General features: G+C 41.9%; 2 protein-coding genes, 1 long non-coding RNA gene and 2 other non-coding genes across 5 annotated transcripts; 3 read left to right on the top strand and 2 right to left on the bottom strand.

Moving 5' to 3' along the window:
* Positions 1-711: 711 nt before the first annotated feature.
* Positions 712-5,696, bottom strand: LOC115591076 (dehydrogenase/reductase SDR family member 12-like). Its single transcript, XM_030432751.1, has 10 exons — positions 5,513-5,696; positions 4,441-4,574; positions 4,245-4,327; positions 3,625-3,717; positions 3,463-3,544; positions 3,197-3,258; positions 2,912-3,016; positions 2,721-2,811; positions 2,261-2,398; positions 712-1,142 (listed from the first exon to the last, which is right to left on the bottom strand). Exons 1-10 carry the CDS (start codon positions 5,566-5,568, stop codon positions 1,030-1,032), a joined length of 957 nt encoding a protein of 318 aa, XP_030288611.1. The 5' UTR covers positions 5,569-5,696; the 3' UTR covers positions 712-1,029.
* Positions 5,697-5,946: 250 nt separating this feature from the next.
* On the top strand, positions 5,947-6,054 carry trnal-caa (transfer RNA leucine (anticodon CAA)). The gene is made up of 2 exons: positions 5,947-5,984; positions 6,009-6,054. It is a non-coding gene; the product is annotated as a tRNA-Leu (tRNA).
* A 1,046-nt stretch (positions 6,055-7,100) lies between these two features.
* On the top strand, positions 7,101-7,210 carry trnal-caa (transfer RNA leucine (anticodon CAA)). The gene is made up of 2 exons: positions 7,101-7,138; positions 7,165-7,210. It is a non-coding gene; the product is annotated as a tRNA-Leu (tRNA).
* Positions 7,211-11,124: 3,914 nt separating this feature from the next.
* On the top strand, positions 11,125-16,627 carry LOC115580733 (uncharacterized). The gene is made up of 5 exons (XM_030415389.1): positions 11,125-11,298; positions 12,313-12,498; positions 13,034-13,086; positions 13,153-15,503; positions 15,711-16,627. Exons 1-5 carry the CDS (start codon positions 11,125-11,127, stop codon positions 16,529-16,531), a joined length of 3,585 nt encoding a protein of 1,194 aa, XP_030271249.1. The 3' UTR covers positions 16,532-16,627.
* A 6,419-nt stretch (positions 16,628-23,046) lies between these two features.
* On the bottom strand, positions 23,047-24,125 carry LOC115588149 (uncharacterized). Its single transcript, XR_003985278.1, has 2 exons — positions 24,081-24,125; positions 23,047-23,528 (listed from the first exon to the last, which is right to left on the bottom strand). It is a non-coding gene; the product is annotated as an uncharacterized LOC115588149 (long non-coding RNA).
* Positions 24,126-61,076: the final 36,951 nt, after the last annotated feature.

Below are 61,076 nucleotides of genomic sequence, written 5' to 3'. Positions count from 1 at the left end.
CTCGTTAATACCACATTGAGTTGAATGTTGAAAGTTGAAAGTGCAAAAATTATCAGCATGGCAAATAGCATATAAATAAAGCAAATAAATATATCTATCACTATGTGAATACTATGCAAGTGGGCCTAAATTTTCACACATTTTGTAGGATAATTCTAAAGTATAGCTTACTATTCATTTAACAGATATTTTCTTTTATGTGAAATATTATTTACAATTACACAGTCTTCATAAGATTAGATTCTATGATTAAGATTATCGATTTGAGGGTCCATCCTCTGCCCATTATCTGCAAAGGTATATTTTTTATCGAGCTTTTAGGATCAACTAATCACAGCTTTTGAAATGATGACTCATACCTAGCAACGGGGTCAACCACACCTCCTCACTAAGATAGGAGTTTCTGTCCATTCCTTGCTCAGAGTTCTCTGAGAATGTCTCTGGAATCATGCCTAAGCTAAGACTCCTTGCTAGGAATTTTTAGGTTAAGTTAGGAGCTCTCTGAGAGGATTCTCAGAATCTTTAGGAATACGAGCCCTGAACGTGACCTGAAGCTTTACTGCTTATTAGCTCAGACTCTCCTTCATCCTCCCAGAGATGTTACACATCTACCATTTTACACACACACACCACACACACACACACACACACACAACACACACACACACACACACCCACACACACACACACACACACACACACACGAGAAAGAACAATGTACAAATACTTTTAATTTGAAATTAAATTAAATACATTTTGAAAACATTTCTATTAAAACCACAGTGATTAATACATTTCCCCATATAAGCTTGATGAGTAGTAGAAAGCGATTCATATTTTCCTGAGGCCTGAATTTGAGCATAGTACATAAAAGCCCCGATATCATAATCAAACTGCACTTGGAAAGTCTGTACTTAGTGACCTCTGTTCTTTCAACCATCAGTGAGTTGTGTAAAAAAAAGCCTTGAGATATATGATAATGTAAACATTCATAATTATTTAGGAGTGCTTGGTCCATTTACAGTCATATTAAGGTTTGAACTTGAGGGAGAACTCCTCCAGCGCAGCCATAAGCTTCTCCTCCTCCTGTGGCGTGGACCTGGACGAGGCCAGCGGCAGGTGTGTCGCCACCGCTTTGCGATCTGGAAGAAATGTGATGAGAACACGTGAGACACCAGAGGCAACAAAATGTGTTCTGGCTGACGTTCACGGAGCTGATAACAGAAATCAGGATTCATCTTATGTGTTGCAGTATTGTAGAGACATGGACCAGGTGTCTCCTGTGATTACTGAATCAGAATTAAGTTACAGGAAACCTTCATTTGTTTGTTTGAGATCAGGTCTGTGTGCTTCCGACATGCCCACAGTGACACATTAAAGTCTCAACAAAGGTTACAGTCGGTACAGTTGGGTTTCATGAATTGATTTTGAATCCAGCAGGAAAATCTGCTAATTGAACCTGAACCCTTCCTGAAGCAAAATATCATAAACATAACTACTCTATTTATGTACAAATATGAAGTATACTTTACTTCAGTATTACAATTTTATGCTACTTCATATTCCTATATTTTCATACCACTCTTAAATCCATTTGTCCATAATATTGCACTTTTATTATAAATAAGTTAGATAATTATATTTTTATATATCTAATCCACCACATTTATTCAACATCTGATTTTCCTTTGAAACATTTGATCAACTTATAAAATATTTGTTGTTGTGCACTTAGAACTTTTACTTTTTAACTTTAAGCTAGTTAATACTTTTTGTACAATACTATTTTTACTTGCATAACGTTTTCAATGCAGGACTTTTACTTGTAATCGAGTATTTCTACATGGTGGTACTGCTAGTTTTACTCAAGTAAAGGGTCTCATCATTTCCTCGCGGAACTTTTGTCTGTTCACAAAAAAAGCTCCCCAAAAGCTTTAAATCTCATGTCTTGCAGATGCAGAGCAACATTATCATGCTGCTGATGGTAAGTTTTCACAATCCTTTTGAGAACAGTATATGTCTTTTGTCCATCTGTCCATCACTGCTGCTAGAGACAAGATTAACCCCAAGCACCGACACAAAAACATTCAATAAATGTACAGCAGAACCAGAACTCTTGGCTACAAGAGGGTTAAAATATCTGAGTTGCGTTATTGTGGCATGAATTATGCTTTGACTCCTGCTTCTCTTGTCAAGATGAAAAGTTGTGAAAGCAGAAAAACAATGACACTCAAGTTTCATTAGGTGTACAAAGACCGACCCTGGAAGAAGAGTCCGCTCGGCTGCGTCCTGGCGGCTGCAGACACAGCGAGCCACACCGCAGTGTCGGCCCCCATGGCCTCCGTCCTCAGTTTGGCCTGCATCTTAGCGTGGAATGAAGGCATGGACGTCTGAACAGCTGCAGAGAGACAAACAAAAAGGCAACGTTTACTGTACTACAAAGTACACAGCACTGATTTGATTTTGTTACCCTGGTATTTAGAATGTGTTTATTGTTTTAAGGATGATTTATTATTTTGGTTATTCAGCTGTTTTTAGAGAAGAATCAGCTCGACTGAAACTTTAAAACTTCAGATAATCAAATCAAATTTAAACATTTTAAAATATTTTTGTTCATCCGTGAAAACAGGCGGCACCAAGCTTTAGTCAGGACCATTTATATAGTTGGGTGAGTGAAGCACAGCTGCTGTTTGACCACAGCTCTAAACGGCTCTGTATACCTGGCGTGTCTGCCCAGCCCGGGTGCATGGAGGAGAAGTGGACCTCTTTGTGCTGATTGGCCCATCTCTCTGTGAGGATCACCTGTTGCCTCTGTTGAAATGACAACACAAAAAAAAGACATAAAAACACAGATCCGTGCCGCAGGGGTTTCTGTCCAGCCGTGCTGCTGTTGTGAATCGGTCTCCTTTACCTTGTTCTGAGCGTAGGCCATGGTGCCATCGAACGTCCCCTTCTCAAACTGGAGGTCGTCCACGTTCAGCTTCTGTGTGAGCATGCCGCCTGACGACACAGTGACCTGGTGGGAGATGGTACGTATCCTATGCTTTTAATAAGGCATGACATTAAAGACACACACAGTGAGTCTGCTCTAGTGCAGAGGTCTGGCAATAAAAAGCATATTTGACACAGCAGATTTGTGTCTTGTTATTTTTTGACATGATGGGTGTTTTTTTTTTTCAGTCAAAACTCAACCCACCACTCTTGGGTCTTCGACATTCGTCAGTGCAGGTATCAATGCTGTGGTGAGGATGTATGTACCTGGAAAAAAAAGAAAGCACAGAGGCTGGTTCAGCAATGATTACCTGCTATAGATGACAACCCAAACTCAATTATTTCTACCTGCTGAGTATGAACCAAATGTGATGTCAAAGTTTTCATCCCAATATTACCAAATGACACCAATATTTCCTTGAATTCAAACTAAGCTTTTGCTCTGGAACTAGTTTTACAAATATATCTTACCGAGTGTATTTGTGGCAAAGTTTTTCTCCAAACCCTCCTGAGTTAACTCTCTCTGGTTCACCATACAGCCTGCATTGTTAATCTGGTGAAAAAGCAGTTCAGTGACGACACAAACCAGCGTCTGTATTACAAATGACCAAATAAATATATGCCGCCACTTACCAGCACATGTACGGTGTCACTCTGTGAGAAGTTCTGGGCGAACTCCCACACTTGCCTCGCACTGGACATGTCGACAATGTGGATGTGAATGTTCTGGCAATAAACAGAAAAACAGAAACACTGTCAAACCCCGTTCTGTTGAAAAGAGAAGATCACAACTCAAACAAACTTTTACTGCTGGTGGCTTAGTGCAGCAAATCCTCAAAATTGATAAGTCTTTAACAGGGACACTGATGTTTTAAATAAAACAAAATAATAATAATGACAAAACACTTTCTCTCAAAGCTGAAATAATAAAAAGGTCCCCCTCCCGACTCGCATGCATGAGTGAGGCAACATGGTCATTCCTTCAGTCGTTTACTTACGAACAAATTCAAACTTAGAAATACTGATCGACATCATCCAGTATTGTATCCATCTACAGCAGCGATCCCTCAGATATAGTCAGTTACAGGATAAGTAAATAAACTAGTCACAGTACTATCCATGTCCTCAAATGTCAGGATTCATGTAAGCATAGATATAAAAACAGGAAAGTATGATCTTTAAAAAAAAAAATGTAGGTATGATGTTGTTAATAAGAGCAGGGAGCTCTCCTCTAGAAAAAACAGACTTCTCACCTGATTTTTACTCTGTTCCACAATTTCATCTCTGGCTGCTTCGGCCCGCCCCTTGTTCCGACAGACCATGTGAATGGTTCCTCCTGCAACGAGACAGCAGTAACGCCCACCACCTTAACAATTTGACCTGCCCTTGTCATTTTGGTCTGAAGCAGGCTAAAGAGGTGTTCTTTTTCTGTGGTGTAGCCAAACTCACCTCTGTTGGCTATTTCCTGCGCTGTGGCTTTTCCTATCCCACTGTTGGCCCCTGTTATCATGAAGGACCTCCCGCTCAGGTTTACATCCAGGTCTGCTGGAGCAAAATGCTTTGCTGCTGCTTCATAGCCACTCCTGTAACGATTAGAGCAGTCCAGTGAACACATGAGAACTCAGCAGCAACTTGACACACTCGTAAAGGCTGACTCACCTGTCTGTGAAACTCTGAACCTCTTAACAATTTAAAGACTCTATAGTGGGGGTCGACCGATATGGCTTTTTTATGGTAAAAATGCAAAAATTAAACTCTGTGTCAAAAATTAGAAGAACCAGTGATGAAATAAAGTAGAATTCACTCAAATACTGTTCTGAAGTATCGTTTTGAGGTACTTTACTTAAGTACTTTGTTTATCTGCTACTTTAATACTTCCTCTCCACTACATTTATTTGATACATTTAGTCACTAGTTACTTTGCAGATCCAGATTATTGTGTTTACAGGCAGGTCATTGTGACGTCCAACCAATCAGATAGTGTTGTGGGCGGGACATCGTGATCGGAGACTGATTCAATTTAAGATCAAAAATAGTATCATGAATTTCCTCCTTCAGACTGCTGCATCAGTCAAGATGTATAGAAAACATCTGTCATAATAAAAAAAAAAATCAATCAACTATTCAGTCATACAGACAAAACCGACTATGTTATTCCAATTGATTAATCATTTAGGTTATCGATCGTGCAAATATGTCAGACATGACTTCTCAAAGTGACATTTCACGGCTTTGTCCGGTTTTCTGTCCAAGCAACGTTAACAGAAAACAATGACAGTTAGGGAGATAAATCAAGAGGAGACGTCACCTGAAGTAAAGTACTCTACCAGCCATAATCTGGCATTTCATAACGCGGTTGCAACACGACACATGATCGTGTGTGACACTGTTAGTTAACCAGTAACTGTGTCAGGCCGTGGTGGTCAAGGTTGAGGAGGATCAGGTAAACCGTGATAACTACCAGATATCTGACCTCCTCACCACTCAGGTTCCTTCAGTAGAAATCAAACGCTGCACTTACTTTGTGTACTCTTGGAGTCCTTTCACAAACCAGACGGCATTCCTGTAAAACGACATCTTCAGAGACAGATGAGCGCCTTCTCAGTCTGTGTGTATGTTACAGACGGTGGAGTAACCTGCCCGGTGCTTGAGTTTCATAAGACGGGCTGGAGTTGATTATGTAGTGGGGTGGGCGGGGAGTCACTGGCATGACCACCGGAAGTATTTTTAAAATATCTTTACAGCGCCCCTGGTGGATGAATACGTTCGTCGCTGTCAACATTAGTAAATCGCTACACAGCTGCCGCTGTTTTGAGTTTCTACGTATCAAGCCTGACGAAAACATGTCAGAGACTTGAAGGGAGGAAACGGTGCCATCGTCAACACCCAACAATCATAGAATGGGTGGTGATATATAAATACTTAACCCTTTGATTCAGCGGCTTTTGCACAGTTGTCAGGATGGCCGAGTGGTCTAAGGCGCCAGACTCAAGGTGAAACCTTCCTGTGAACGGGATTTCTGGTCTCCGAATGGAGGCGTGGGTTCGAATCCCACTTCTGACAATGCTTTTCGACACAGTCGCAATGTTTTGTGTATGAGAAAGGGTCTGCCGTAAGGACTCCACAAGGAGTCTAAAAGCTAAACATGCTACATATGCTGTGTAACGAAAAACTGTTTTTCAACAAGCTTAAACCCGAGGTCCCATAATATAGTACAATAACAGCTAGAATGATTATGATAAAGTGATTCATATCTGGCGACGAGCAGTAGGACTACACAGGGACCTGGGAGAATCAAGCAAGGGCCGCTCCCCCTCAAACTAGCAACACAACCAGGTGCCCAAATGGAGACTATCTACTTGTCCCCGTACGGATCGATGCATCTGTCAAAGCCCACTCCACTGTCGAAGGAACAGCGCCCCCTGCTAGCCACAGGCGATAAAGAAAAACTAACTCGAGACAGTACTCCCGGGCTGTCTTCGGTCCAAGTTAAACCAGGCCCGGCTCTGCTCTGCCTCCGAGGTCGGCCGTGTGCTTCCGAGTGCTGTGGCCGTAAATGATGGAGCACTATGCACACACAGGTGTTGTGATACTACAGCTCCCCTGTTGTGTGTTCAGTGACCATGTTACGAACTATGTATTCTCTTCAACTGCTAACACGGTCTATATTCTATAGCTCTGTATTTTGGCTATATTCTTCCCTGCTGAAAAAAACAGCGTAGACCAGCACCAAAACTACAACATATGCTGTTCTTGCATATGTTGCGTTTTGGTGCTAGTGTATGCTTTTTTTCAGCAGGGTTGTCTGAAAATCACATCAAAAGACTAAATCCGACACTAATAATCAGTCTATCCGAAAGCACGATGCAGTTCTTTGAGACGTCTTTTAACACTTGTAGTTAAACTGCACGTCAAAGTGTATTTTAGATCTGATGTCACTGCACACGATCGCTCTGCCGATGAGTGTGATGTCACATTCTGTGGAAGTACAACCATGACTTCAGCAGCTGGGGCTTTTTGTTGTGCTCAAAACGACAACAAAGTCTTTACCAGTATCACATCAGTGAGCAGCAGTCAAACAGCCTTCTGGCCGCAGTTCGAGCACAGTTGTCAGGATGGCCGAGCGGTCTAAGGCGCCAGACTCAAGGTGATCAACCTTCCTGTGTATGGGACTTCTGGTCTCCGAATGGAGGCGTGGGTTCGAATCCCACTTCTGACAATACTTTTTTACTCCGTATGAGACACGGTAATGTCGCGGTATCCTTTTGAAGAAATATGAAGGACCTGTGAGAACTCACCCTGCCGCTCTCCGTCATGTTTTTACGTTTCACTGTGAATGTTTTTGCTGTGACATTGTGCAACAATAAAACGTCCTATGACCAAAAGACTCAACAAGCTGACCTAATTTAAGTACACCACCATTCATTGGATTTATTACAACACACATTACTCTCGACCAGTGTACAGCCGACTGTACATAAAATGAACAAATATAAATTTAGTGTGGAAACCAATTGTGTAGTTTCTGGTACAGCACATCACAGTGAAATAGTAGATCTTAAGTAACTCTTTTTCAATTAGATTTAAATATATAAATTAGTACTTTTTGCTAAATGAACCTTATCACGTATGTGATAACAATACCGGTATAATCTGAAAAATAGCTGTAGTATTGTTTATAAATCTGTTTATATTGCATAGATATATGACATATTCATTAAACTGAAATGAAATAAATACACTCTCTGATGAAAGATGAGACGAGAAAGCTTCTGTGTCCTTCGTTTGTTGTGATTCATGTGTGTCTGCTGTAACGCTGGCATATTGTCACTGTGATCAATAAAGTGCTCCAGTAAAGCTGGCCACTCTATCCTTCCATCCATCCGTCCGTCCGTCCGTCCATCTGTCCCCTAAAGAGGGAACATCGCCCTCTGCTGGTCAGAGGTGAGAAGGAAAAGCTGACAGCACCAGACGGTGTCCTGTTGCAAGTGTATTTTATTTTTAAAATTTTCATTATCAAAAATATAGCTAAACAATGCACATTATTTACAAAGTATAACACCGAAGCTAAAGCAGAGCTTGGCTGCTCAGTCTATTGTTAAAAACAGCTCTTGAAATAAATCAAAAGTCAATACAGCAGCCATTGAAAGCTGCACAAACAAACAAAACAAGCAAAAATACATTTTGACTAAAGGTCCTGCAGCCAAAACACTCCGGCCAAAATAAAAAACCCAAAACATCAGAAACCAAAGCTAAACAAAATACCTGAAATTATGTTTACCAAAACCAAAACACTTCATAACACACACATAAAATAAACCAAAACATAAATCGTTCAGAAAGCCCTAAAACCCTCGTACATACCGCCTTAACCAAAATCCATCAAAATCCATCACTACCTTCCCATAAGCCCCAATCTGAATGAAGCTGCTCTCCTCCATGACCCCTTCCAGAAACTCCTGTCTCTCTATAGATCTGTACATTTCCACTCCCACGCCACACGCGTCACATTACTTCTTCACATCCACATCAAGATGCGTATAATAAAATGTTGAATAATTGAATGTTGATTTTTTGATTTCAAAGCACTGGTTGCTGCCCCTACCAACGTCCCAATGACTCTTTTCAACCTCTTGGCTAATGACCGTTGCCAATACATGTGCTAAGTGGCCAGTAGTTTTCGAATCTATTTCTACTCCCTTTCTTGTGTAATTGTCTAAATAGCCCTCTCGACATATGAGATGTCATTTCATCCTCCTCCTCCATCCATCTAAACCAGGGATGAGCAACTTTGATGATAGAGAGGGCCACAAAAATGTTATCCTCACTACCTGAGGGCCGGAATGTAATCGCACACTTCCACCAGTAGGATACTATAACCCCATCATTTAATTAGCCAACGTAACACAGTCACGGAGACAAAACATTCACATTCCTGAGTGATATACAATTATTTTAGTGCAATGACGTCTCAAAAATCAGCATTGAATAAAAGTTACGGTAACACAGACACAAAGTGCAACAACAATATCAAAGAACGATATTCATGTTTGTAGTGCATTTCTACTCTCCCTCTACTCTTACATGTTTCATATTTATGGCGTGGTATTTGTGCCACATTCGTGAAGGAGCAGCGGGAGTGGGATTTTGAGCACAGCAAAATATATTTTGTTAGGACATTATATTTTAGAGAGAAGTTTTCTCCGAGCAAAACATACAGTAATTTCATTTGCGGAAACAGAAATATTCTGTGCTCAATAAATGTATTTGCGCGTTTGCTTTTATGCATTTTAACGTGCAATAATAACCTCTGCGCTCTCACAGACTCTTGCTGGCTGCGCTGAAGACCGCTCACGCTTGCTCTCAGTCGCTCCCTTCTGTGCGCTCAACTTCGCCTGCACACTCGCTCAAGTTGGCACAGCGTTAACAAACAGCCAATCTTAATTTAGCGTCTGATCTCCAAGTCTCCCACTGGCTTGACTTTGTGGCACATTTATATCGCTGTGCCAACTTGAGCGAGTATTCTCTATCACCGCTGCACTCTGTTCTTTGCTCCAGCGGCGCATTTACGCGCGTCTCCGAGTGACACCAACATCCCGGACGCGTTCAAGTCCAGCAGGCTCTGCAGGTGTTTGATAAAGTAAATAGCCGAGCGCAGTGTCTAAACCTTGCTGAGACGTTTGTCTTCCAGCTTCTGCGGCAAAGGCTCTCTTGGCCGCGCGTAGCCTTCATTTACGCAGCGCACTCGGTGTCGCTCCTTTTGTGGACGAACGCAGGCTCGAAGGAGTAATCACACGCAGAGGAGTCTGTGAAAGGGGAAATAGGAGAACTGTGTGTAAGGTTATCTGTGGCCGTGCAGGTATGCGGCGTCCAGGTGGAAGGGCAGTGCGAGTAGGAGCGCATCCCTGTAGTTTCCCCCCTAACCTCTTCTCTCGGCTCCATACATGTCTCCCCTACTGTCTCTCCCCCTCCGCCCTGCTCCTCTTTCTCCTGCATCAATTCCTCTTCATCTCCAGCTCCTCCTGCAACACGCAGCTAAACTCTCTTCAGTCCAGCACGAGAGACTTCTTCTCCATCTTCCCTCAGCCTCTACTCATCATCTGACATCTCCTGGCCCCAGTTCTCTCCCTCCGGCTGCTCCTGCTCCGTGTACTATCGTGCGTATTAGCCCCGTTTCCCGCATTGAACACATTTCAATCCATGACCAGGCGGAACGCGCAAGTGTCCAGATCCTCCCACTGTCTCAATGTTTGTTCAATATGAAGGCGATTTCACCGTGTCAGTAAACCTCACTTCTAAAATTCGCCTTCCATCAGCAATGTTCGTCCCGGGCCACATCCGTCTCCTGATTCGGGAAACATCTCTCATCGCCAGCTCGTAACTTTTCGGCGTCTTGAACGGACATCCAGTCACCTCCCCCACATTCTTCTTTTACCTTCCTCAGATGCTAAATCATCGTGCCTCTGTCGACACCTCTAGGCTCCAAAATCACTGTGAATCTTTTTCAAAAGATTCTCTTTTTCTGGTTGCCATCCGCCGTGATCCGTCTCTCGTAGCGTTTCTCCAGTCCTTTATCCGTCGCTATGCTGTCGGCACGTACAATTATCGAAAAGTCCCCCAAACAATAAAAGCTCTTGGGGGAAATGACTTCCAAAATAAGGATGGACTCGTTCCATATCGAAACACAAAAATATAGCAACGACCATGCAATGTAACTTTCAAGAAAGCCTGTTGCACCAGAGTGGGTGCGTTCAGGGCGGAGTGGCCGTAAGCTTAGAGACACACACAAGCTATTATAGAAGCTGAAACATCAACAATTACCAAAACTGCTGAATAACTAGCTGAATAAAGATCTGTATTCTTTCACAGTCGACATGCATGAGACGATCAAAACTTGATCCGTTAACCAAGTGTTTTGTAGTGACCTAATCGAGTATCATCGAGAGTGGCAGCAGACCTGCAGCTGAACTTCTTTATTTTCAGCCAATCCCACTGCAGCACACCTCCCCGCCGCCTGATTTGACCGCCAGGTGGAAACCCACCTGTGCAGCTCTGTGAGCTAATGAGGCAGCTTTAAAGGCGCGCGGCGTCCCAAGAGCCATCTTTGGTCTGGTCTGTCTGCAGAGTGCTACCATGGCGTCCGCACTGATGGCTTGGGTTTGGATCGGATTAATGCTAGCCCAGCTCAACAAGACAGGAAGCCATCGGTACGCACACGGCCATTTTCCCCAGGACGCTCAGGAGAAGCCTGATGACGGCGGCGTCACTGCTCCAGAAGACTGGGCCGACTCAAGTTTCCCTGCGCCGGTGTGGCATTTCCTCCAAGGTGAAGACTCACTGTCCACACGTGTTTTTTGTTTCAAGAAGCAAAGCGCGCACACATACGCACACGGTCAGAAAGCACGTTTACATAAATGTTTGCCTATTACTTTTACCTGACTGTATTTCCCATTTTCAGTAACTTCAGTGAGTGGGAAAAGTCCAGAGACATCAGACATCAACCAGCCACAGTATCGCTGCAGAAATGGAACACTTTCCCTGCGCTTTTCGCTCATCCGATACTCAAATCTGCATCTGGAAGGTGCGTTAGGTTCGACCACCTACATTCTGTTTATTTTTTTATTTTTTATTTTTATTTTTTGTCTCTTGCAAATGGAGTGACAGCTATTGATTTAATGTTTCTCCAAACCCAATTTCCAGATGGTGCCCAATTGTCACTGCCTGACGAGTGTCTCCAATCTGTTCATATTCCTTATACTGGCTGCTGCACAGCAATACAGGTAAAATAAAGCCTTTAAGAAGGATGCAGATATTCAGCTGTTTTTTTTTTGTCAAAAAATATCATTAGACCAAAATCATGTCTTGATTGATGTATTGTCTAGTATCCAGAGCCTGATAGATTTCATTCCTCTGTGCCATGGGGCTCCACTGTTGTCCAATAGTGTTTCTTCCATGTTCATGAACAAACGCACTGTTCTATACTCAATCCTGTGCATACCATTTGGCTGTTGGAAATGTACACTAGAGCACTAATGGTGTATTTGCCACCTGCTGAAAATGGTCTTTCATGGAGTAAGTGCCCAGCTGTTTTTGCAAATCGTCATTCCTTTATAAAAAGGGAACTTTGGAATGTACAATGCTTTTCTAAAAATCTTAGTCCATGGGACCCAGTGGTCCACATGTGTGGTAGGGGATTTGAAAAGTACTGAGACTGCTAGCACATTATTGGTTTTGGTCTTTTTTACAGGATTTACACCAGACTGACCCGAGTCTTTTAAATGACTGTATCCTACCATTGACGACAATGTTGTCTATTCCTAGAGTGGAGATGGAACTGGCTTCTGGCCGTTCAAACTGCATTACTTCGACCGTCTGCTGCAGGAGAACATGACGGGCATGGCTGTCTGTGAGAAGACAGCAATGTCACCACGGGCAGTGTCGCCATTGGTGACTTGTAGAACAGAGAGTGTCACTGTGAAGCTGCCTTGTGATGCAGAACTGAAGAAGGTGAAACGACATGGTAAGAATGACATGGTTCGGGGCATGCAAACCCCATAGTGAGGCTGATGGCTCTAATGCAAACATCAACCTGTCAAACCCTGAACAAAACCATCAAACTGATTATTGATTAGAAGCTTTCTATTGCTCGAACCTCAAACGTGAACTAGTTTCTAAGGGATCTGGTTTTACTTTTTTGGCAGAGTTTATGACTAACCAAGGATATTCGGTGAGAAAATGGAGGACCCCTACTACATTGTTTGTGGAGATGTCAAAGTTGCCAGACAGGGTGAGTGAGATGCAAAAGAAGTTAAAAGTGATGGTTAAACGAGTTTGAAAACTAACATTAAGAATGTTTACAGGATTCTGGCTTTGAAGTGGTTTACTTATACTCTGGAGAACTTTGCATGGTGGTTGCAGCCTGTGCCCCTCTGTTTCCGAACAAAGTTGGAAGGCATCATGTTAGGAGATCTCTGGAGGAACCAGATGTATTTGACCTGTGGGGCTTTGATGATATTCCTGTTGAACCATTTGATCCTGAAAGGGAACAGACGACAACAACGCAGACAACGCAGACGGCAACAACTGGCAGCTCAAGTACAGACACCACTACAACTGAGAAAACTGATAATGGAGACTTTTCTGAGTTGTGGGGATTTGAAGAAATTCCAGACAAACCGTACACTGGAATAGATGTTACAAATGCTCCAACTGCGGCCCCCACCACTGCGCCCCCGACAACTGCTGCACCAACCACTGCATCGCCGACCACAGCTGCCCCGACGACGGCGGCCCCCACGACCGCATCGCCGACGGCGGCCCCCACGACCGCGGCCCCCACGGCCGCATCGCCGACGACGGCGGCCCCCACGACCGCATCGCCGACGACGGCGGCCCCCACGACCGCATCGCCGACGACGGCGGCCCCCACGACGGCGGCCCCCACGACTGCTCAAACCACTGCAACCCCCACTACTGCATCGCCGACCACTGCGGCTCCAACGACTACGGCCCCCACGAGTGCATCGCCCACGACGGCGGCCTCCACGACGGCGGCCCCCACTACTGCATCGCCGACCACTGCGGCTCCAACCACCGCAGCCCCCACGACTGCATCGCCGACTACGGCGGCCCCCACGACTGCATCGCCGACTACGGCGGCCCCCACGACTGCATCGCCGACTACGGCGGCCCCCACGACTGCATCGCCGACTACGGCGGCCCCCACGACTGCGGCCCCGACTACGGCGGCCCCGACTACGGCGGCCCCCACTACTGCATCGCCGACGACTGCGGCCCCCACGACTGCGGCCCCCACGACTGCATCGCCGACGACTGCGGCCCCCACTACTGCATTGCCGACCACTGCTGCCCCGACCACCGCGACCCCCACTACTGCATCGCCGACCACTGCTGCCCCGACCACCGCGACCCCCACTACTGCATCGCCGACCACTGCTGCCCCGACCACCGCGACCCCCACTACTGCATCGCCGACCACTGCTGCCCCGACCACCGCGACCCCCACTACTGCATCGCCGACCACTGCTGCCCCGACGACGGCGGCCCCCACGACTGCATCGGCGACAACTGCGGCTCCGACCACCGCGACCCCCACTACTGCATCGCCGACCACTGCTGCCCCGACCACCGCGACCCCCACGACTGCATCGCCGACCACTGCGGCTCCAACCACCGCGACCCCGACGACGGCGGCCCCCACGACTGCATCGCCGACCACTGCTGCCCCGACCACTGTGACCCCCACTACTGCATCGCCGACCACTGCGGCTCCAACCACTGCGACCCCGACGACGGCGGCCCCCACGACTGCATCGCCGACGACGGCGGCCCCCACGACTGCATCGCCGACCACAGCTGCCCCGACCACTGCGACCCCCACAACTGCATCGCCGACCACTGCGGCTCCAACCACCGCGGCCCCCACGACTGCATCGCCGACCACCGCGACCCCGACGACGGTGGCCCCCACGACTGCATCGCCGACAACTGCATCGCCGACTACGGCGGCCCCCACGACTACGGCTCCGACGACTGCGGCCCCCACTACTGCCTCGCCGACGACTGCGGCCCCCACTACGGCGGCCCCCACGACTGCATCGCCGACCACTGCGGCCCCCACGACTGCATCGCCGACCACTGCGGCCCCCACGACTGCATCGCCGACCACTGCGGCCCCCACGACTGCATCGCCGACCACTGCGGCCCCCACGACTGCATCGCCGACCACGGCGGCCCCCACTACTGCATCGCCGACGACTGCGGCCCCCACTACTGCATCGCCGACGACTGCGGCCCCCACTACGGCGGCCCCCACGACTGCATCGCTGACCACTGCGGCCCCCACGACTGCATCGCCGACCACTGCGGCCCCCACGACTGCATCGCCGACCACTGCGGCCCCCACGACTGCATCGCCGACCACTGCGGCCCCCACGACTGCATCGCCGACCACTGCATCGCCGACCACTGCGGCCCCCACGACTGCATCGCCGACCACTGCGGCTCCAACCACCGCGACCCCCACGACTGCATCGCCGACCACCGCGACCCCGACGACTGCGGCCCCCACTACTGCATCGCCGACGACTGCAGCCCCCACTACGGCGGCCCCCACTACTGCATCGCCGACCACTGCGGCCCCCACTACTGCATCGCCAACCACGGCTGCACCGACGACGGCAGCCCCCACTACTGCATCGCCGACGACTGCGGCCCCCACTACTGCATCGCCGACCACTGCGGCCCCCACTGCGGCCCCCAGTACTGCATCGCCAACCACGGCTGCACCGACGACGGCAGCCCCCACTACTGCATCGCCGACGACTGCGGCCCCGACGACTGCGGCCCCGACGACTGCGGCCCCGACGACGGCGGCCCCCACGACGGCGGCCCCCACGACTGCAGCGCCAACCACGGCTGCACCGACGACGGCAGCCCCCACTACTGCATCGCCGACGACTGCGGCCCCCACTACTGCATCGCCGACCACTGCGGCCCCCACTGCGGCCCCCACTACTGCATCGCCAACCACGGCTGCACCGACGACGGCAGCCCCCACTACTGCATCGCCGACGACTGCGGCCCCCACGACGGCGGCCCCGACGACGGCGGCCCCGACGACGGCGGCCCCGACGACGGCGGCCCCCACGACTGCGGCCCCGACGACGGCGGCCCCCACGACTGCGGCCCCGACGACGGCGGCCCCCACGACTGCAGCGCCGACCACGGCTGCACCGACGACGGCAGCCCCCACTACTGCATCGCCGACCACTGCGGCCCCCACTACTGCATCGCCAACCACGGCTGCACCGACGACGGCAGCCCCCACTACTGCATCGCCGACAACTGCGGCCCCGACGACGGCGGCCCCCACGACTGCGGCCCCGACGACGGCGGCCCCCACGACTGCAGCGCCGACTACGGCGGCCCCCACGACTGCAGCGCCGACTACGGCGGCCCCGACGACTGCAGCGCCGACTACGGCTGTCCCCACGACTGCATCGCCGACTACGGCTGCCCCGACAACTGCAGCGCCGACCACGGCTGTCCCCACGACTGCATCGCCGACTACGGCTGCCCCAACAACTGCAGCGCCGACCACGGCGGCCCCCACGACTGCATCGCCAACGACGGCGGCCCCGACCACGGCTGCCCCAACAACTGCAGCGCCGACCACGGCTGTCCCCACGACTGCATCACCGACTACGGCTGCCCCAACAACTGCAGCGCCGACCACGGCGGCCCCCACGACTGCATCGCCAACGACGGCTGCCCCAACAACTGCATCGCCGACGACGGCGGCCCCGACCACGGCTGCAGCGCCGACGACGGCAGCCCCCACGACTGCAGCGCCGACGACCGCAGCCCCGACAACGGCTGCCCCAACGACTGCAGCGCCGACAACAGCGGCCCCCACAACTGCAGCTCCCACGACTGTGTCCGCTACCACTGTATAAGGAGGGAATTGGTCAATAAATATACTCAACTGAGCAATTTGTTTCTACCTGTCTTTGGGTGATTTTGAAGTTTGTTTATGGTCCAAATCCCACACAATGTCTTTGCAGGTTAACATTTCAAAATGGTAAATCGTAAGCTGTATTAAAAAAATTCTGAATTGGAAACGAATGCATACATAAGTGATAGATTTTTAAAAGGTACAAACATTTTTGCATCTCCTCCTTGCTTCTTTTCTATGGTGGAATGTGGAGGATGAGTTCAGGAGTCTCAAGGTCTGAGGAAATTTGTTCTATAGTCTGGTGGTATGGCTGCAGATACTCATGTAATTTTTTTGTCCGTCCCTGGCAAGAGGTTGGTGTTGTCTTTTAGTATCCTTTTGAGCACTCTTCGGACACCTCAGATATCGGTGATGTCTGGTAGATGGTTGACATTAGCCATGTTTCCATCAAATGTTAAGCTAAAAATGCAAATCTGGTGCTTTTTCATAAACTGCTTGGAGTGAATAACATGGGCAATGTAAAACATTACTTCGACATATGACATAGTGTAGGCTGTCAACCGGTTGTAGTCAAGTAACAGAGGCTAGAGGCAAACAAACCATGAGACAAGATGGAGAGAGGTCTGCAGGAGTTACTTTTAATAGGGCAAGTTGTAATTGTTCTTGCATGTCAGCCAGCATTGCCCATGGTGCAAGCTGTCCAGAGACAATGGAGAAATGCAATGATAATGCAGACAGCAGACCTAGAATAAATTCATAATCAAATTGGATATTAAACATCATCTTTGAACAAAGAGAAAGCACCTCTATTAAGTGGTTGAGTCAAACGATCAGTGTGTCCGTCAGCTATCAAAAGTGTAAAACCACAAGAAGCAGGAGGACACTTGACCTGCAGAGCCTTGCTTAAGGTGGCGCATTGCACAACTGACTTTGGATAAACACACATGAAATTTGACATCCAAGAATTGGGAAAATGATTTTCAAGGTCCCACAGCTTTATCTCCCATAGTTCTTTGAGTAATCTAAATACATTCCAGTGGTTTTGGTGTTTTGCATGCTATTATATATTGTTACTACACAGTTTTGACCGTGTCTTTCAGAAATTGGCATTATTGTGCTTGTAAAACAGTCGTTTCCACTGAAGATTTTGTGAACTGAGGTATGCTATGGCTATGGCTCAAGGTGGCACTCCTGATGTGTTCAAATCTATTTATCTCTTCTGAGGAGATCTTAGTCTTCATGAGACTACATGATAAAATAAAGTTTATAATAATAAAAATAATACCGAAATTAACTTTTATCTTGCAAACAAAAGGGTGTTTTGAAAACAAGATTATTTTGCAGTCTTTTGCCTGGTTTTTACTGCTAATCAAATGTGGTTTCTACTAAGGTTTGGGTTTATGTATATATAAATAAATAAATGTAGGCCTTGAAGACATTTTTTATTTCCCATTTAAATACAATCTTGTATTGACTCATCCATGTGTTTACGGTATTAAGTAGGCATATTTTTTGCATATTTTCAACATTTATGAAAATAATTAATCATTAATGCATTTGTTGATCAATAGGTCATCTGTGTTTTTGTATGGTTTTTTCCAAGTCTTATCTCCACTAAACAAGGAACAGCAACCTCTGCTGGTGAGAGATTAGAAGACAAACCATCAAGCCATTGGCATTCCGAGCTGGGTTCCATCCAAGTTATGACCTGGGGTCTCATCTATAAACTGTGCCTACGTACAAAATTGTGCCTGAATGAGGCGAACACAAAAGTTGTGATCTCTAAACCAAACTTGATCAGATTAAGGAGCTTGTAGAAATGAAACGTGAGAGGCATTAGGTTATTGTGTGCAGAAACATGAATCTCACACGTTAATTAAATATCTGCGTTATCAAAAACTTTCAAATCAGCGGTGTCATTCGTATTTGCGTGTAGTGAAGTACAACTATTCCTTGAACATCTTTTAAATGTCAAAGGTATCAGACAACTCAAATCTGAAATCATATTTCCTCAGAGCTCTCTCAACATCTCATTCCCTCGGAGCGCAGCGGAGAGGGCCGGACTGTTTGGTAACGAAATTATCATCATCTGTTGTAGAAACCCAAGATTACTTGTGCTGTAAGCAGTGTTGGGAATAACGGCGTTACAATAAATGGCGTTTTTTTTTTTTTTTTTTTAGTAACGGGTAATCTAACTAATTACTATTTTCACCGTTACAACGCCGTTGCTGCCAAATAAATATGGCGCGTTACAAATTGAAGCTGCTCATTGAAGCTATTGTCATCCAACTCGGCTCTCAGCCACTGGAGGGGTATTACACAAAAGTAGAATAAAGAAATCCTGGATAATTGAGCAAGCCCGGCTTGACCTAGTCTGCTCGGCGCATCCTGGCTTAATTGGTTGCACGTTTGCCTGGCAGACAATAGCGGACCGGCTTGATGCGTAAGTAGTTCAAAACTGTACAATTGATAAACAGTGCTCCACTGGAACTGTCATAATTAGGCCACAATTAAAGGACTAAAGGAGTTACTTTTAAAGTCCAGGAGCTGGCACTCCATTTAAATAAAGGGAGGCCAGTGACAGTAACAGACTCTGTCCCAGCCACAGAAACTGTCCGCTTCATACAAGGTACATATTGCAGTGCTACTGCACATGGAACACAATCAAATAAATAAATTATACTGTCTGACGTTGGATTTCCTTACAGTGTCTGGGAACACAATTACACTTTTGGAGCCACCACAAGATAATCTGGTTGGTACACTGTATTCAAATCACAGGGTTGGTATGTCCTGTGAAATCTTAATTCAAGTTCTCTCAATACATGTATGTATATGACAGGGGGAAGGCACATCTGCAGCTGCAGAATGCAATTCTGCAGATGAGGAGACTGTCACTGGACTCCATAAGGCTTGAGGTATGTCAATTTTATGGAAATATCCTGCTTATTTAGTATGAAGTCAGTGATGTGGTGCTAATAGAAAATATATGTGTAACAGGACCCAGATGCTGCACAGTCTCTTTAGCAGCCTGGTAACATTGTGAGTACTGGCTAAAGTAAATCTACATTATGCACAAATCCTGCTGTGCTAATTGACATTTCATTTACACCTTTCACAAGCTGTCAGAAGACTGTATGCAAAGCACCTGGAGACACAGATAGAGCTGGCAGACATTAAAATCAAATTGAAGAAGAGAAAACTCCAAGAAATGGAGCTGGAGCTGGAGCTTGAGATTAAACACCAGACACTCAGGAAACTGGACCTGGAAATCCAGAAACTAGAAAGAGAAGTGAGTATTTCAGTGCACACAGAAACCATAACTGCAATACAGTGTTTTAATCTTTGTTGCTTTTGCTCTCTCTATCCAATGATCCAAGCAACCAAGAGAAATGACTGCCAAATAAACCCTTAGGTGGTGCAGGCACTGAAACTGAGATTTCAGAAGACCGAAGGACATCTCGATTCGAGCCCTTGTCTTGCTGTGTGCATGGTTGTAGGCCTGCTGTGGTGGGGTTTGGGGGTCTGCAAGGGGAGTCAAGAAGAATGACTCGCAGGCATGGCCTTTGTCAAATCACTCTTACCTAAACATTAATGCTGTGGAAGGATTTCCTGTTAATTTAATCTCCCTTATATTCTCCTGAGGGGCGTTTGATCCTGATGTGTGTGTGCAATCCACTGCACCAATGATGTTAGGGAAAGCTGTAACCACAAATAGTGAGTATCCAACTGTGACTGATCCAATTAGAAACTAATGGTTATACGTTGAAATTGAGGTTACCTGCAATCTTGTAAAACTCCTTGATGTGGAGGGGTCTTCCGTGGCCAGGGAAGGTGATGAATATGTTGATGAAGGACTTCAGCTTATTGTGCGGCAAATGGTTCCTTTATTGAGGTTCTCTGCATCCCCAACAGAATAAAGGAAGCTCCCACTTGCAAAAAATCTCAATCTAACACAGACCATGGTACAGTGAAAGCATGACTTTGCGCTGCCTGGTGCTGTATTTTTGGACCCAGCAGCCTACATAAATATCTTAGTCCATCACCTGTGTGGTGTGTGAAAATATATATATATATATATAGAGAGAGATATAGAGATAGAAGAGAAGAGAGAGAAGAGAGAGAGAGAGAGAGAGAGAGAGAGAGAGAGAAGGAGAGAGAGAGAAGAGAGAGAGAGAGACAGAGAGAGAGAGAGAGAGAGAAGAGAGAGAGAGAGAGGACAGAGAGAGAGAGAGAGAGAGAGACAGAGAGACAGAGAGAGACAGAGAGAGACAGAGAGAGAGAGAGACAGAGAGAGAGAGAGAGAGACAGAGAGAGACAGAGAGAGACAGAGAGAGACAGAGAGAGACAGAGAGAGAGAGACAGAGAGAGAGAGAGAGACAGATAGAGAGAGAGAGAGACAGAGAGAGAGACAGAGACAAGAGAGAGACAGAGAGAGAGACAGAGACAGAAGAGAGACAGAGAGAGAGATATACATATATATATATACAAGATATAACATGATATATATAATATATATATAGTATATATATATATACATATATATATATATATATATATATATATATATATATATATATATATATATATATATATATATATATATATATATAGCCCTCGTCACACATTTCATTGAAAACACCTTTGCAACTTCATCAACTGTGTTTTGTAATCTCAATTTGACAAGTAGTCTTCATTAGCATAGCATAACACTTGGCCGGAGTCATAATACTACCACTTGAATCAATATAAAAAGACTGTTGCAATTACACACAGCCAACAGATTTAAATGAAATAAAAAATGACAATATATGTAATGTTTTAATGCAGGATAATTAAAATGATGCAACATTCTTAGAAAGACCATGAACATGCTGTAAAACACATTAATTCCTCACAGGATTGACGGTGGAAATACAGGTGAATCTCTAGGATTAATCTTAACCTGGCTGTTAGCCTGGTCTTGAGTCCGGAGGAAAAGTTAACGTTTTCAAAGTGGAAGTACAGACACTAGTTTAATCTCTTTTGTCTACGTCCGTTGTAAGCAACTCTAATCTAATGAATCAACTCTCATATGCAGAAAATGAGCATATTTTCAAAACAAAACACAATACTGCGGCAGCAGCAAAAGAGCAAAAGCTTGTGTGGCAGAAAATTGCTGACTGATTCAATGCGTGAGTATTAAGTAATTGGAGGAAAAAAAGCAAATGTTTAGTCTTGAGTGTTCCACTCATTCAACATTTATATTCTATATGTGTGTTTGAGTGCACAGGTGCAACCCAACACGCACAAAAAGGACTTGGCAGCAACTAAAGATGAAATATAAAAATATAGTCCAAACAGGTAAGGTATAATTTAATTACAAGCAATTGTGGTGTTGCTTAGCCTGCCCTCATTAAACAGCATTCAGTGGCTACATTCAACATGTGATGGCGATATTTAAGTAATTAGGGAGATCCCCTAAACAAAGAAAAAGACAAATCTTTAGCCATCACTGCCAGTATTTGATATTGTCAATATGGAAGCCACACCTAAATGCCTGTTGTACATGCATGTCTCTAAATTTGTGTTTTCTGGATATGTTCAAACAGGTGGTGGTCCACAAACACCACTGCTCACAGAGGCTGAAGAGATGGCCCTAAGTCAGAACAGTGGGTGAGCTATTGCTAAGGGCATTTCTGGAGGGAGCTCATCAGAGCCCACCACGCCCCAGGACACAAGGGCCTACATAAGAAGTAAGTTATTCAAATGGATGGCATATGTACATTCATCCTTCTTCTAGTGTTAGCCCAGTAATGGCCATCCATTCATCATAGACACAACTTGGCACACTGATTTTTCTTGTAGCAGTAGGCTACAGTTCTCTGTAATTGGCTGTTGTTACTCTCAGGTATCAATCTATTTTAAGGTGACTCAGAGTCTGAAAAATGTTGATGGGATCTGCACACTACTGTAAAAAAAAAAAAAAAGAAGAGAAAAAAAAAGAAATGTACTTTTCTGGGTAATCATCAACTGACTAATCTTCTTCTACCAGTTACTGATGGTGTGATCTTCTTCGTGGAGGCTTCTGCTATAACAAACCACCATGCTGTTGTAAATACTCTTAATATTCCACAGAGTTTTTATGATGGATAGAATATAACACAACATTTCTATTTGAATACAGGAGGATGATGAAGACACCCTTTCTGCCACCACAGAGAGGGAAGATGCAGGCCGGTTGAGGTTTCCACCTTTTTAAAGTAACTTTGGTGTCAGTTAATGATAGTGTTGTTCCACAATGCAACTTGCAGCTTCTTTCTCTCTAACAGAGCAATGCTGGAAATTACAATGAGGAAGAGGGTCATCAACCTCCACAGCACAGCTTACCTCAGTAAGATGTTGTTCAGCATTGACCCACAACCTACTATGACACTAAGTAGACACTGTGAAATTCAGCGTCATTTGTGTTCCTATAGCTCCCTGTGAAACAACTGTACAAGGTGAGCTTGCAAACACAAATCAATAAGTCAAATCTGGAAATGGATCACATAAGAATGCAGATCAAAAAGACACATGGAAATGCAACTGCTGGCTCATCAGTTAAAGGTGGGTGATGTGCCCACAGGTGGATGATTTTTAATTGTTTCAATAACAAAAGATTAATTGTACAACACTTGTACTTCCAGGAAATAAAGAAGACCTCATAAAATAAGAGGCATATTGTCTTTCTTTGACGCTGGGGAGGTAATGGGTCAGTTAGAAATGATTGAAGCATATCCTGTCTCTAACAGCTCTTCCATCTCGTGCATCAGCAGGGGGGTTAGGATTGTTGTCTGGATCATCAGGGGAAAAAATAGGACATCGTTCCCCTCTGATGTTGTGTCGGATTACACATGCCACTATGAAAGTGTAAATTTGGGCCTTGAGCATCCCAGTGGTCATCTCCACCCTGGCTCATGTCCTGCAAAGAGCTAAGTTGTAGCATTGCTGTGGGCCGGGCTCAGGGTCAGGGTGAGGGGTCAGCAGATGGGGCTGGCATGATCACCTCTGTCTCCAAGTAGGTAACCATCGAACTCTCCTATGATAATACAAGATACAGTTTAATGTTTCAGTTGCAAAAGGAGGTAACAAAATATTGATCATTGGATATAGCTTTACTGTATATAAACTCCCCACGGGCAAATCTATCACTCAGTGTGGACCCAGGCCACTTTGCTTCCAGATTGTTGATCATGTAGGCTGCATCACACATGATCTTCACAGTGGTGAACAGAAATTAGCTGCAGTAGCTGTATTGAAGTAGCTTATATTTCATTTGGAATGTTAAAAGCTACTATTTAGGCTTACCTGTACATTAATGCTGTGGACAGATCTATTTACATTAGGGGTGTCAACGTCTACACGTGTAAACGGATACACGGATAACAAATCATAACCGTTTAGAAAAATCAATAACCGTTTACACGTCTTTTTTTCTTCCTCCTCCTCCTCCTCGTTCATTTCTCATCAATATATATAGTATTCAGGGTTTCCCCTACATGTTATTGACTGTGGCGCACCGCCACGGCAAAATAAAAGCCGCCACACCTTAAAAATTCAGGCATAAATAAATCCAGTGGAAATATTTTACCGTCGTCTTCCACCGCAGTCTTTGACGTTAACTAGCATGTTGGATATTTAGCTTGATAATTGGCTAGAGGATTAAAATGGTCACTTAGACCAGAGTCCTGCACTGGTCACCGCATCCGACCCGTTATCCAACAGTAGCACAGATTACATTCCGTACCAGAGCCGACCCGCTATAAATTGATACCGACGCCCGAAGGAAAATTGGACGGACGCAATTTTTAAAAGTGAAAGTAAGATAATGTTGCCTGAAAGCTTCAGATAATAACATTAACTAACTATACACTTAAATGTTCCCACTAGTGCAGTTATCCGCATACATAATAGATGAATGGGGCACAATGTTACGTTGATATATATATATAAAAAAACCCCGCAGCCACAGCCAGTGTCGCGTCACGTCACGTCACTTCAAGTTGACTGGGGGACACGATGGCGGCGGTCAACAAGCGGAGCACTGTGTGTTTTTTGAACAAACTGCCAGTGGAAATCAAGTTGAGTGTAGGCTATGTCAGGCAAAGTTGGCTTACAACAACAGCACGGGATCCATGCTAAACCACCTGTGATGGAAACACCCGAACAATTTGGAGGGAGAGACTGCTGCTGGCATCGGTGCTACCACAACTGCAATAGAAAGAGATCATAAATCTCCGACGTGTAACCGTGTACACGTCGGTTAGAAGCCCCGTTTACACGTGTAGAACAAATTGTAAACGTTGACACCCCTAATTCACATAATCTCCTTCATTTACTGAAGGAGCTATGATGGGAATGTGTGCCATCAATGCAGACAATCACACCTGGAAACCCTAAAATATATTAAATTGACTGATTAGTGCCGCGAGTCTCAAAGCTTTATGACTTAAGCAATATTACCCGAGAGGGTGAGCTTTAACGTCATTTGAGCACGACAGTGATGCGGTCAGGCAAGCAGCACTGAAGTGCTCAAATGACGTTAAAGCACACCCTCGAGGGTAATATTGCGATTATACAACAAAAATAAAATGTATAATCAAAATATATCAATGTTGATGGACAATTTGCAAGTGTGCGTCGCGTTTCCATGGACACACATGGGGTCTGACTAATAACTGAAACAAAACCAGTCACGTCAGTAGACTCGTGTGTGTAATGGAACGTAGTTTACCAATACAGCAAATAATCCAACCCTTAGTAACGACCTAGCAACAGAGAGGATTTTTTAGTCCCAGAAGAATGAAGTCTGAGCTGACAGTAATGTTTTATCGCGACTCGGAATTTCCCGAACTAAATCGATACTGCACAGATAAACAGAAAATGCTTATTTTTTATAGCCCAAGTTATGACAAAGATGTTGATTTTTTTTCTTTTACATTTTTTATAGAACGTTTCCACCGCGGTCACAATAGTGTCTCTCACACCGAAGGGAAAATAAATAATAGCCAGGCGTTTATTGTTTCAATCACTTAATAGATCAGGGCCCGTATTCACAAAGACTTTTATCTTAACGTTAGGAGTACTCCTAATCGGACTAAAAGTTTTTATGTAGGAGTCGTTTCTTAAAAGTAATTCACAAAGCCGCTGAGACCTTCCTTTAGTTATGAAAACAGTGTCCTCCTAAACTAGAAGTAACTCTCTAGACGTGTCTCAATTCAGGGTCTGCACACTTCAGGGACCCGCCCTTTGCGGTCTCAACAAGTGAGTGTACTTAGGTGCGCCCTGCGCCACAAGCATCATCACCCCCTCTTTCAGCCCACCACCACCCCAGCATCCACCTGCAGGCTATGTCTAGGAGAAATATTTTTAATCATCACTTCCCAATATCTCATGTAAACATATCTGCGGGGAGTGGTGAGGTCAGAGCCTAGACGCCAATATCTAACTATGTTCTGCTTGTAATAAACATTTCAAACGTGAGTTGTCTGACTGAACTAACCGTTGTGCTGCTCCAGCAAGGGCTCCGGTGCGAACAACCTGGGGGATAATGTCAGTAAATTCGAGTTAAAACACAGACTTTGCTTATTTTTTTTAATTTTCTTTGCTTGCATTTTCCCCGTAGCCAAATACCAGTGTTGCCAAACATTTTAACTCCTGCGTTATTGGATTGTTTCGGTTGGTTTGGGACGTTTTGTCCCTCATCAACTCAACCACAACTTCAATCCCTTTGCGGTCCTTCCAATATCGTTTTAATAATTTCCTGTCATTTAGTGTCTCCAAAACATTCGGCTGTGACCAGGTCTTAGCGAGTTAGGAGTCCTCTGGACTACTAACTCTTATTTAAAAAAATTAGGAGTCCTAAATTTATGACTGACACGACCATTATTTTTAGGAGTTGCTCCTAAATTCGCCTGTTAGGAGCTACTTTTAGCCTTAAGATTCTTTGTGAATACGGGCCCAGGCGTTTATTTGGGACCAGGCGGCAATTTGGGACAGGCGTTTAATTCCTTCCACTCAAAAATCCGGGATGAAAATGTCACAAACTTCGCCAGCTTCTCTAAATTTCTTGTTGACCAATCAGATTGCTTGGTCGGAACTACTTGTTGTATAAATTACATTAATTATTGCTTACACTGATACCTGCAATTCTGTGGAACTCTTCCTTGAGACGTCTGGTGGGTCTGTGACTTGGGAACACTACAAACGTGTATAGTTGTCATTTCAGCGCCACTGTCCCATTTCTGACAGCCCGACCGACAGTTGCCTTGGACACATGCTCTGCGTCACCAATGTTGTACAAAAAACTGCCGCTGGCAAAAAAAACTAAGTGCAATATAAAGAATTTGCTTGAAACCGAGAGCATTTCCACGATGTGTCATGTAAGCGATGTGAGGACTGAGAACAGTGCCCGCCCTGAGTAATTTGGTGCCCTAGGCAAAATCTTAGCCAGCGCCCTCTGGCATCGCAGTCAATTTCACAATCAATTTACTTACACAGAAACTGCATGTATGTATTCAAGATCAGTCAAAGTCAAAAATTTCACACCAAAACTGAAGAAAGAAACAAGTGATAAAAATACAATATAAATAAGGCATTGTGCAAACATCTCTCAGCCTCAGAGTGCCATCTCTCTCTTATCTATTTTCAGTGGCTTTGCAAAACAACCTCCGACTCCTTCCATGTTGCCATGGTGGTATTGTGCTCCTGGCTATCCTCATGAACCTTCAGCAAGTGGCTTGCATTTCTCCAGTCTTTTAGTCCTTCCTTATTAAGTCTGTATTCTTATGGGAAAAACGTTTAGCAGCAGAAGCAGTGCAAGCTATCATTTCTGTTTGAGTACATCAGCCAGCTTCTTTTGATTTTTTCCCCATTGTCTATAGACTCTGTTACAAAAGTCATGTTGACACTCTCCCATCTTTGTTTTTGGGAAATGTGTAACTGCTTTTCTATTTGAACTGGTCCTCTGTGAACTAATTCTCATCTCACTTTGTCAGTTAGAAGAGATGGCCAGTTAGCCTTTAGTCCTGATGCTGTGTCACTCTGACACTCTGTGTGCACTCTTAAACGTGTATCTGAAGAGAGAAGAGAAGTATATGTAACCACTGCATGTTACATTTTAATAAAAAACTAAACAAAACAGATGCTTGGTGTGTGCTATAAGACTAATCATGAAAATGTGATGAGATTAATTCAACTTTATTGTCATTGCAATACAATTCAGGCTATCCAGTGCAAAAAGCAGTAAAGTGCAGTGTATATATTTCGTCTATGAATGACATGGGAAAGCTAAGGTGTGGAGTATTAACAGTAAAACACTTTAACTGCACTTTAACACTGATGTAAACTTTAACAAACATAAACTGTGACACAATAAACTAAAGGCATACAACGACCCTATTACTTACAAAGGGGATGGAAAACTAATAGCATTTTAACTTACATACAAGCAGGAAAGACACCTGTAAAATAACACCTGAACAGGCCTAACGTTAACTTTCCAAACGTCCCTAAAGAATTTAAGTTGGAGTAACATTAACACACGTCAACTCAGCTATTTATTGATTATTAAACGATGCTGCTATCGTCCGAAGCAAGCTAGCAAGCTAACACTCTGCTCCAACAACGGTAACTACGATCATTTAACTATTAATGTCATTAACTTCATCACATTGACGTTACTGTACCTCTATCTTCTTTCCTTTTTTTCCTTCTCTGGGCGCCGGATGGTTTCAGTCTTTGGGACGTTGTGGTTCTGCTACAGTATCAGTAAATGTCTCTCTTGGTCTTCGGTCTCGGTCCGGTGTTGTGCCAGAAAACGACTGCTTGCCAAAAAACGACTGACGCCAACGGGAACGCCCATCGGGGGTGTTACTGCAGTCCACAGCATAACTGCGAGGATATGTTGTATTGAGAAGTAGGCTGTCATTCTGTCGTACGCTACAACTTGTCTTTAAATTAACAATCATGAGATGAGTTTTGGTGGTATACTTTTATTGTCGTGGTTGTTTATGCTGCTGCTGCTGTTGTTGTAAGATAAGGAGGCTGCCTGACAAGGTTACAGGGGGCAGTCACTTTTTGACAAAGCCTTGCCAAAAAGTGACTGCCCCTGTAACTCAGGAGTGCAAAGGGCAATATTCACAGAATTTTCTGGAGTTATAGTAGAGGGTAACAGGTGTATGTACAGTGAATTTGGTCAGTGTCACCCTTTGCACTCCTGAGTTACAGGGGCAGTCATTTTTCGGCAAGGCCTTGCCAAAAAGAGACTGCCCCCTGTAACTCAGAAGTGCAAAGGGCAATATTCACAGAATTTTCTGGAGTGATAATAGAGGGTAACAGGTGTATGTACACTGAATTTGGTCAGTGTCACCCTTTGCACTCCTGAGTTACAGGGGGCAGTCACTTTTTGGCGAGGCCTTGCCGAAAAATGACTGCCCCTGTAACTCAGTGTGGATTTTTATATTCTCTATGCTTTATGATATTCAGATGACAAACAGTCTATTATGCACACAGAGAGTAACCCCTGTATAGGAGAGAGTGGAAAGTTACAAAAGCAAAAGTGAAGCAGAGGAGTAAGACACAAATATGCGTCCTTGAGCACAGGGGATGGTACGACAGGGGGGGGAAGCAAAACACCCCCAACCAGGATATGAAGCAAAGTGTGAATGCACCCATTTATGGCTTAAAACACCCCCTACCCTAAAAACACCCCCAACCAAACAACAAGATGTGGAGCAAACTGTAAAATGTATCTAAATATGGTTATGCTTTATGAAATGTAACGCCCCTTTGATTGCAATAAAACGAGCCTGCAAACAACGGAGAACTCGGAACTCTTGGGGTACAGCTGCAGGAGCAGGTCACGTGATCTGTATTGAGCTGTTGAGTTCTCCCTCTTGCAACAGGCGGAAGTTAATTTTGACTCTGTGTGATCATTCAGTCTTCTCTCCCTCCAGTGTTTACAGAGTTGAGGTCCTGAGGATTCGGGGTGACAATTCTGGTCACAACAATTTTGGGGGCTCGTCCGGGATCAACTCCAAGTTGACAAAAGCGGACCTCATCACGTGATTTGAGAAACGAAAGACCGATACGAACGGACGAGGGACACAAGCCGGCATACTTAAGGTAAGCAGATCTTTATTCTGCATTGGCATAGAACTAAATTATTGTGTCCTAAATCCTAGTAGTTAAAGTCTGCAAATTTAGTGGGGGACGAGGTGAATGATTACACTATGATATATAGAGTGAGTGAATGAACTTAAGAATAAGGAAGTGTGTGTAAATCCTGAGAGTGGTGACTCCCACAGTTCTCTGACGAGGGGCTGTTAAAACAGCAGGGCTGTACAGCTGGGTTTGAGTCCCGGGGGCTGAGGATCCCCAAATGCTAAATCAAGGAAAGCTAGAAAAAAGAAAAGGCAAGACCAGGCAAAACACATGGTGTGAATGTTGAGTGACTGAAAACTGAAACACGATCGCACTATCTAGGTGGTCGCTGCAGTAAGTGGACGGAATCTCAAATTACAGATATATAAAGTTTTGGTGTCAGTTGTGAAGATTAGATTCACAGCAAGGACTGGATACCAGGGACATAGCGTGCCATAGTTTCCAGTCGGCCAGAACTTGGGATAGGAACACAAACACATATGTAGCAATTAACTGTGAGTTATCTCCAGCCCCTGAGATAACGAGACCAGAAAAAAATAAAAAAAATAAAAATAATAAATAAAATAAAATAAAATAAAAAAATAACTGTGAGCTGTTTTAACATTTGGAGACTTCAAGATCGCATGACATCCCACGTGAGTTGTCTCTAAATGCTCTGAAGCAGCAAGAACAGAGAAGATAAGTCCTGTGAGCCAAAGCATTCCTTTCCAGAACACTAGAAACACACACAGAGTAGCAAGACCAGTGAAATAAATGTGAGCTACTCCAGAACAAAAGTTAGCAAGACCAGTGAAATAAATGTGAGCTAACAGGCTTAGCAAGACCAGTGAAATAAATGTGAGCAGGCCAGGGACTAGCAAGACCATAGCGCTACTGTGAGCAGTCCATAATTAGAGGGTAATGAATGAATGTGTATGTGTGTGAATGTCAGAGCAAAAGTGAACTGAAGCAGCAGCACTGTTGAAACCTAACGGTGTTAACATACGCAGTGGCCTGTTGAAGTAAGTCACTCAAACTCTGAATTGAGGAAGTAACATCTTGTAGTACGGAGAGGAACAAAACTTGTAGTACACCGCCAACTGAAATAACTGAGAAAAACAATGGACGGCGAGTTTGACAGAGAAATAGATGATGACGGGTGGGGACCGATTACGGGACTTAGGACTGTCGAGGAGCAGGTGTTGGCTCTCAATAAAGTGATAGATCGAACACACGAACCCCGGTCAGCGGCAGAAGAAAAATCTAAGCTAAAAGCAGCAGTGATAAAATTGATGCAGGAGAAAAAGAGAAGCATGCAAGGTCAAGGTAACGTAAAGGCTGAGTTTTGGAAAAAAGAAGAGGAAGCCAAGCAAAGGGAGGAGAAAGAGATAGAGGAAGGGAAAACATGCGGACTCCTAAATAAGGGAAAGCATAAGAAAGCACAGGCAAAAGCCAGTGAGGAGAGAGCTCAATGGAGCAAATGGGCTATGTGGTGGCAGGGAATAAAACACCTCATGACTGAAGAGTCCAAAAAACAAAAAATAGACAACCCCCCGGTTCCAAATCCCCCACCGTACTCGACTGCATGTCCAAGTGCTCCGCTTACTAAACCTACACCGGGTATATATCCCTCACTGCAGATAACATCAGGGAAAATCTATATAGATAACGCCCAAGATAGTGACTGGACAGAATCACGTAGCGGTATAAGCGTTACGGCAGCTTCAGAAATAACATCTCACGCACCGCTTCCCACACCCCAAAGGCAGGACACTGCTCAGAAGCAGACAAATCATATTGAGCCAGAGCCGTTTTTATTAAGGGGACAGAGAGACGGAACAAATCAGGAAGTGCAGTTAGGCCTTTCTGAGGTGGATTTGATAAAATGGATGCGGCCGAAAGAAAAGGAGGGAGCAAAGACACCAGAAGGGGCCTGCGGGCCCGATATAGATAGGTGGGTGCAGGGAGCACAGGGAGGAAAAGACAAATCAGAAGAAAGAAAGAGACTACTTAGAGAAAAATTGACACAGATACAATTGCAGGAGGAAAAAGAAAAAATAGTCGAAGACAAAATTGCCCGATTCCTACATGAAAGGGAAGACAGAGAAGGGGAGATTGAAATGTCAGCAAAAGGCAGATGGGAATCAGGACCCTATAGGGACGAGGAAGCTGAGGTGGCAATGCATGCGAGGGGAGTATGGGGCGAAGATAACGACGGAAAAGCGTTAGAACAGCTAGAACAAGAGATCGAAGAGTCACACCGGGTTATGAAGGAACTGACCGAAAAGGCCCGCATGCAAACTAGGTCTCAGACAGGACATTCATCTAGACCACCTATCCGATATCAACTCCCACTGATACAGGCAGGTTCGAGCAATACTATGCAGTACCGCCCATTCCCCATAGGTGATGTCCAAGCCTTAGTGGATAAACTACCCCCCGTGGCAGAAGGAGGGTCCTTATGGTTGAGTCAGCTAGACAAATTGACAGCTGGCCAAAAGCTCGCGTTAGGAGATTTCAGGGCAGTAATAAGTAGATGCCTTACAGGGTCCGATGTACGGGACCTTGAGGAAGATGCAGGCACAAATAAAGACAGAGATGATATCCCTTTTACTACTGTTAGCACAAAAATGGGTCAGGCCATGAGGGTTAAATATCCTCTTCCTAGTGCCGCTGCAGTACCAAAGCTAAAATGGGACACAAAACAAAGCCCGCGTGAGTATTTAGACCATAGTAAGGACATGTGGATCAAACAAACCGGGTGCCACCCCGGAAAAGAAGGCGTACAGAGAGAGTGGTATAGGGCGGCCGTCTTAAAGGGTGTTCCAGAGGAGGTGAGAAAAGCCATGGAAAATAACCCTGACATGGCAGGTTGCGATTCCACAGTGTGGGACCGCCACCTCATACATCATTTGTTGCGAGCTCAGGATAAAGTAGAGGATGAGAGTCAGACAGTAAAAGACCTGCAGGCTCAATTACTGAAAATACAGCTGGCAGAGGCCAGGCAAAAAAGCCAACGATAAGAAAAAGCCTGATAAAAAGTGCTGGTAGCTACACAGGGCGCTGTAGGAACCCCAGATCTTTACCCAACACCACCCTGGGTCCAGCCACCTCCCTATCAAAACCAACAGCAGAGGCCCACGCGGGGGTATGGTAGGGGCAGAGGCTCATGGGGAGGCGGGCGTGGAAGGGGCGGTCCACCTAGGGGAGGACAAGGGAGAGGTCGTTGCTACTATTGTGAGGAGACAGGACACTGGGTGAGAGATTGTCCACACATTGGAGAGCAGAAACCTCCACAGCCTCGCGGGCAGAGTGCTCCGGCTGCGCGCCAGCTTCCCGCGTTCGGATGGGAACGCTGGGACGGAGAGGCGCACCAACAACAATAGCACACCCCACGGAGAGGCTCCGACAGCAGCAATCCGGCAGACCCGATGCTGTCGATAAAGGTCGACACAGACGTGCTCCCTTTCCTAGTGGATACGGGTGCTACCTGTTCCACACTTATTCAGGCACCACCTGACAAACTCTCGAAACAGCGCATTACGGTCATGGGCTTCTCTGGGGAAAAACAAACTCTGCCAATTACTATTCCACTAACGACTCAAATTGGGGGGCAAACACTGATGCACAGTTTTGTCCACTCCCCCACCGTCCCTGCGAATTTGTTGGGGAGGGACCTCCTCATCAAACTGGGAGCCTCCATTTTGTGTAGCCCGGACGGGCTCGCAGTGACTTTACCAGACCATACCACCTTACACTGCTCAGGCACTCCCTCCGGAGGTCAATATTTGATGGCTCCCGTCGAAGAAGCATGCGCGGACATATACTGGGGCATGATAAAGCCAGAGACCCCCGACACATCTGGCATCCTCTCTGCGTACCTGCAGTGGAAGCCCTTGATAGCCCAAATCGAACCGTTTGTCTCTCCCCCCGACCCTCCGCATGTGACTCTGTTTTATGATAGACAACAAACTGATTGGTATCAGGAGAAATTCAGGGATCAACTTGAAGGGGTGTGTTGGGATGTACATAGTCAAAACATTTACGTTGCACCAGAAGGGGTGGCTGCGGGTGTTGATTTGGCTCCTGAACAGTTGCAGTGGTACATGATGGAAGACGAGGCTGCCCCTCATGTTTCGCTGGCTGTACATCCTCAGCATCAGGCTAAAGAATTAGGTGGGATGGTAAAAAGGGCATTAAGTGTCTCGGATTGGAGACATACTGAAATTCCGCAGGTTTTATTCTCTGACTCTACGCGCACCTATAAAATCTTGACAAACAGCTCAGATATAGCGACGTTACAACATGATCAAATTACTCGCTCGCACGGCAGAGAAAAAACGGATCACTACCTGGCACAGGAAATTCTTTCCTCACTGCCTGACCACTTGTGGGCCGAGGGTCCCACGGACGTGGGGCTCACTAATTGTACCCCAGTAACATTTAAAGTGAAAACTGATTCGCCGCTATGGATAAGACAATATCCGCATAAACCTCAGGCAGAGGCAGGCATAGCAGACACAATCGAAGGATTGTTACAAGCCGGTGTATTAGAGCAATCATACTCCTCTTGGAACACCCCTATTTTACCAGTAGAGAAGAAAGGTACAGGGAAATATCGAATGGCACATGACTTAAGGTGTATTAATGACATACTTCTTACGCCCACGGTGCCAGTACCTAACCCCTATGTGGCTCTGGCTAACCTCGATCCATCACAAACATGGTTTTCATGCATTGACTTAGCCAACGCATTTTTCTGTCTACCACTCGCTGAAGAATGCCGTGACATTTTCTCTTTTACATATCAAGGCCAGCAGTTGCGCTACACCCGACTCCCACAAGGTTTCGCCCTTTCCCCAGGTATCTTTAATCAGGTACTAAAGCAAGTTTTAAAGGATTGCGCGCTACCAGAAAACACCACTCTGGTCCAATACGTTGATGATTTATTGATCGCCGCGCCCTCCGCCGCCCTTTGTCTAGCTGCCACCAAAGATATCCTCGAACACTTGGCCAAGACAGGGTTCAAAGTTAGCAAATCGAAATTACAAATTGCTCGTCAACAGGTCTCATTCCTGGGAAGAATGGTATCTCAAAAGGGGGTGGGCTTGTCTCCAGCGCATCGGTCGACGATCCTTACATCACCCCAAACCTGAGAAAGGTAAAAGACGTATTATCATTTCTTGGTTTGACAGGCTACAGTAGAAACTTCGTGGCGAACTACACGGGATTGACTCAACCACTCCGGCAGCTGGTCAGGGATCAGGGCATGCGAAATCTTTCGGCTAAAGTAGAATGGACACAACTGGCGGAAAAAGCCTTTATCGAACTAAAACAATCCCTTGCAACCGCTGCTGAACTTGCAACACCCGATTACAAACAGCCATTTTTTCTTGATGTCTCTGGAACAGATGGATGCATTAATGGCATCCTGTTCCAGAGAAAAGGGGGAGAGAGAGTGATTCTCATGTTTGTGAGCATAATGCTAGATAACATGGAAAGAAGGCATCCTCCTTGCACGCAACATGCGGCAGGGATAGCAAAAATCATCCAAAAAACTGCGCACATCGTCATGGGGCACCAGCTTAAAATCCTGACAACACACAGTGTAGTAGCGTATGTTAACTCAGAAACTTTTACGCTGACCACACTGAGACAGAGACGACTAAGTAAAATCTTAGAAGCACCAAACATCACCTTCACACACGAGGGGATAAACATGGCAGACCAGATAGGTGCAGGAGAACCACACCTATGTGTAGAAAGAGCAGCAAAAGATGAAAAGGTTAGAACAGACCTACAGGCCAGCCCGATAGAAGGAGCTAGAGATCTTTTCACAGACGGATGTTGTTTCCGACACGAACAAGATGGACTCCGCGCTGCATACGCAGTAGTAGAAGATCAGGGCAAAGAGACAGTTGTCTTAAAAGCAGAGAGACTTGAAGGAACACAATCCGCCCAAAGAGCAGAAGTAGTGGCTGTAATTGAGGCTCTAAAAATAGCACAAGAACAGGAAGTAAACATCTACACAGACTCAGCCTATGCCACTGGAGCAGTCCATGTGGAATTAGGACAGTGGCTCAGAGCAGGATTCATAACAGCTGGAGACAAACCAATCAAACATGAGACCGAAATGAAAGAACTAGCAGAAGCATTATTGTTACCAAAGAAAGTAGCAATCATCAAGTGCAAAGGGCACAGCACAGGGAAAGACAAAATAGCCAGAGGGAACAATGCAGCTGATCAGACAGCGAAACAAGCAGCAGGGTACGTAGAAAGAGCCATACTACTATGCTCCGAGACAGAGACCGGACCACCGATCGACCTAAAAAGACTAGTTGACTTACAGACCAAAGCCTCTCCACAGGAGAAAACTCTGTGGAAAGCACGAGGGGCGACTGAAGTAGATGGACTATGGCGTGGTCCAGATGGCAGACCACTTTTACCTCCTGAAATTAGACAGACAGCTATGGAAGAAGCACATGGGATAGGCCACGTAGGAGTCGCTCAGATGATGAGGAACCTGAACCACTGGTGGCATCCGTACATGAAAGACATGGCTCAATACCTGACTAAAACGTGTGAACAGTGTACACAGTTTAATGTGAAACCAACAATAAAGCCAGAACCAGGGCGATACCCTTTACAGACCAACCCAGGAAAAGAGATCATAATAGACTATACTGACATGATCCAGACAGTTCGAGGGTATCGATACATATTGATGTGTGTGGATGCATACACAGGGTGGCCGGAAGCATGGCCAGCAAAGAGGGAGGACAGCCAGACTGTGATTAAAAGTCTGATTAACCATTACATCCCTAGACACGGGTTCCCTGAGAAAATTAGATCTGACAATGGAACACATTTCAAAAATAAAGACCTCCAGCAGGTGGAGGCAATGCTGGGTTTAAAACATGGGTTTGGGACAGTGTATCACCCACAGTCCCAGGGAAAAGTGGAAAGGATGAATCAATCAGTCAAAACCAAATTGGCAAAAATCTGTGCACAGACCAAACTCAATTGGGTAGATGCCCTACCACTAGCCCTAATGTCAATACGTAGCTCGGTAAATACCTCGACAGGTTTTACTCCCCACGAGCTACAAACAGGGAGAGCTTTCCCAGGACCAAGCTCTAAACTTCCTCTAACAGAAGAGGAGGGACAAACAATGACTAAAAGAGCGTATTATAACGAACTGCATAGTTTGGTGTCACATTTCTCCAAACAGGTCCAGAGCCAACACACGGAGGAGAGTGGACACACATCCCCAGAGGTGGGGTGGGTGTTACTGAGAGTAATCAAAAGAAAGTGGACGGAGCCTAGGTGGACAGGTCCGTTCCAGATCACCGAGAGAACAACACACGCCGTCCGCCTTAAAGGAAAGGGGGACACCTGGTTCCACTGGAGCCAGTGCGCAGCAGCAGAGGAGCCACAACGTACTGTGGCCGACATACACAGAAACCTCCAGGAGCAGAACGCTGAGTCGGCTGACTCAGTAGAAGGTCCTGCCAAGAAAGGGGCAGAATAATCCCCTGCAGTGACCAAAGACTCCAGGGTAGTCTACCCCTGGAGTCTGAAGAACGAAGAAACCCCGGCTGGGAGGAGGTGAAATAGCGCTCCTCTCCTACATGTAGTGTGCCAAACTACCACCAAAAAACAGGGCTTTTTTGTTTATTCTCTTATTTTTTTTTTTTTTATTTTTTATTTGAGTGTGATTGAGTGTATGTTTTGAACCTTTAGGTCGTCGTCTTAGATGGGATGAAGGATCTCACTGTTTTCATTCTTGTCTTATGTTGGTTAGCTATTTTAGGAGCATTTGCTTGGGCTTTGACCAAACTAGCTCTTACAGGAACCACATGCATGTGAATCATAATCACAACAGCTATCGCTCCTCACTCACAAGATTCCACTCGCATGGTGCCGCTTCTGACCGATAAATCTCCAGACTCAGATGAAGAAGATGTTGCTGACCGTTTTTAGCTTAACTATGCTATTTTTTACTCGTTGATTTATACTGTATCCATACTTCTTGCTGTTTTTATATCAAGTGTGTGTTTGTTTTGAATTTTATTGGTGTTGAACTCTATATATGAGTTCAAAAGGGGGAATTGTGGATTTTTATATTCTCTATGCTTTATGATATTCAGATGACAAACAGTCTATTATGCACACATAGAGTAACCCCTGTATAGGAGAGAGTGGAAAGTTACAAAAGCAAAAGTGAAGCAGAGGAGTAAGATACAAATATGCGTCCTTGAGCACAGGGGATGGTACGACAGGGGGGGGAAGCAAAACACCCCCAACCAGGATATGAAGCAAAGTGTGAATGCACCCATTTATGGCTTAAAACACCCCCTACCCTAAAAACACCCCCAACCAAACAACAAGATGTGGAGCAAACTGTAAAATGTATCTAAATATGGTTATGCTTTATGAAATGTAACGCCCCTTTGATTGCAATAAAACGAGCCTGCAAACAACGGAAAACTCGGAACTCTTGGGGTACAGCTGCAGGAGCAGGTCACGTGATCTGTATTGAGCTGTTGAGTTCTCCCTCTTGCAACAGGCGAAAGTTAATTTTGACTCTGTGTGATCATTCAATCTTCTCTCCCTCCAGTGTTTACAGAGTTGAGGTCCTGAGGATTCGGGGTGACAATTCTGGTCACAACATGATGAAGCTGCAACTGGACACCTATGAGCAGCAATGGGTGGCGAAGTTGGCATGTTATATATTCAATAACAAATACATCCCCAGCTCCAAGAACATCATTGCAGATGCACTGAGCCACTGTTCTCCACGTTGGCGTGAGGTTGCTTCAATGCTCTTATGATGACCTCCTCACTGAAGCCCTACCTATCTCTTCTGACTCTGCCCAGGAAGTCTTCAGACAATCAAGCACTACGCAAATTACTGTGGTAGCAAGAGAGGGGATTTGCCTTATGTGTATGAACATGCCACAAAGCAGTCCTTCTCCAGAGGTGACACCTCTGCCATTCTTAAAACACAAAGCCTGTGGGAGTCATGTGCCAGGATGTGTGCTGTTGATGCTCTCCAAGAGCTCTCACAGCTGATTCCCCTGATGATGATCACCTACCTGTGTTCTCAAAGGGAGAGTTACATGAAGGGCAGTTGAGTGATCATGTCCTTTCAAGGGTTTTACATTATGTGGAACATGGCCAACGTCCATCCAGGAGAGAGAAACCTGTGCCTGTTATGGTCATCATAATACTTTATACATTGGGAGAAACTGACCACATCCAATGTCACCCCTACATGGCATCCAGGGACCAAGTCACCAAGACAAGGAGACACTAGTTTGTGGTTCCTGACTTTCTCAAGCCAGTGATCCTGAAAGGCATCCACAACAGTGCTGTTCATCAAGGGCTGTTTACGAGCCTGAGTTTTGCCCGTCAGAGGTCAGCTTATTGACAAAGATTCCAAGTCAGTGTTTCATGTATTTAAATAAGTTCATGGTTTCTTGTCAAGTTTGGTTCGACTTCAGTTTGTTCATGGTAGATTGTTGTGCTAAAAAGAAGGCATAATGCAAGTCAGATATGCTGATGGTTAACACAATCAAACACAAAGTTAAAGTGTAATATGTGTAAGCTTAATCGCAGTTGTATGTAGGTGGAGTGCAAGATCATTACAGCAGTCTGGCATCACACCTATAAAATCCTGTCAATTCTATGTTGTATATACTTTCACAGATTTTGTTACATTTATGATTTGTGTTTTGTTTTACTTGACAGAACCTTACCTATTGCCAATGTTACGGCTTGACCTATGAACAATTAAAGAAACAACAGAAATAGTAAACAATTTATACATGTAGAAATAGTGACATACTGACATAATTCAAATTGAACGATGAGTTGTGTGCCTGAGTGACATGTCATCACTCATATTTTCTGTCAGACAAAATAGCACTTTTTCAACAAACCTGGTATGAGGATATACAGGAGTGTAAATAAACTAAAATAAATAACAAACATAAAGCTAGAAACAGTGTATTTTGTTTGATTAAGATCACATTTAAGTCTTGTAATGGTGAGTCACAAGTGCACAAATTAAACAAACATTTTCTTATCTTCAGCCTACAATATGAATTCAAATGTAGGTTTTTACTTTTGTACTTTACTTGACTTTATGTAAGGGTACAAAATGAATGACATAATTTCAGATCAAATATCACTATTATCACTCATTATAATCGCTGTTTAACTAAGCTCTGAAGATTAGCCCACACTAGTTCCAAAAAGCAGCAGGTTTGAATAATGTATTCAAGGAGAGCCAAGGGAACTCTCTTCTTAAAAGAATAGGACTAAATCATAGTAACCTTGTTTTTATTCACCAAATACCATTTAAACTTTTACTGTATATAATCTTCCAGAGTTATTCCAACATATTTGAGCAGCTTCTGCCCTGTCATCCATACAATCTGTTGCTTAATAGTCAACACTTAATTTGACTAAGTGTCTCATTGCTAGAGATTTATTCAGACATCTGTGGCTCTATTTTGTGGGCTTATATGTTTTGTGGGTGGGTTTGTGTGTGTGTGTGTGTGTGTGTGTGTGTGTGTGTGTGTGTGTGTGTGTGTGTGTGTGTGTGTGTGTGCGTGTGGGTGGGTGGTGGGTGGGTGTGTGTGTGTGTAAGAAGATGACTTTGGGGGTGAGGATGGGCCTTTGTGTGAAAAAGAAAAAGCGATAAGAGGTAATAATGTTAATATGTGTTAAGTCAGCTGTCATTTACTGACATGGTATCCCAGGCACATTTAGGTAAGAGAGGTGATAGTGTGTGTATTTGTAAGAGTGTGTGTTTTTTAAACACAGCAGTAGCTCAAATATTTGCTAAGGCCATGTATCATCTCCTGACACTGTGTCACCTGTGTAACTAGATGATGTCTGTGTGTTTGTGTATGTTTGACAGTGTAGCATAATTCTACTGCATGTTTGCAGTTTACTGTTTACTGCATCCCACACAAATACAGGCAAGGATAAAGCATGCAACACATACAACACAAATGCACAAAGAGACATAATTTGTGCTAAATAGGAACAACCTCAGTCAAAAGAGATGATTATTATTACTATTCTTTGATCAGTAATAGCAGACATCCACATTAAATATTACAATTTGTTCTCCAAGCACTTTGAAAGGAGCACTTAAAGTCCAAATGCTAAATTATTATAAAGCATGATTAAATGGAGAACACACCAAGCCAACTTTTTTCTCTCCTGATATGCTTTGAGGTACATTACAGTACAGTACAGAGTACTTATCACTAACTGAGAGCATTTTTTTCTGTGGTGATTTCAAACATGTCAGAATGATTGTGGTCCATTATGTAACAAAACATGGAGCTATACAGTAACTCATCATCTTCATTATAAATGTAGAAGTACAGACATTCAAAAATGTATTCTTGAGAACTCTTACTTTATTGTTCAACATTTGTTTCTCTGTTGTGGGAATAAAAAAAGAAATGGTCAAAGGGTTTATTAAGTTGCTTTGTATAAGGGTTTATATTTAAAGCAGAAACAGACAACTTTTTTAACCAACACTGGAGCGTTCTCCATCGAGTGAATGCCCATCCGTTCAGTCTTGTTAAATCTCAGTTTCTCTCTCTCTCTCTTGCTATGGTGATAGCGGCGCACATGGATGCAGCGGTCCCTCGGGGGATCAGCGAGAGTGAAGTTTTGGGTGTCCTACCTATCCCAGACGTTCAGTCTGCAAAATTTGCAAAAGATGTTTTGTCACAGATTTTTTTTGGCTATTTCACAGATGATTCTGTTGAGTCATATATTAATGAAAGCACATAATATGAGCCGACTGAGAGGTGATGGTCAATACTGACTGACTAGAGGGTTTTGGGTTTAACTGTAGCTGATAAACTGTGAACAGAGAGACAACACCCCTGAACATATGAGCCACCTTACTGCTCATGCAAAGAGAGTCTGCTGTTGGGCACACGTGAATTACTATAAGACTATAAGAACCATGACTATAAGATGAGCCTCAGATAAAAAAAAAGGCAAATCTTTGCATATCTTAAGACTGCAGGATGAAAAATCAACCAATAAAGAACATTCTAGATATCTTTCAGTGACTTCTCACATGTGGGCACAGCAGTTTAAATCCGCAATAAATTGGGCATCATTTCACATTTCATTTCATATTTCATATTCCCCTCTGCTTTCAGAAACAAGTTTAAGAGAAAAAAAAAGGAAACATTCATGATGAGGACATGAGGAATATTCTTTTCAAAATGTTTACCTCAACCTGTTTCGTTTTTGTCAAATACAAGTACAATAGTTTGCCTTAAAATGTCTATTGCATCTCATTTTCTTTGATCAGTCAATGTGATTCTGTCAGGTATTTTTGGTGAGTCTTTTGTCTTCCCATATTTTATGTAACACAATGTACAGATGTACAGTAACAGTATGCTGCATTGAACAAACATCCAACACATTCACACATTTGACATCCATTTACGAAAATTACTAGATTTACTAGAAATCAGTTCAGTGCAAAAAATACATTTTTCTTTCTCTTAACACAACATACACTATTACATGCAATGCAACTACGCTTTTTCATTTCATGAAATTAAATGTTTTTCACTAATGTCATTTATCACATATTATATATATGTATGCATTTTTTTGTACCAATAATTACGGAATACATGATTACACCATTGATAACAGCAGTAGTATCATTGATTTCTGGACTTTATTCAAATTATTATTTTTTTTATTTTAATGAAGTGGCCCCATTTGAATACTGGATTGTAATTCTGATTAACGAGAAAGATAAAATACATGTAAAATGGTGGAGGAAGAATGAGGTTTTATGATAAATATATCAGATTCCAAAGTGAATTAGCATGTTCTGAAATTAGTGTTAAAAATTAATTGTGATGTGAGTCTGAGGTTAAAATATAATAATATGAAATGGTCACAGTGGAAATACAACAGGCTTCCAGGCTGCACAAATCACTGTCAAGATTCACAAAGGTTGTTGATATATAAATAACACACACACACACACACACACACAATAAATAAGGTTGCCCAACCAGAACTAACAAAGGCCCACTACGGACAGTCCTGTCAGCACAGCCAAGGAGAAATATGTGTGGTAGTGCATATGTGTGAATGTGTGTGTATGTGCATGCATATACAGTATGTGTGTATTTGTTTTTGTGTTACTGTGCGTGACTTCCTTTAGACACTAAGGAATGGTAATTGTTCCCAGTGAATGTCTCTTTTGCTAGTCATAAGCTATACTCATTTATACTCAAGATATTGGGTCTGGTCTGGTGTGTGTGTGTGTGTGTGTGTGTGTGTGTGTGTGTGTGTGTGAGAGAGATAGATAGATAGATAGATAGAGAGAGAGAGCGAGAGAGAGAGAGAGAGAGAGAGAGAGAGAGAGGGGGGAAGAGCAAAAGAGAGAGGGTGAAACATGCTCATTTACTCTAAAAATATCAGACCGTGAATATGAGTGTGTGTGTGTGTCATATCTACATGCGTGTGAGAGTGTGGAAAAGTATGTGTGTCAAAAGCTCATGTATTTACTCTCAAAACATCTGTGTGTGTCTGTATGTGTGTGGGTTGTACACCATACTCACCTAGCCTTAGTAGCAGCAGAATGGGGAATTCCAATAATAATCATAAAACCGACTTTATTTTCTCTGTTTGAGGTGAGACGACTGCCTCTCCCCCTTGCCACCACTTTCCAACCCGCTCAGCCAATCAACCCCTACACACACACACACACGCATGCACACAAACCCTCTTGTGTGCTGTTCCACAAGCCAGGGCGATCGTCAGAGTTATTACATGGAGTGTTGTCTGCCTTGTTACATTTTCACTTTATGAGCTGAGAGCCTTCCACAGTCCCTCAATACTTAGCATAGACAGCAACTTTGTGTGTGTGTGTGTGTCTATGTCTGTGGGTGCACATGTGGCTGCCATTTTCTTTTTATCAGCAGATAGGCCACTGAGTCCCCCACTACTTAGCAAACTGAACTATTTAATAAGCACAGCAGGCTCATATGTGTGTGTGCGTGTGTGTGAGTGTGTGTGTGAGAGAGAGAGATGAATGGCAAAAAGAAAGAATGAGGGGGAAAAATAATGACAGAATGACTGTGTGTCTATGATCACTGTTATTTTATTAAGGTTATGTTTTTGTCATAGAAAACACACACGGTAATTAGAATTGTTTTTCTATTGATCCCTAATTGATTTAATTGATTCCAGCCTTAGTCATTATTGAGCCGTGAGAAAAATAAATTCCTCAAGGCTGTCAAAGGAAAAAGGGAAAATGTATTTTAAGAGCCATCGAGAGCTTCTAAGCTAAGAATTAAATATTGCTGTTGTGTTTTTATACTGCAAGCACATAAGTATAGACCAGAGGTCAATAATAGGTGGACAGAGGTCTTGTTCAGGATCTCAACCAGGACCTGTAATCAATTAATTAGCAATCCAGGGAGCTCACCGACCAATTGCATGCACTGTTAATCATCCCACATGACGCTACTCAGCCAATCAAATCTGTGCATTCAGACAAGCTTTGGCTACTCGAGTCAGAGAGTGAGATATACACAGGTGAGAGACAGTGGACAGAGACATGAGTAAGCCAGAGAAGAGGTATTTTACAAGGCGTGCTCCAAAAAGAGAAAAGGGGACAATAAAAACAGCTTTTAATCAAGTATATAGAGACTCTAAGATGTTCATACTTCACACAGCAGTTTAAAACCAGTGTGTATAATCTGCTCTGAGACTGTGGCGAATATTAAAAGCAGCAATGTGAAGCTCCACTGTGAGACCGAGCAGCAAAGTCTTTTGAGTAAACAGACCCCCTCAAATCCAAACTAACGACACAGGAAATAAAAGATAGAGCTCACGTCTCTCACTCAGCAAGATAAAGTGGGGGAGTGAGACATACAATTAAGTTAGAAATACAGTTTTTAGAAAACAATGAACAAGTGAAAGTCAAGGTACCCTTTTTTATTTTGTTTATGTTCATGTTTAAGTGAAGAACTTTATTATAGAGGCATATATTTCAAAACCTCTCTGTTTTGTATTTTATTTCAAAATACAGTCCTGTTTTGACATGTATTTGATAATAGATCTCTATTTCTAATCTTTCCAGTTCAATGTTTAAACTGACAGTAAAACAGACAATAAATATTGTTGAAATGTGAAATAACTGTTCATTTATTTAAGTTGACAGTCAGCTGTTGACTTCATACAGACATTGATATAACTACTAGGCTACATCAGTGCACTGTATATGACACTGAATAATGATGCAAGTTAGACATTATGATGTTCTTGACCTTTGCGGCAGGGAATTTTCTGTAACTGGATCTCTTAGAATTTCAAGTGAATACTTGAAAACCTAACTATAACCATAACCACAACCATCACCCTATTTTAAAAAATATAAAGATATAAATTAAAGGGTACTTTGTAATAAAGGAGCTTACGGATCACTAGTTGGGTCGGAGGCCATCCCAAATATTTAGTATTTGAGGAGGTTGTGAGTGAGACTCAAAATCTACTTTATCACAAAGTGGACCTTTAAAGTACTCTTGTGTACTTCACAAGACAGCTTAACAACTTCCGTCCTGCTTGATCTATAATGACTTAAAAATCAGCTCACAGGCCAAAAAAAGTCGAACATCTATTAGACTCTGTGTGCTCTCCTGGGTAGAGCATTGAGTCAGAGCCAAATAAAGTTCCTACAGTTGTTCTCATGTAACAAGGTGATATACATCTTCAAGCTGGATAAGATACCACAGTACTCTATATTCTGATCAGATAGGACTCCCAAAGGATAAAATGCTATTTAAAATGTATTTAATAGTTTATTGACTGTTGACAAACAAAGTGATAAACCATTAGGTAAGCAACTATTCACAGTAAAGTTTTTACTGATGTTTGTAAGAATTGATAATTGTAACAATAATAGTAAATATTAACTAAAATTTAATTAACTGAATGTAACTTTTATTATGATAGTTGTTATTAGATGTTACCCTTGCTGGATGTTGATACAAATAACAGCTATTTGACCAGAAAGACATCTTGCCGATGCCATACCCTAGTCATTAGGTCTCTATAGATGAAACTTGTCACAGTAGCTCAACATTCAGTAACTATGTTGAACAGTCTCACTGTATGTCCATCAAGAAAGAACAAGCACAAGGTCTTGATAAAAAAAGATGTAACAAACATCACCCTCATCATTCAAGAAGTGTATGTACAAGGTGTTATTGACTCTGTGTTATTGACTCTGGTTGAGGACGGTCGATGAGTATGGAGCCTTTGGAGTCTGACAGCATGGACTGCAGGCCTTGTAAACCCTGAATTAGGCCATCATAAGACAAGTGCTCTCCATTGAAACCAGGCTCTGCTGTACTCTGGCAGGTTTTAATGCAGGTTTTACAGACTGCATTATTAAATTCTCCGTCACCGACCTGAGATGATTTCTCAGTTCTGATATCATGTAATCATTCTGACAATAATATAACCACACTGAGTGTCTGTGGTCAGGGAAGAACTTCCATTACATCAAAGATGGAACCACTGGCCAGACCATGTCTGATTTTGATCAAAGACCAGTATCAGAGCCATTTACTGGTCTGTTAATTTTGGGAATGTGCGCTCAATGTGTATATAGCTTTCTGTGCTATCTGTGCCAGTGCGAGAAATAACCTAATGAGTATAATAGGGCTGTTATATTTTTAATAAACACAGCAGGCAGCTGTAGTCTGCTGAGGCTCATACCTAAATGGATGGAGAGTTTGCCAATGACTCACCATGGAACACTTACTGCTGATTACGGAAACACAGCACTTGCTGTGCATATGGACTCTGCCTGTGTGTTCACATGTGCACGCATCAACAGCATGTGTGTGTATCTGCATGCACAAAAGACCTTTTTCTGCAAGAAACTGTGTGTGTTTGCTGTGTGTCCACGATGAGTTACAGTTTTTCATTAACACACAATAATATGTGTGTGTGTGGTTGAGTATACACAGACACTTTCTCATCCAAAACTTCAAAGTTGTGCGTGCAGTCAGATGTGAATGTGTGTGCATCCCATTACTTTCGCTCTCTGTTGACTAAATGAAACCCCGTCTTGGCAATTTCTCCTCCTCAGCACCCATTCACTGTCCCAGTGCTATCCACACAATATTAAAAATCTCCCTTAGTCCCAGCACACCATCGAGGCTCGCCAACTCGCACATCTCAAAACATGCTCTTTCCTGTCTGCGTGACGTCTTTATGTCTGTCAAACAATATCAGGTGGAATCTCATGTGTAAAATATGATCAACGCATTGAAGTTTTTACCTCTGTTGGCTTCCAGCGGAGCAGAATATGAATATAAACCAGGGAGACATAAAGAAGAGTGTTTCTTTTCAATGATCAATAAGAGTATCCTTTCTTAATCAAGTTATATTAAATCTCCATAATTTCATATTGCATGGATTCCAATTACTAAGTTAGTACTATCTTCATAAAGTAAAATGGCTGCAGGAAATTGAGCTAGTGTTCATATTAATTTACCTAAAATGCAGCCAATGTGTTTTATTAATATTGCTGATATTTCATCTTTAGTTGTAGAAGCTGTAGCACAGAAAATAGCCTTATATCTACTGTGTAGTGAGTACTATAAATCTATTTCAGCTACATTATAGGTTTGTATTACATGAAATATGTAAACATCTGAACATGAACATTGAAATGAACTGAAAGGAACATTCATGGTTAATACACATTTGTTATTTATTTATTTATCTATTTATAATATTGCCTGTATGTGAAATTGTTCCAACTTTCTGTTAAAGCTGTAAAAATGTAGCCAGGTGTTTTTTATTAGCAATATCATTATCATTTTAAAAAGTATTGTAAGGAAATTATGAAGTAGATGAAGCCATGCAGCTAAAGATATCAAATCAGTGAGGTAGATTTTAAGTTACATTCAGTCAATTTTCCATGGACTGTGACAAACGGTAACACTTTATAATAACCATCATGATAAAATATGATAGTATTTTAAATGTTGAAATTGATACCAAATTAACTCGTTAACCAAGAATGATGATTCAGTGTGGAAACATGTATAGATCATTTCTGTAGCAAATCCAAATCCCAAATATTTATAAAAACAATACATTTCTTAATTCATATCACAGGTGTCATTTACATTGGGGCCCCTGGGAACCCTGATCCTTTTTCATACATATCCCTACCACTTTTTGAAATTACCAATGTTGTCTCCCAAACTTTTTAACATAAAAAACAGCAAAGTTAAATTTGTATTTGCAGCATGAAATGTTAACTAACAAATGACATTAAATACATGATTTTTTCCCCCCACCTTATTTTCTGCTCTGACTCCATACAATCCCCACATTCCATTGCCTAGAATTACAGATGTTGAGGACCCCCACCATTTTTGAACATGGAGTGACACCTTTGATTTGTATTTTCCTCTAGCAAAACTACATTTTAAACTTAATTTTGTCAGTCTATTTTTAAATACATAACTAAAACTTCATAATCAAATATAATTATTGCATTTTGAAAATATGTACATGTTACAAGATTATTATATAATTATCCATACAGTATCTACAATAAAAGCATAACATGTCAATTCCTAGATGTTTTGTCTGCCATGCCTTAAACCACGTATGGTATTTGGGTCAAATTGACTTGTTTCAAATTTTTACAAGAAGAAAATTGATACAAGTACACATTTTTTTAAACCTGAAACTGTGGTAAACATGTTCAAACTAAAATAATGATAATAATTGAGCGCACATGCAACTATACCCCACACATTTACATCCTTCATATGGTCTTTGGGTCAGTTTGACTCGCATACACAGAAATATGCCCACACACACACAGACACAAACATAAAACACAAAACAAACAAACATAATAATTTAGATATCAATTCAGCGTATTCTGATTCTGAAAGTGAATTTGAAGATGGCCTTCACTCAGAATATGCACCATGTGTTCTAGTAGAGACTGACTGCAATCATTAAACATATATGTGATCTCTATTATTTCGTTTTGAAATAAAGACAATTTATATTAATGGTTTATGAAGTAAAATGTTATTTCAGCATTGTTTTTAAAACTCCAAATATGTCCCACGTCAATTTGACCCGAGGGATACCAGAGGGTCCTAAAAGTGTAGACAATATAAGGGCTGATTCAGTCCTTTTGAACCCTGACAGGCCCCAACAAATAACTATAGGAAACAATGCTGAATTATTTTAGGCTCCATATTTCATGAAACCACTGCTATTTTATTTATTGAAAGTACTGTCAGCTTGTCATCCTCAACTGATTAAAAATGAACAGACCGCTTTTACTTTTTGTTATTAGAGTGAACTGTTATGATATTTGGTAATCCATCATGACTTCATAATTCTACAGGAGTTGTAAAAATGAATGAATACATCTTCACATGTATACATTTATTTCAGAGTTGCACTGTTTATGGGTTTCTGGAAATTAACTGCAGTTACAAACTTTTAGGTCTGAAGCTTTTACAATTGAAAGTACAAACATATTTTTTTTTTCATCAAAACTATACATCTCTATACTCACTAACTAACTCTATATAGCTTTCTTTTTTTTCACCTGTTTGTAGTGGTGTTGCTATGGGACTTTTTGGCACTATTATATATCCTTTTAATATAAACATATTAAACTATACAGCACTAGTTTTGCTGGTTTATTTCCTTTTCAGTTGGTCATTTTATGATAAGTTTGTTGGATAATTTTTTTTTGTTGCCACAAATCTATTGAGTTAGGACACAGCATTCAAACTGCAAATAGTCTGCAACTCGAAATTGAAATCTGAACAATGCTAGTCAACATTTGAGTGTATTCTAATAACTTTGAGAGAGAAAGTCACTATTTTGCTGTCCTGGGCTAAATCTATTCTTCCTCTCTGATTGTTTCTTGGCTTTTTTGTTTGTTTGTTTGTTTTGCTCTTTCTTCACATTTTCGTGCCCTATTACCTCTCAGGCCATCAATAATTAAAATGATTTTACTGCTGTTGAGACAAGGGTTTGGAGGAAATACATTTTATTGCCAATCTCATGAAAAACACTCCGTTATCAGGATAACAGTGAAGGTTCTCACATGAGTGACTTGCAAAAGCTGTCTAGCTTGACAATAAACAGTGATAAATTGATTTCGTGGTTTATTTTTAATTAAGAGCATAACATCACATCACAATAGCAGCCCATATCTTTCCAATCATTCCAAAATCCTAGTCAATATGGCTGAAGGCTTGGCTTGCTGATATAATTCTACACAAAAAAAAAAGTTAAATCAGTTGTGTGAAAATACTGAAGAATGATATGGAGGTGAGGTGCTCATCATTTATTATGTTTTATAAATGCAGGTATGCTTTATGTTATCTCATTTTAGATGTCTGTTTTTCACAAAAATGTTGTTCACGATAAAAACGTGTCCTTGTTGTAATACAATACAAATAATTCATTCCTAAATGTAAAGCTGAAGTGACTCCAATAGAATAGGTTTAAGCATATTTGATGATTAATGAGATAATTTAACAATTGTTTCAGACGGGCATTTCATGAAATGAAATTTTCATATCATCATCCGGCTAGTTAAGACTTTTTAATAATGATGACAATGCATACGTCCCACCTATCAGTTTGCACAGCTGGAAGCTAACATATGGTGAGAAAATTCTTAAAATCCATGATGTGATGTCCAAAATCTTAATGAAGGAACATTTAAAACCTGAGACAACATTTAACAAACTGTAGTTCTGTTTTTTGCCCCATGTCAGATCAAAAGATTGAGATTCTTTAGAGGCCTTCCTGATGCTCACCATACAAACTTGTTGGTTTGTGTTCTTTTTTTCAATACATCTGTAAACCCACAAATCCATAGTTCAATTGAAGTTCTTAAGAGGGACTTTCTTTGTTACGATCAAATCTTGATGTCCTTGTTTAATTTTATACAGGTGTTTTTTTATGCCAACGCACTCACTTTTGCTTATTAATGGTTATATTACAAAACAACAAGAAAACAATGCCTGCAATAGGTAAAATACCCATCATGTGATCACTAAATCTGATATCGAAACTTTGTTCCTCCTTTAAAATTATAAATGTTGAACTGGAACCATCATTGAAACTGTAAAGTGATGTTTTTGTAATGCCATAGTTTTGTGACTGTAATAATATCATAAATTATAGGTAATATAATAATTAAAAGACTGTAATAATATGTGCATGGAATACGTTATTTTTTCTAATGCATGTTTAATGTTGTGAAAGGAACTAAACCCAACCAAACTATGACATAGAACTCCTGGGTCTCCAGTGTGAATGTCCTGTGAGGAGGATCACTGCAACCTGATGTCTGTATATGTACATTGGTGCTTTTTGTTTGGTTTCATTGATGGTCCTGGATTGACATTAATTACTATATTAGAATACTTTTTTATTTTTCACTAAATGGTTTTTGTGCATTTAGAATGAATATCATGATTTAACCGTGTGCTTTATTTTTAAGGTTCACTTCGCCTTGAACTAACAATGAATCCGATAAATGATGCAACAACTCAAAGTTTTCAAATAATTGAGTGGCTGTCAATTTTTTGATAATGCTCATTATGGGACCAAATATATCAGAAAGTGTATTCCCAGTTGCTGCTGAATGCCATTCCGGAGTACTGAAAAACAGCTAAGGTCAAAAGTTTAGTAAGTACTGGAAAAGCATGGTCTCTGGGCTCTTTCTGAAAATTTCATAAAATCATTAACATTTGTTTAGTTCCCAGTGTCTTTCTATCTGTTTCTTGCTTTTCTTTTTACTGTTGTGAACATAATTTGTCTTACCTGCCAACTCAGTTTTATGTTTACTTGCTCCTTCAATAATAGTTGTTATGAAGAAACAGAAAAATAGGATTTCTTTCTTCAGTGCTCCTATAATACCATAATATATAAGTCAAATCAAATCAAATGAATTTCATTTATATAGCCCAAAATCACAATCACATTGCCTCAGTGGGCTTTACAATCTGTACAATGAACAACATCCTCTGTTCTTAGACCCTTGATTCGAGTGAGGAAAAACTTCACATGATGGAAAAAAAAAACCTTTTAACAGGGTAAAAAAACAAGGCAATGTAAAAGTACTGTATTAAGCATCCACCTAACAATTTTGGCAGGATCAGACATTCAAATAATGTAATAATAATATAATAATAATGATAATATAACATATATTTTTGAAATATAAATAATAATGAAATATGTGATCCAGAACTTAATTATTAGCATAATATGAATAAGTCAATTTGTTTGTTTAACAAATCAAAATCAACATGCGCGCAGGAGGGCCCCCAGTGTGGCCAGTGTAATCAATCTGTTTAATGCGGCCTGTGCAGCAACACAGATTTCTTTTGTTTGGTACACAATAAAATATTCTCCTCCTGCAGAACCACTTTACACACACACACACACACACACACACACACACACACACACATATTTATATATATATGTATATATATATATATATATATATATATATATATATATATATATATATATATAGATATATATATATATATATATATATATATAGATATATATAGATATATATAAATTGGTTAAAAATATGTACATTTTTGCTCACATCAGCAGGAGCGAAGGACAGATATGTGAAATGGAGGATACAAGATTTACAGAAAGTTTTTTTTTAAGTTTTCTAATAAAAGACAGAAGACGGAACTGAAGACAGAAATAATAAATCAGAATGAGAGTGGGAAGGAAACAATAAATAACTAGTAATAATTAAGACTTGAATTCATGGTGTTAGAGTAAGCGGTGTCAAAGTCATAAGTTAAGGTTTTTCAAATGTAGCATTTTCTGTTTTTTCAGAATAGTTTAACTTTTATGTTTTTATATATTTTTGTGACTGAAATCTTTAAAGTCCTGTCTAAATAATGAAATAAATACATCAAATAAACTATAATAAACTGCATGAAGAATGGCCTCTTCTGACAGACCAAGTGGGGCTCATCTTTGGTTCAACAAGGGTTAAAGAGAGAGAGAGAGAGAGAGAGAGAGAGAGAGAGAGAGAGAGAGAGAGAGAGAGAGAGAGAGAAGCCTTCATAATGACTAACACTCCCTCTCCGTTATCCTCCAGACTACATCCAGATACTGACAGGCTCGCGCTCCCCTTGGTAATCCACACACACAATCGCTGACATACACACCCTTTGCCTCTACCTCTCTCTTTTCATACACTCACACACACACACACACACACACACACACATAGACACACACAGATGTGCTGACGGAGGAGGAGAAGAGGAGCAGAGCGCGGCAGATCACGGGGTGCAGCAGAGCATCTGGTCTCCCGTTGAAGCGGAGAAGCGGCGGAGAGGAGCGAGCGGCTACTCAAGGTAAGGACTTTTATGGAGATGAATGTCTCAGCTGGATCCTCTCAGGACTCGTGGAGAGGAGAGGTTTTGTTTGAGCGTTCACGTGCGTGTGTGAGAAGTTGTCCATTGAGTACGGATGCTGAAGCATCGATGGCTTCAGGTGGATTTCCTGTTCTTATTGGCTGTTTGGAAACTCCATATCGTAGCTTTGTATCAGGTCAGAGTTTGAATGGTCAGCTGATGCTGAGTGAGACAGCTGATTGGAAATTTGCCCAAGAGTACCTCAGCAGGCAAGAGGTTGCTGAAGAAGTTGTTGATATATACTGTTGCACACTCATACCAAAGTTTTATTCAGTTTTTAGCTCTGACAAATAGAAATGTAGGGAGAGGTGAAACTTTGATTAAATTATGAAATATGAAAAAAATCAGAGTTGGTGAAAATAAACTCAAATCATGTGTTTAATCATAGTGATGAAAGTGTAATAGACTTTTTTAAATTTGCCCTTTAATTGAAAACTTGACAAACATCCTCATCAGTCATGGATGCCATTTGACAGTAACAACTGCATCATTAAACATGTGCACTGGTCAACATGTCAGTCATGAGCCACTAATCACAGCCCCTCAGTGATCTGTTCCACTCTCGCTCACTTTTTAGGCCTTTTTGTCTCACTTTTCTCTCATCGCTCACTGCCAACCAACTTTCGAAAAAAGAAACTTGAAATAAAAAAGCACACTGAGTTAGCAACAGGTGTACCAACTGAAAGCATTAGAGTGATGGGTGTCGTTGGCAAGACGTGTCAATGACACCTCTCCTTTTTGTAAGTGTTTTTCAGAGGAACTGGGGAACATTTTAGCCTTTATTACACTGTCACAGTAGAGAGCTGCCACACAGAAAGACGAAGATCTCTGACTTTACTCAAAGCAGGGATGCTACAATTACATGGTCATCTTGGAGAACACTGAGACTGTCCCACACCAGCACAAATATTAAACACGTGAAACACAAAGCACTTGCAGCAAGAATGGTCAGAGAAGTTTAACAGTGAGTTTGTCTTTGTCAAATCAACTGTTTTGATCAAATCATGTATTCATTTACACACCTTACAATTAAGCTCAATTGTTAAATTATCACTGTACTTTTTTTTAAAGATGCTTTTTACCTTTAAAGTTATGAGTTCAGCCTGATACTATGTGCAACTTTAAACTGACATTGAAAATTAATTCTGCATGAAAGACATTAAGTGTTGCCAAAGGGCACTGCGGCAGTGTAACTGCTTTTCCCACATGGTGTGCTAACTGGAGACATGCATCTTTAGATGACCAGTTTCTTGCTGTTCAATGCATTTGAATTTTATTTTGTGTTTATTTGTATATATTTATTTGGTAACACTTTATGATAACAATCATTAATACATGGTACATTTGTAGTTAATTAAATGTGTGTTTTTAAACATTAATTGTAATTTTACAATTACATCCACATAATGTGTATATATAGAATTAACCTTTCCTTTCCTTTATTTGTCCTGCAAATTGAGACATTTCTGTGTCACAGCAGCCAAGGACAGTTCAGTGTAACAATAATTATAGTAAAAAATATAGTAAAAAATAATATAATAAAAGGTTATTTATAAACCATTTAACACGTATTTAAAATATCAGTTACAAATTTACAATAAACAATTGCAATTTCTTTGTTGTTTTTAAACAGTGATTAATTCACTATAAATTGAATATTCATCAATGACGGTGATCATAAAGTGTTACCATTTATTTATTTGTTGATTCTGCTGCCCTAAATTCTAACATAGTGTTAGGATTAAGTTGGTGCCTCGAGAAAACAGTGACTGCTTTAAGGATGTTAATGAACGTTAACTAATTACACAAGGGTAATGACTTGCTTAATTACACTGGAATGAACATGCAGTTGCAGTTTTGAGGATGTTGGATACTGATGATTTTCAGTGAATACTCTTGGACCTGGTTGTCAGAGTGCATAAATGGTTTGTGGCTGCTGGAGACTGAAGGATATAGTTTGTATTTTTCGGATTTTTCTAAATAAAACTCAGCATTTGCATTTTTAATCTAGTCTGTATTCCGGATTTTTACCAATAGTTTCTTCAATCAATGATACCAAGAAACAAAAGGGAGTCATTACATTCAAAGGAGCTTTATTTTATAATTTTTCCATGGATCTTGTCATGTCTATCTGATATATTCTCATACTCATGTGTAATACATTCCAAAAACGTAATACCAAGGTTGTGGCCAGCGATCATCAGTCCTCACTCAGCTCAATCAATCAAGATGTTTATTTACCTCAAATTCATATTTTGAGAAACCTGAGTGCAGATGATGAGGTCTGTAATGAAAGGGCCCCCACGCTCCAACAAATACATTTTTATGAGGTAACATCACATACAGTGTGGTAGGAAAGGAGAAAAAATATGAATGAATGATGGTCTGCAGCTATGATTGATTTCTGGCAATACAGCATTGAGGGATATATTTACTTTAAATTTTATTTTATTTTATTTTTTTACAACAGCTGAGTTTGACTATTGTATTTTAACATTGCTACATCAATGTTTTTGCTCTTGCTAAAAACAAACTCCCTTTCTTGAAATCCACAGAATTACCGTTTTTATTTCAGCTCATTAATTGGATAAAATGAAAGAGTGAGGCCAGTAATGAATTAAATGTCACGCTACTGAATACATTCCACCTGACAGGGCGTCAGTACTGTTTGGAAATTAATTGATCTTAGATCATGGTAAACATTTATATAAGCTTGATGTGTAATTATTACAATAATTACTGCAATGTTAATGAGAAGATAAAGATCTTCGTTGGCTGTTTTTTTTTTATTCTGCCTAAACAAACTAAATAATCAAACTCTCTATAAAAATGTACCGCTACTAATATTAGTTTGGATAACTAATGACTAAGATATTTGATGCCATTTAACAATCAGTGTTATCATCTAACTGAGTTATCATGAAAGAGATACATTTTTACCATAGCTCCAGCTTAACAGCAGTTTTAACATAATCATTTCAATTTCAGAGACTATTTATTCATTTACAATTGCTAACATGCGTTTCTCAATGCAGAGTTCAGTTATTTTTATTCTTCACACAGCCAGCAAGACAGAAGTCGATATGGATTAAACTGTGGCTGATTTAAAAACCTCTCCTCCTTTTTTCTCAAACTCAGTCACGACACACCTAAACCTAAACTTATGGAAGAGAAATTTTAAATAAAAATGCATAAACTAAATTGGACACTAAGGGCCATTTTCTTTTCCTGTCAACCTTTATGAAAACTTGTGCTAGGTGATGAAAAGGGGCATTCGGTAAATGCAACAGGCGATGTGGTTATTTACAGCATATCCCAGGATGCTGTCACTTATCCTTTCACCTTAGCCTCCATTCTTCAAACTCATAAAGAAATTAGTTTCCTCATGGAGGTAGAACGTTTCTGACCACCAGCCACATGATCAGATCACTTGTGGACACAATAATTGCCAGATGTGTGGCTGCATGTGCAGAAGATTGTCAGGGATGGATCAGGCATCACAATATTGTTTTTCAGGCGAATTGTAATAGAGGACAGAAGTTTTTATGTAAATGAGAACATGAGGCCAAATGCAGAGGACTGGGTTGATTTTACTGTTCCTCGGGAAGTAGAGCGGGTTGTCCAGTAATTGGAAGGTCGCTGGTTCAATTCTCAGAAGGATTATATAGGTGATCTCAGCATGAACGTGGACTGAAACAAGCCTGGAAGCTTGATGTGTTCACAGGATGATTAAAGTCCACATAAAGGCATACTGGAAACAACAAAGTGTGTTTATGGTTAATTGTTTTTTGGTTTTGTTGGGACCCTCTTGGATTTTCCCTAAATGTGGTTTAAAAAGAAAATGTCCAAAAGGTGGTCACACTAATGTAAGCATTCTTTAAAGGTTTTCCTTTCATCAAATTACACTGTCTGCTAACCATATGAGCTTCATATCATGAATTTTATGAAGCTGCGCTTCAACCTTGAGAAGTAGTCATAATTGTAAATATAAATCTACATTGAATGAATTTGCATTTTACCCCCATTTGCATTATTCACTGCAAGTGATTCAGTGAGAGAGCTGCAGTGATTTAAAGGATCCTGCCAGTATGTATATTAGCCTATTTCAAGTAAAAGTAAACAAACAGATATGCTCAGCATATGCTTATGTGCACTTGTGCAACATTAGACTTATGCAGCAGCGTGGTGGACCACTTATATAAGTCCTTAAGTCGAGCAGAGCAATGTAAAATCCCATTTTCACATCGATGCTGATATTTTGCTTGTTTTTGACACAGTCCAGTCACGAAGAAGGATGCAGAATATCTTGCATAAATCTGCCAAATGTACTTTTTTTGTGTGTGTCAGGAACTTAAAGATAGCCATTTCAACTGTGTGAATGCTGCAGAAGTGTCTGCACTCAAATTTCCACAGTTAGATGCCAAAAGTGCAAAGATGCGAAAATTTCATTGTGACCATCGGCTTCCATTCATGTGAAAAAAATTAAGAATGACATGAACAGGAATTCATTGTCCTTTGTACTGCCTGTATAATTGCCCCCCGCCCAATAACATTTTATTTATATGATGTCCCTAAATGTGCGTAAATTGTTTTTAGATTTCTGTACAAGTGTTGTCTGTCTTGTCCTGTTGAGGTGGCAGGCAGGTTCCGGATCATCTGAAATAACTATATTGCTACGGATAAATGATGTAATTTATATTGTATAGTAGTGGCGGTCCTAGCTTGCATGACGCCCACGGCGAACCTCACCCTCAAAAAAAGAAAAAAAGACCGTATATTATTACTGTTATTAAATTATTATTATTACTGTTATTAAATTATTGTTATCATTATTATTATTATTATTGTTATTATTATTGTTGTTATTATTATTATGATTATTATTATTATTATTGCAGTTTTTGTTGAATGATTGCAAAATTCAGTCATTCATTCAGTTCAATGACTATGTACAGATGGTTTCTGGAGGAGAAAGTTGGTGCATGCAGGGTCAATATGCAGTAACTAAGTTCAAATAAGTATATTACAAAAGTAAAATTATTGTTTCTCAAAATATTATTGACCTTATTTTCCGTTCAATGACTGTGCTCAGTGTCTGTGTGTGTGTGTGAATTTGTGTGTGTGTGTGTGTGTGTCTAGATTTTAGACTTTTTGTGACTGAGATCAAAGCACAACTAAGTCAAAGATTTATAGAATCCTTGAATGCCTATAGCTTCCAGAGCTTCCTCTTCAGGACGTAGGCATCCAGCGCACATCCATGATGCAAATGACACATTTTTAAATTAATGAGAGATGGCTGCTGTGATTTGTGAATACTGATAAAGTTATTAATATAAATGCAGGAGCGCTATCCTATTCATTTCCTGTTGTAAGGGGGATTCAGGCTCTGAACCCTGAAGTCATAAGGCTTTGACACCACAGAGGGAAGCAGGCAGAAAGACATATTGAGGGAGAAACAGCAGTCAGATAAAAAAAAGCTGCCTTTATCAAGATTTCAGTCAGTGATGTGTTGTGTGGTCAGCCAATTTTACAAGATGAAAAACTATAACAAAAATAAACTGTGTGATGGACTTTTTGGGTGCCATTACTCCTCAAAGATGCTTTTCTTCATTATGAAACATTCAAACTAAATTCAAAGTAAATTTGCCATTGTGAGACATTAGCATTATGGTCCTCAAACCAAAACCGGACCGCAGGCTCCAGGATGTCAAGCGTTAGTCAGTGCTGCAGCGCTACCATTACAGTACGTATCAAAATGTGTGACACATTAATGAAATGGTTAAAAGTCAGTCGAAGTAACAGACATGAGATTCTTCAGGTAAGGTTTGTATTTATTAATATATTTATCGTCTGCCATTATTTGGATCCAGAATTTTGTCCATGTTGTGCTTCAGCATATGGCAACAATGAAATGCTCGAGCCATCAGTTTTGAAAAAAACAATGCAATGTCATGAGATACCATGATTTCACTATTATGTTTTAATTTATGCTGCAGTGCAAAGAAAAAAAATATGAAACAGAACAAAACAAAAAAAAGTTGGCCTATCACAACATACATTGGTATACAAAATGGAAGATTCATATGTGTTTAGAAATTTTGGAGAAGTCCAAATGGAATTAACTCACATGTTTTTTTTTTTTCTACTCACAGGTCGGCTCAGTGAGTTGCATTTCCTCTCTTGTCTTTTGAATATGTAAAAGGAAAAATCTACATCTTACATTTCTTTTTGTGTCATGAGAGCTGTGCAGACAGACAGCACATCCTGCCCATGCATAAACCAGAATAACCAGTGTTTCCCCTAGGATGGAGTTTAAGTAGGAGAGGTATCACAGTCTTTTGTATTTTCGCAAAGTGCAATGTCTGGGAGGTTTCCACCGGCCTACCTGCAGCAAAAGGGCTGTAAGTACATATGATGTTTGAAGAGGCAGTTTTTTAAATTGCTGAAAATTAAAACATGCAGGGGCAAAATCAGCTTTGGCATTACATGACTATTACATGACATTTTCTCAAGAGCAGTTCCTTAATGGGACATCAAATGTACTGCTGAAAGAAAAAAGCTAAGTTAGTGTTAGGGTTTACAGTGATACTGGGGGGTGGGGAATCATACTTTTTTCCCAGGATGGGGAGGGGGGGTCACTCCCCCCCCGCGTCTCCCTTGGATTTACGCACATGTGATTTGAAAAACAACCTCCTCTGTTATCTTATTTGTCACCCACTAGATGATCACTTGATCTCTCCTTTTTTATTGAATTAACTGGCATCACCACAGCGTTGTATTATCAAACAGTCGATCAAACACTTAAACACATAAATTGAATAACATTTCCAGAGATAAAATAATTTCAATTAATGGCAATCTTTAATGAATCCTGTCTAAATAATCATTAATATCTCTAAGGGAATCTGTCAACTGTTGTTAATTGACAGCTGTTGTGCGTCATGGCGCACAGTTGCCCACCTCCAGGACAAAGAAAAAGAAATCATTTCAGTGGACTGTCTTTATATCAATATCGTTTTTCTGTAATGTTACTGTGTGCTACTCATGTGAAGTTGCCTTTTTTTTCCCCTTCTGCAAGAATGACACTCATGAATCCATATTCAGCATTACCTGCTTCTGTGTTGATGTTGTTTCAATCATTGAGTTTACATATGAAGGTTTGCGTAAACTTCCTCAGTTTATTGAATGTGTCCTCTTTTTTCCACTTATATCACTTATATGCTTTCACTACCAACTTAGTAGCCACCTGCCTGAAGCGTCCGTAGCGCAAAATAATATAGGCTTACTATGAAAGATAAACACAGCCTTCGCCACTCCTTCGCACCTTCCTTCCCCTCTCTTCCTCCTCTCCTCTCTTGCAAAGAAGGAATTTAAAGTCAGAAGCAGAGGAGAACTGCAAAAGAAAGGATATGATATCAGAAATGTAAAGGCAATACTTTGATACTACAACTACACAAATAATTAGTATGAGGTCATGTCATTTAAGATGACTTCAGTGAGTTTAAATCTCTCTCTTAGTTTTGTATGACATTTAAGACATTTTGCGTGACTATATTGACACAAATCTGATTCCATACATCTTCAAATTCCTGCAGGACTGCCAGGTCTGGGTGACAAAACCAGCTCAATGGCCAATAAATACATATACTGCTTTCAAAGTCCAACAGTAATGCTATCATTGACACATTTATTGTGAAATCTACAAAGCACTTTTCACTAAACAGCATCTTCTCTTTGGACCTAAATGGCCCTATCTAAGTAGGTGCAGTGTATTAGAAAATAAAATATAGCTTGGTCGAGACATTAAACTGATGCATTAACTAACCTTATGTTTTGTCTATTGGTTTTGTCCCTCATTGTCTCTGATTAGAAAAAAAAAACATGAA

This window comes from Sparus aurata, chromosome 1, assembly GCF_900880675.1.
Source record: "Sparus aurata chromosome 1, fSpaAur1.1, whole genome shotgun sequence".
Taxonomy (NCBI): domain Eukaryota; kingdom Metazoa; phylum Chordata; class Actinopteri; order Spariformes; family Sparidae; genus Sparus; species Sparus aurata.
Note: the sequence above shows the minus strand (reverse complement) of the source record. Positions and strands in the feature narration are given on the sequence as shown.

Excerpts from the sequence above, each read along its gene's own strand:
- LOC115580733 (XM_030415389.1), top strand. The coding sequence starts at position 11,125 with ATGGCGTCCGCACTGATGGCTTGGGTTTGGATCGGATTAATGCTAGCC. Across the intron at positions 12,499-13,033 it reads GTGATGCAGAACTGAAGAAG|GGAACAGACGACAACAACGC; the intron begins GTGAAACGACAT and ends TGATCCTGAAAG. Across the intron at positions 13,087-13,152 it reads GGCAACAACTGGCAGCTCAA|AAATTCCAGACAAACCGTAC; the intron begins GTACAGACACCA and ends GGGGATTTGAAG.
- LOC115591076 (XM_030432751.1), bottom strand. The coding sequence starts at position 5,568 with ATGTCGTTTTACAGGAATGCCGTCTGGTTTGTGAAAGGACTCCAAGAG. Across the intron at positions 3,718-4,244 it reads TGGAACAGAGTAAAAATCAG|AACATTCACATCCACATTGT; the intron begins GTGAGAAGTCTG and ends GTTTATTGCCAG. Across the intron at positions 3,259-3,462 it reads CTTTGCCACAAATACACTCG|GTACATACATCCTCACCACA; the intron begins GTAAGATATATT and ends TTTTTTTTCCAG.